The sequence below is a fragment of the Terrapene carolina genome, unplaced genomic scaffold (assembly GCF_002925995.2).
Source record: "Terrapene carolina triunguis isolate 2854851 unplaced genomic scaffold, T_m_triunguis-2.0 Scaffold69, whole genome shotgun sequence".
In the NCBI taxonomy this organism is placed as follows: Eukaryota; Metazoa; Chordata; order Testudines; family Emydidae; genus Terrapene; species Terrapene triunguis.
The window spans coordinates 63,917,248-63,983,224 of NW_020664420.1; the positions used below are offsets into that span (position 1 = coordinate 63,917,248).

The 65,977-nt window shown below is 42.5% G+C and overlaps 1 protein-coding gene across 4 annotated transcripts; it reads right to left on the reverse strand.

Moving 5' to 3' along the window:
- Positions 1-11,172: 11,172 nt before the first annotated feature.
- TRIM36 (tripartite motif containing 36) lies at positions 11,173-56,850 on the reverse strand. 4 transcript variants are annotated; one of them, XM_024205123.3, is made up of 10 exons: positions 56,739-56,850; positions 37,482-37,719; positions 24,240-24,565; positions 21,033-21,179; positions 19,313-19,408; positions 17,781-18,034; positions 16,147-16,271; positions 13,766-14,059; positions 13,133-13,430; positions 11,173-11,688 (listed from the first exon to the last, which is right to left on the reverse strand). In XM_024205123.3, exons 1-10 carry the CDS (start codon positions 56,799-56,801, stop codon positions 11,334-11,336), a joined length of 2,196 nt encoding a protein of 731 aa, XP_024060891.2. In that variant the 5' UTR covers positions 56,802-56,850; the 3' UTR covers positions 11,173-11,333. The 4 variants fall into 4 exon arrangements, with proteins under 4 accessions (XP_024060891.2, XP_024060890.2, XP_024060892.2 ...); XM_024205122.3 differs by having other exon boundaries at positions 24,240-24,583; XM_024205124.3 differs by lacking the exon at positions 56,739-56,850 and adding an exon at positions 39,248-39,318 and having other exon boundaries at positions 24,240-24,583.
- Positions 56,851-65,977: the final 9,127 nt, after the last annotated feature.

Consider the following 65,977-nt stretch of genomic DNA (forward strand, 5'->3'; position numbering starts at 1 on the left):
ATGTAGCATTGTTTTCCCCTGCCCCTTTAGCATTATACTTATTTAATGTCCAATGTTGGTATCTATTGCTTTTACAAATTGTGACTGTTGTTTAGGCTTGTGACTATTGGAACAAACTATGTGTGGTTTGGGAACGTTTACTCTCAGGCTTTTGTCTCACCTGATAGATCTGCTGCCTATAGACCATATGGTTCCACCTAGGGAAGTGCACTGTTGCAGGGACCAAAAGGTGTTATCAGATGTTGCAAGCACTGTTCATCCCCACAACAGTGTGCTATGCTACAAGTGAGCTTTTTGGTACCAGTTCAGCCTTGTCAGCATTAAATGAAAAAGCACTGTAAAACATTGTAAGAACAAGGAGTTCCAAACAACACATGTACAGCATCTTGCATCCATACTCCACAACTGTTGCAGGCACTACACAAGCATTGGTACAGATCCACCAACTGGATCAAGCCATAAGAATTTTTCCAGCATGATGAGGAAAATGCCAAGCGGCCCCACTAACTATCCCACAATGCAGTGTCCCATTTTGGAAGTTACCCCATAGCTCCCGCATAGTGCCAGGCCCTAAAAGGGATACAAGTTTTAGGAATGCGTTGGAACACCACCAACAGTTATATGACATGCTTAGTGTGGATGGAGTGCTATTGAAAGATTTCTTGCCACTGCAGCAAGCAACTTGCACTCATCACTGGCGAGTGGGCAAATTATTTTTCAAGCCCTCTCTCTATTGTATATATGCCACATGTTCTCTTTCTGGGTAATCTGTAAAATGATAGTATTCTAAGGGTTAACTCAACTAGTCACAAGCTTTTACTTCCAAAAACATGGAAGTCCTACAAATCTGACTGTGTGTTCTGTCGTACATTGCAACAGTCCAGTGAATCTGCAGCAAAGACAGGCATAACACGTCGTTTCATGCAGTCAATATCCCTGTAACAATTTTCTCACCAAATGTACACTAGACTGTAGGGAAATCTCCCATTCCACTACTACCAGAGCAGCAATAGCCTAGATAAGATGCTGGGTTTTTTACCGCTGTTGCATATCTAGTCACAAGAAGTTTGGATGACATGCTGGCTGTTTTAAAATAAAAAATTTTTTTAAAAACCACCATGAACAGCAGCCTCTTGAGCCCTGCCTAGTGTATTGCTACCAGCACTGCTGCTGGAGCTGCATTGGTGGTAACATAGCAATGGGAGCTTCCCCTCCAACCCTCCCCCTAAAATAGTAGAAGAGTCCCTAGAGTGCACCACTGGACAAACACTCCATTGGCCAGGTCATTCCACTGGCCACCAGTTGATGACAAGTGACTTTGTCAGACATCTAACCCCACGTACAAGAGGGGTTTCAGACACGGTTACTTGTTTTTTATTTATTCTGATCTCAGGAAATCCCAATTGAAACACTTTCCAAAGCACACTCCAGAATGCTGTGTCCATTGCCCTGCCCCAGCTCTCTTTACATTTGGGCTATTCTTATCTGTGCGAGTACCAAATGTGGCAAACAAAAGGGCTCATTTTCTCTGGTTGGGCTGCCTTACTAAGATGCTTCAGTAACCACTTTAACCATAACAAAACACAGCAGCTGTCAAAACAGCTGTATCACAGAGCCCTGTGCCTTATCTTTTTAAAGAAATAATAGCTCAACACAAAGCCAACATGACATACTTGGAGAGATTCCCCCACTGTGGTGTGAGCTGGGCTTCTTACTGGGTATGGTCACTGGACCCAAGCTGTGGAAGGAGTTTTTTTTATTATTGTTATTTTTTAAAATTAAAACTGTATTGTCTTTAGCAAGTAGGTATCTAATCACTCATTTGCCAGATAGGAAAATGCCAGGATTCTAAGGGTTTCTAAGGGTTAAATCATCACAGAGTACTTATACTTCCCCCCAAAAAATGCACACATCCTATCACTCTGCCCTTGTGTGGTGGTGGTGGTGGTGTGTTCTTTGTGGACAAAGAGCCTTAATAGGGGCTATTTACTAGCAAGGACTAAGTGCCCAGCTACCCTCTGGAGGCTGCTTGTCTGGCTTTTACATTTTATTTGTGAGTTGTCTTGGAGGGTTTAGTCATGTTTCTTTCTCACTCAAGGAAACCTGCACTGCACCACACCACATGCTGAAAGAGAGGTAATGTCATGAATGTGCTCTTCACTGCTTATTCTCCAGTCCATGATTGCCATCTACTGGTAGTATCAAGGAAAAGCGGAAGGGAAAAATTCACAGAAGAATCCTACTGGGTGGGGGCAGGTGCTAGGACAAAGCAAATTGTTTTTGGGGAACTTTTTTTAAACAACACACACACACACACACAATCCGAGACCAAATTCAAAGGAGAAGGAGGGAAATAACTAGCAAGTGGCCTGTAACTTACAATCTCTTTTCCAACAAACTTGAGTCATTTAAAATAAGAGAAAAACTAACATGAATGATGAAAGTATTCTGATACTCAGAGTGGGTCATTAAACCATCAGTGCACAAACATTTGACTGATTTGTGTCCAACAAGCAGCACTGCCCTGGACAGATATGCATAGTTTAGGAAAGCGTCTTTACAACTAGCATAAAAAAAGTGGAAAGTAAGAATGCGTCATTTTGGTCCCCTGCATCTCCCAATCCTTTTGATTGCCACTCTCTACCATTCATCAGCATTGTGAATGCCATGTCAAAGAAACCGGCAGCCACAAGAGCAATGGCAACACTATTCGGTTTGCATTTCAAAGGAGAAGAAACATTTCCCAGCTTTACTTCAAAGCAATCATTCAGTGTATCTTTGCACTCATGTATATCCTATACTAAATAACAATGCTACCAGCATCATTGAAACTAGATTAAAAGAGGGGGTTGGCTCCATGTCAAACAACACTTCGAGCAATCTTAAATCTTGTGCCTCTTCCCTCAGAACTAAATAAGTACTTGTGAAACTGCTGGATTGTATAAAATTAGACACACACACCCTTACTTTACTTGGGCTTCAGAGAGCAGACATATCATGTTTCCCAATACTGGGATGCTGCTACTGGCTGCTCTAACACTACATATTTTGCTCTCTTCTACCCACTTCCATTTTTAATTCTCCCCCTGAGTCAGTACATCCATATGTTTCTCTCTTTTCTATGCACATTCTGAATAGCTTAAAAGTGCTGTTACACAGTTTAAAATTTGTCCATTTGCATGAGGGCAAATCCTGGTCCCCACACATCATGGAGGGAGAAGGACCTGAACCTAGCAGAACAGGTGAAGGAAGATGAGGAAGCCTGCACAGAGAATCCACACACACTGCTGACATAAGTTGGTCTACCCAGGCTGGGAGGTTTGCTCCTAGTTGCAGTGGAGATATCCCCTAAAGGGCCAGCCCACCCTATCTCACCTGTTTACATTCCTGTAGCTATGCTATTCCTGTACAATGCTAGAGAAAGACTCAGCTTTAAAAAAATATTGGCTAGGATAACCTTGTTTTAAAAATATCCTTGCACGTGTTCACACCCAAAGTTTGCATGATTTAGGACATCACATTTTTACTACAGCATTGCCTAATGAAGATTAAGGCCCCACTATGTTAGGTACTGTACTTACATATAATGGACTGAATCCAGCTCCTACTGACTTTAATGAAGTTGGATCAAGCCTAATAAGAGACAGCACCTGCCTGGCAGAGTTTACAGTCTCACAGCTTGATCCTACACTCACTGAGGTCAGTGCCAAAGCACCCATTGACTTTAATGGCACAGGCTCAGGTCTTTAGGCCTTGATCCTGCAAACACTTAGGTTTCAATTATATAAAGTTGTGTAAAAACATAAACAAGTCCCATAGTCTTCAATACTTTTCATACTTACAGTTCTTTGTCAGCCCCAATTTTCAGCTTTCCATTCTCAACTGCACCCAGCTACTTTCTTTAAACTTTTTAATGGTCTCCTGCACTCTGACCTGCTGACTAGAAGGGAATCAAAGACAGCTGAGTCTGTTCTCAGCCAGCCTCCTGCTTAGTCCATGCTCCCAGCACTTTCCCTCACTGCAGAGCAGAGAACAGGTAGGCCTGGCATGGCAAGGAGGGAGCTTTACCTGGGAGACTAGCTTTCCTTCCCCTCAGCCAAGCAGCTCCTAGGAATGTGTCAACTGGGCAAAAGCCTGGGTCCGCACCACATAGTGTGTCCTTTTTAAAAAAGGAAGAGCATGGAAGGGATGAAAGCAGTGAAAAGCATCATGGGAAGAGGGAGACACCTCAGATGAGGAGAGGAGGGAGCAGGACTGGAGAAACTAGCATCCCCTAGGCAAATCTTGCATTTCACGGGCATGTACTGGCCCACTATCAGGCACAGCAAAGCTCAACATGGAGTGTTGCTAGTCCAGCCCCAGCTATGTGCATCTTTCCCACAACATTCAGGGCAACAGAATGGGATATTCTGGGGGAGCTTAACTACTTTAAAAGCTTTCTTTTTCTTCCAGACACTTAATTAGCCCAAGAGACTGAATGTCTAAATAGTTCATTGACACACAGCTTTGCTTTCTGCTGGCTGTACACATGCCAGCAAGCAAATTTCACAAGTGTGTGAAAGAAAAACAGAATCTTGTTAGCTACAAACAGTATGAATGATTATAAAGAATTTTTTAAAATTATTTGTTACTTTTTAGAGAAAATTGTCCTTCTGAGGACTCTTTCCATACTCAGGCAAAAATGCTAAAAAAATAAATCAGTCACCATAGTTGGAGATCAATAGGATTCAAACACATTGTGAACGACTGAAATTAATAAGTTTATTTAGAGAAAGGTAAGGTTTCTGGAAGAGAGAGCAGGCTTCCATGGATATATTTGTTACATGTCTTCAAAATGTCATGACATTAATAATCTAGGCCTGATGTAATAAATTATCATTTTACTCTGAAATGAAACTAAAAGGTCATCCATGGTGGTTTCATGGATTTTCTCTTAATGTTTCTCCCTCACCCCCACCCCTAAGATAGCCAATAGCAGATGTGTGTCTTCTAAACCCCACTCCCTCACAGAGTTTGGCACCTACCTCTAGTGGTGCAAGTAAGCTGGTACGGTCAGGTATGCTGTACCATTAAGACATTTATTGCTGGTACACTGTACTGGAAAGACACATTCAATATACGCTGAATACCACAGGGCTCTCCAGGGAACTGCAGCGGCAAAAGGAGCAGAACGTGAGACCGCCAGCAGCCCCCTGCCAGCAGCGCCCCTGGAGCAGCTGTACCGCCCCAGCCCTGCCCCCAACCCTGCCACAGAGCTGCATCTCCTGTCTGGGGTCTGTACAGCCACACTGGAGGAGAGGGCTGGGAGCAGGGTGGGGAGGAGTCATATGGGGGGGTCATGTGCCCCTTTAGCTGGTGCCCCCCTTTGTGTCCCTCCCATGAGTCACCATACCGGTAGCAGTTAAAATCTACTTGCACCACTGCCTACCTCCAGGCTGCAGTGAAGTGCCTGTCTCTGCTAGCAACAAGTGCAAACCCTCACCTGAACAAGAGACATTTGGCATCCAAGCTGTTTCTTGTGAGAACGGCTTAGTGTTAGTACTTAACTCCACCAAAAAAAAAAAAAAAAAAAAAAGGAGGCCAGAGTGAAGGCCCTATACACTGCTAATGGCGATTCTGGGGTGGGTTGGACTCTCTTGGGTTTTTCAACAGAATTGTTTCATCCTGATATAGAATGGGGAAACTTCTGAAATAAAAAAAAATGTTATGAGATGGAAGACTGTTTCCCACCCCCGTGTGCGTGTTCTGGCTAGAGCGCTGCTGGGCTTTGGTGGTCATTGTGTGTGCGCATGCACACATGTTCTGACTGGAGCACAGGTGAACTATGGGGGAGGGGGGAGTAAAACGGCAGGGGGGACTCACATGGGAGGAGTAGAGAAGGCTTAGGTGGAAGAGAAGGAGCTTTTGCTGGGCAACAGGTAGCTTCAGTTCCACTTTACCCTTGGTCCAAGGTTGCCTGTTCCCTCTGGGCCAGAGAGCCCTGGCCTCTCTGGAATCTTCCCCACAGCATGATGCCTAGACTCACTTCTCTTTCCTCTTGGTTAAAGGATTCCACAGCCTTCCTTCCTGGAGCTGTGCTATGACTCAGACAGGCTTCCCCAGCCCTCCAACCTCTGCTCTGGTTCTAGTTCCCATCCCAGAGAGCCTCTGTCCTGACTCTATGCTCCCCTATAATTCTCCTCTCTGGGCAGTCACCTAACAGCTGAGTTTTATTGTTTAAAGGCAGTACCTACCTGATTAAACAATTCCCCAAGCTAGGCCTCAGCCCTGCTGTCCCTTAAAAGGGGACAAATGACCCTGTTAGGAGTTTACCACCACCACCAAGCTCAGGTACCACAACCTGGTCTGTGTAATTTCTTGGCTTAACCAACAAAGGAAACAGAGGAAAGGTGGAAAGCAAATCCTCAGATAGGGCTTATAATTGAGAAGCTGCAGTGTTGCCTCATTCTAAGTGTAATGTAACACGATGTAATGGTGTTCAATGGAAGATTGAACAAAACCAAATGTGGATTGGCCTTTGTATATGCCTTATGCAGACATCTCCCATTAACACTGAATAGTGTGCATATGAAGAGGGACTATACTATGGAAAAGGATATATTGCAAGTAACTTGATTCATCATGCCACTAAAGAGCATCTACACGTGCATCCGATTCAGTAATATGCAAAGTCCTAAATAAGGACTGGTTGCCACTGGTTTTCAAAGCACATAATGTATTAGTACTAATGGAGGGCTCTTGGAACAAGTGCCAGCATGAATGAACTGACTCAGGCATATGCTCTACTTTATCAGCCCAGCAATTTCATAGTGAGAAAAGGATGGAACAGCGGCACTTCACACTCCATAATTCACTGCTTAGTTTGGTTACTTGGATAAATATATCTAGACACAGTAAGAGCTCATGCTTATTTCTTGAGCTGGTCTTGCACATGTGGTTCTTATCTTCATTTATTGAAAAACTGTATTTCGAAAGCACTTATGACTCCTATTTATTTTTCTAGTAGGAATCTCTTTCACTTCATCACTTTTTTGTAGAGTAAAATGACTAAGATTTAGTTTTGCTCTCTTATAGCCTCTTTAAATGGCCTCATTGCTCACTGGGAGACTGACACCTTCTTAAATCAAGTGATGCAATCAAATAGGGACCACATAGTTTCCTATCTAGTTCAGAGGCAGACACAAAAGCACTGGTTTTAAACTGGAGTAGGAAGAGATATTGCATTAGGGCAGGGGTTCTCAAACTGGGGGGGGAGGCGTCGAGACCACTCCAGGGGTCATGAGGTTATGTGGGGGTTTGCAAGCTCTCAGCTTCCAACCAAAACCCTGCTTTGCTACCAGCATTTATAATAGTGTTAAATATATAAAAAAGTGGTTTTAATTTATAATGGGGGATTAAACTCAGAGGCTTGCTCTGAGAAAGGGGTCACTAGTACAAAAGTTTGAGACTCACTGCATTAGGGCTTGTCTACACTAGCAATGTTAAAGCACTGCCGCGGCAGCGCTTTAATGTGGCTTGTGTAGTAGGGGCACAGCACTGGGAGAGAGCTCTCCCAGCGTTCTAAAAAAACCCACCCCCACGAGGGGCACGGCTCCCAGTGCTGGTACACTGTCCATACGGTCACGTTACAGCCCTGAAACTTGCAGCACTCGGGGGTGTTTTTCCACACCCTTGAGCGAGAAAGTTGCAGTGCTGTAAAGTGCCAGTGTAGACAAACCCTTAGAATTCTTAAGACAGAAGTGTGAGAATCTATCTAGCAGAGTAGAAGAGGGAGGGAGAAAGGGGTTAAGAATTCAATAAAGGACAGTCTGTCAAACTAGACAGGCCAGCGAAAACAAACGAATCCCTTCATCCTCAGTTGGACTTGCCTCGTGAGATGTTTATGGTTGGTAATAAACACAAAAAAAGCCTTATTGCAGTGCCAAGGAGCTAGAAATATTCCTCAGGCCATGCCAAAGCCACTTCTCTCAATTTGTACTGAAGTCTCACATTGAGTTTTCTCATACAGATATACATTTATAGTGGTGTTTTCCTAAATCTTAAAAATCCAGCTCCAGTCAGAGACCATAAAGTCTTTAACTATGCCCCTCAAATTATGTGCTTCCAGGAAGTACCAGCAAACTCTACCTCAACTCAAGTGACACTCAGAGAATGCTTACTTGTAGTCTCACAGTTGCTCTCCCCTCACCCTCAACATTTATTTTAAATATCATTTCTCATGTTAAAGGTACATCACTCAAGGCACTTTACACAAAAAGTTACAATGTATTAGTGCAGTCACTATACAAACAAGAGCAGCATTTTTGCCTTTAACAGAACAACAGTGTTTTGAGCTTGTGTTGGCTAAATTTGGACTGCCCCCTTACCTCTTTGAAAAGGTATATGGGATCATTTACTTGCACAGATGAAAGGCTGGTAAGACAGACTGTTCTTTAGTCTCTGTAGAGAGCAACTCTAATGGCTAAGCAACCCACAAAAGTCAGCACTGCGTATGAACCCAACTCCTTGGGTGAAACATGAACCAAACCCTTCTGCCTCAGAAGTGAGAATCCAGCTGAGCCATATTGACATTTATTTGTTCACAGTTCACTAATTTGTTATATAATAAACTTAACCATAGCTCTCAGTGTAAAAAAAAAGGTGACAGATGCAGAAAACCACTGCCACAAAATAGGAGAAACTTGGGAGTTGTGAAAGCAACAAATTCCATGTTTAAGAAGTCTCATATAACTTCATTTTCATGGTGCAACATAGGTGAGGTCAATAATTATCAGAAACTGTTAAATCACAGCAGTTCCAGATAAACTGGCATTAAGTCTAAAATAGATTAATCCACTCTGAGAACTATGGAGAAGAACGCCATAAGCATTTATCTCACTTTATATGTGTAATGCCAACAGACCCCAGTTGTCAGGATTGAACCAGGGACCTCTGGAGCTTAGTGCATGAGCCTCTACTGCATGAGCTAAAAGCCAATTGCCTGTTAGCTAATGCTGTAGAGCAGATTCAGTGTGTCTCTCTCCCTCTCTAAGTAGTCTCCATGCCTCTAGCTGAGACAGAACACCACACGCAGGAGGTGTGTGGGTTACATATACACAGCTATTTTGAAGCGTGATAACTGAATAGACTTTTCTTACACCAAGAACATGAATTTTTCCCCCATATAAAAACCAACATTCAGTTACTGGGAGAAATTACTACATCTTAACAGCAAAATGCTTAAGAACTAGGATGTAATAATGTGAATGATCGAACTACATTACTTTTCAGTTTTTATTTTAAAAAAGCAAAACCAAAAGTGAAGTTACATTTACAATTAAGAACAAGGTGGTCTTGTTCAAAAATATTCTGGTTAAAATTTTAGATGTTTAAGAAAAGTGTCTTCCATGATTTACCCCATACCGTATAGAGCTTTGCAGATCACAGAAGTCACCAACCGTTTTGTTCATTTAACAGCTATATTGCACAATGATCCACAAATGCCACACAATTCTTAGCTTTGTCTACATTGTAAAGTGCTATTTTGTAGCAAGAAATTAGTTCCAAAAATATTTGGATAGGCAAGTGTCACTGAACTGTGTTTTTAGAAGATGACACTTTTTCAATTATTGTGCAAAAATGGAGAACTGTTTGCCTCTGTACAGTCAAGGTAGTATGTTTTCTGTTTAATACACTGAAGGAGCAAGCACCATATATTACTATATTAATGTGTCCAAAGTATTCAAGTAATTCCCAGTGCAAATCAATTTTTAATTCAAATAATGAGATGTGTATAATAGCAATGTCAGAAGCTTGATCATAGTTCAGTTGACAGGCGTGTTGGTCTTTTAGAGTAGTCTATTTATTAGTCACGGTCTAATAAATAAGTTCTGGCATAGGTGGCAAATCTCAAATAAAACATTAACTTTACCTTACATTCATTTAGGTTTATGATCCAGAATGATTAATACCTCAATCTTGGATAAAAAAAAAAAAAAAAAAATACTGAGAATTTCAGGTTCCGTTTAAGTATTTACTTAAATACTATATACTTAGTAAATGTGTGAAGTACATTTACTACTTACATCCATCAAGACAGACAATCACAACCAAACAAGAACAGTAAGTTATTAAATATCTTATATTTCAGGAATATTTTCAATTTTAGAGATGCATGTTTCTTATAAGCTACGGTAACAGTGCAGATACTTAAACCATTTTTGCACATACTGCTTTCAAACATATATAAACACCACAACATTAGAAAATTTTAATACAACAAGGAAATGTTTGAGCTAAACAGACACATTAAGGCAAAAAAGAATGTCTCAAATGTAATCAGTGCATTTTTCTAACACATTCTTACTAAAAACAATCCTTTATTGAAGACAAAGTTAACTTACAAAACATGTATTAACAGAAAGACCTGAATTTTTTAATTAAAAAGTTGTTTATGTATTTTATCATTTGTGTCAGTTCATTATTTGTTTTTGCCCAGCAAAAGACCAGGAACCATTATTATACATACCGATAACTGAGTTTCATAGACATTGAAGACCAATGTTTCAAGACAAATTGCACTTTTTTAAATATACTTTATACAGTCCATACTAAAAACCTGGGATAGTAAAGATATTTAAGAACTTCATTATTAACCTCTTGTACAGTTATTCACCAGTTTCTGGAAGTCATAATTTTAGTTTATAGTCAATCTAAATGTATATCAGATACAATAATTCCCCCCACACACACACATACCCCCCCCCCCCCCCCCCAAAATATAACCTATTCAGTGCAGTTTTGATTTCCTACTGCTTTGCATTTTCCATTGGTGCAAACATTATTTAGCACAGAAAAATCCATCTCACTGGTGCTCATGAGTCAGTTACAAAAATGCCTGACCACTCAAATGCATTCAGACAAACTTCTTTTAAAATAAAAGGACACAAAAGATAATCACAATAAATGCACTATTATGTGGGCCCTGACTCCATTAAAAAACAAAAACAAAAGTGAAACCAGCAGAGCCAGCTAAGTAAGGATATAAATTATATAACAAACAGGTTTCCAGCTCATGAAAGACAATTAAGTTGCTAATCAAACTCTGAAGAGCAAGTTTCACCACACAATCAAAGAAAGGCAGGAGAGCGACTGGAAGAATGTCCTCATGGGCACTATAAGTTGGTAAAGAGGTTGGACAACAATTTTTGTTTCTATGATTAAAAAATGACCCAAAAGCATGAGTGCAGCAAAAGCACTTAGGAGATATGATGTAATTAATCAAGACTTAATGCTAAGGCAGATCCTTCTGCTCACATTTTTCATCTCAAAAACAGTACCAGTAGATATTTGCACTACATATCATCTTGGTATTCCAAATACTTTGCTGTGATGGCTTCCTCAAGATGAATTCCTGCACTCCCCATTAATGCAAATGCTGGATACATTGTACCAGAGCAGTCTACCTGGCGCTCATAGAGGCATTTCATGTGGTCTGCATCATAGAATCCAACTTTGCCTCTGTCACAGTCAAGGCAGATTCCTATACAAGATGGCATTGGAAGAATTCTATTTGCAGAATCTTTGGGAGCAGTAGGTGCCTTGGGAATAAAGAATTTATTCATGCCTAAAGTAATCAATGTGAAAGGCTGTGATGAGTCAAAGCAGGTATCTTCACTCCCACTGTCATGACCGCTGTCTTGTTCATATCTAGAATCAAAGAGTACAATTTTCTCAACAAACAAATCATAGTCAGAATGCTTTACGTTATTTTAAACTGAAGTATTTTATGAACAGATAACACTATATTTAACTTCTGGCTCTGCAACAGATGCTCAAAATGGATGTTCAATCTCAAACTGTTTTATGAGCATTGGGAGGAAAAACGTTTGAATTTGGACTTCCTCACATGGTGTACACTGCTCAGCATTTAAACCAAACAATTATGCTAATCCTTCACTGACTCAAAGATTGGTTAGGGGTTTTCTGATTTTTGGCTTTTATAAAAGATTGATGCAGCTAGTCCCATCAGGCTGACAGGTTCTTGCCAGAGTTGACAACTCAGAACTGGTGCATCTTATCGACATTAGGAATTCTATTTTAAAGAGTTCTACATAGATCTCATCAGTATAGTATCTGACCTCACCTGAATGTTAGTGAATTTAGTTTCACAAGAACTTTGTGACGTAAAATAGAACTATCCTTATGTCGCAGAGAAAGAAACTGGCACCAGCGTCATGAATTGACCAAGGTTGCACCCAATCTGTTGCAGAGCCGGAAGTTAAATCCAGAGCTCCTGATTCCCAATCCTTTTCTTGTCCACCAGACCATTTGGAAATCTGTCCAAGTGGCAAGGTTCCAAGATTTAGTGCACAAACCTCTTGCAGTGCTCTGGTTCATACAGCATTATCTGTGAAGTTTTGGTCCCTCCAGGAATCAGAATGCCCTGAATGCCCAGAATACCTCTTCAAATGGATTCTCCATCTCACGGTAGATGCATCCATGATTATTACAGTTGTGACTGAATATATTTGGAAGTCCTTCATTTGTACTTTGCCCCTTGACTGCTACCAAGCCAGCAAATCTTACTCCAGTGCAGTGCTATGCCTGCAACCAGTGAGACTCTGAGGTCCACTAAAGTAGACTATTACAGAAACATGTCTCAGGTATTATTACAGTGTCTATTCCAAGACCTAACAGACCCACTGAACTCTGGGAAAGCCTTCTTACCACAGCCTATGATATCCTGGACACTTGCAATGGCTGAAAAGTCATGGAAAGCTATGTAAAGTAAGACACCAATATACTTCAATTGTCTCCAGGGGACAAACTAGGGTTTTGGATAATTTAGACATCAATAGTAATTGCTAGCTTCTCAGGAAGTCAACCAACTGCTGAAAACATACAGTAATTTTTCTTTAGATCAGAGGTTCCCTGGACTGCTTCCCATCTCTTCTTTCACCCCTCCACCTCCCCCCACATGATTGCTGAAGCTAACCAACTGGAACCAATTAGAGCTAATTACGGTCAACTCTTAATTCTACCAAATGGAAAGTTGTCCCTTTAAATTTATTTTAAAAGATTCACTCTTAAAAAAAAAAAAAAAAAAAAAAAAAAAAAAAAAAAAAGTTATACAAAGATCTACCACATTTACCTTGGGCTGGTTACATCACGGGGATTATGGAGCCATTCTTGTAGTTTAGTGTTAGATGCAACTCCCACTTTCACCAAGTATGAATAAGATTCCACATGAAAAGCCCAAAAGTGCTTCCCTTTTGTGATTCCAGTGTCTCCAATGATGTAGTCCAGAGTTGTGTAACACCCCACTTGGATACGTTCAGCCCCTAGCAGCAAAGGAAATCCAGCCCTACTTTCCACAGAGGTTCTCCTTGGATTCAGCATGAGACGTTCACTGTTGTAGCCACATTTATCATCAAAAAGAAAACTAAAGACTAAAAAAAGAAAAACAAAAATTCACACTAGGTCAATATTTTACCATGGAATTTTTTGTACTTATCTTACATTTTTCTAAGATGCGCTAACATAAGAGATAAACTACTGGTAGTGCGATACAAGACAGTGTAAAACTCTTACAGCTGATTGCCAACTAGTCTCAACCTTAATTCATGAATAAATGCAATGCTTATTTATTCATTCACACACACGCGCGCCATAAGGATGACAGCAGGTTGCAAATTTAAAATTTACTTGAAAATGGGCATAGGTTAAAGAGAAACTGTAGGCATTGTATATTATTCCATTATGGAGTAACTTATACTTGGTATACCTGGAGCTGCAGGTGTGTGTAAAATAACTTCCCTGCTCCAGGGGCTACAGATAGATCCTTTATATCCTCGGACTCTAAAGGCATAGCTGCTGTTATTTTCAAGGTCAGAGATTACTTTACTCTTGCTGCAGGCTTCAATCTCTTGCCATGTTGCATTCTCCTCTTCTCTATTAAGTTTACGGTATTCAAGGATATAGGTATCAGCTGAATCTTCCTTCACTAGATGTTCCCAACAGATCAAAGCTTTATTATACATTCTGCTCTTCTCCTCATTGATCTCTGGTACATCTAGACCTGGAATAGCCATAAGATACAAAAATGTTTTTTTTTTTCTTGTATGTAAGCAGCTATTAGTATTAGTTTTAGAACTACATACCATTGGTGTACCAATGGCTTATGAAGTAATGGAAAGTTCTTCCTCCCATGATGAAAGACATAGAATCAGAGATTATTAGGGTTGGAAGGGACCTCAGGAGGTCATCTAGTCCAACCCCCTGCTCAAAGCAGGACCAATCCCCAACTAAACCCCTAAATGGCCCCCTCAAGGATTGAACTCACAACCCTGGGTTTAGCAGGCCAATGCTCATGTTCTCTGTACTCATGTTGAAAGTTTCCAGAATTCCTTATCTATATATTTAAAATGTCAAGAAACTATAGAAAGTTTAAAAAAAAAAATCTATGTATGTTGTGCGAGGCACAAAAACTTCTAGTTAGACCAAGTATTATTGCCAATCTAAAAGATACTTCTAACCATCAAAGAACAATCCTGATATAAAAGAGTATTAGCAAATAGCTACTGAAATAGTTTTTGGTGCCAATACCTCTAAACACAAATGTCAATTATTGTGGTTACTTATAAAGTTGTTCTGTGTTCCAGGTTACATTAGGTTTCTATTGTATCTCATTTTTACCCATGCACACACACTAATAGTATTTTTCCATTTTCGGTGTTATGATGATACTGCATGTTAAGATGGAGAGTTCCACTCATGCTCTCAGGCCTAGTCTATGCTTAAAAATTAGACCCAAGCTACGTCAGTCAAGACTGAAAAATTTTGCACCCAGGGCATCATAGTTAAGGCTAAGATTTTGTCGCGGTTATTTTTAGTAAAAGTCACCAACAGGTCACAGGCAATAAAAAAAAAATTTGTGGAGCCCATGACCCTGTCCCTGACCTTACTAAAAATAACTGGGGTCAGGGCTAAGGGGGGAGGAATGGAATCGGGGTGAGGGGGGAACCAACAGGCGGGCACAGTCCCGGCCCCAGTGGCCACAGCGGGTGATGAACAGCCCCCTGCTCCAAATCTGGCTGCAGCTGTGGGACAGGAGTGCGTGGCCCCAGCTCCAGCCCTCGCCAAGCTCTGGAGGCAGCCCTGGGAAGACATGAGGAGGATACACAGCCCCCATGGCAGCTGCCAGACAGAGACGCGGGGCTGGGACGCAGCATGGAGGGGGCGCATAGTCCCCACTCTGGAGCTGGCCGTAGTTGTGGGGTGCACAGCTGCACCTGCAGCCCCTGCCAAGCCCTGGGCATGATGGGGCACATGGCCCTGGGACACCACAAGAAGGGTGCATGGCCCACAATGAAGTCCCTGCCATGGGGCTGGGTCACATGGCCCTGGCTGCAGCATGCTCCCCACTGCAGCCCCTGGCGGAAGCCACGGGACTGGGATGCAGTGGGGGGGGGGGGGCGGCGCAGCGCAGCCACGGGGACCACACAGCTCCTGCTACGGAGCTGCCTGCAGCCCCTAAACTGGGGCTCACAGCCTGGCTGCAGCTCCCCACTGCCCCCCTAAGCTGCACAGCAGGGGCTGCAGGGTACTGGTTCCAGCCATCCAGCCCCAGTTGCAGGGTTGGGGCGCACAGTCCTGCCTCCAGTTCTGGCTTCAGCTGCTGACAGCTGAAGTGGAAGAAATCACTGAATCCATGACTTCCGTGACTAAATCATAACCTTAATCACAGTAAGGAGGGCCTAAATTCCTGGTGTAGACACAGCTAGGTCAATAGGAGGATTCTTCCGTGACATAGGAACTTCTCAAAGGAATTATATTAACTACATTGATGCAAAAAACCCCTTCCGTTGATCTAGGAAGCATCTACACTATAGCAACACAGGTGTGTGCTACAGCACAGTCATACCCTTAGTAAGCATGGAGCTACGAGACTGAGAAGCTTGAAGTTTCAGAACATATTGTTGGGAGTGTAGAAATCTGTCTCCATAAAAAGCTTTTTCCTGATGGAAAGCAGCTGTTGGGAGGCGCATCAAGGATCTCTGCAGCCATAGTCTGAAGAGCTTGGGAATCCTACCTAAACCTAGCACCACCACCTGGGCCACAACTCAGGAAAGAGGAAATAGAAACAACCCCCTTTATTGAACTTACCACTGGAGTAAAAGGACAAATCTCCAAGAACCTCTTCTTGCTTTGTTATATCAACCACATAATCTTCAAAAGAAGTTTGAGCCGCTGGCCTGAAACTCTTCAGAGATTCAGTAGCTTTTTGAATTCTGAAAGGGAAGGGGAGGGCGGGGAAGAGAGAAGATACATAGACAGAGATATAATTTAGCAAAGTAGGGCTACATTCACAAGGGGAGCGGGATGAGACTTTGGGTATGTCTACACAACCACAAAGGTCCTGTGGCAAGGAGTCTGAGAACTCAGGTCAACGGGTCCATGCTATGGGGCAAAAAAAATAGCAGCGTAGACTTTCCTGCTGAGGCTGGAGTTGGGCTCTGAGACCCTTCCCCCTCACTGGGTTTCAGAGCCTGGATCCCAGACCGAGTAGGAATGCCTACACTGCTATTTTTAGCCCTATGGGCAGGAGTCTGAGTCTGTAGACCCAAGCTCTGGGACTCGCTGCTATGGGTCTCTGGTTTTGCAGTGTAGACGTACCCTTAGGCTCTGAGTACTGCAACACCTAACTTTTAGGCTTCCTAAAAGGCACCTACAGGAATTCACTACCCCAGACACCCTATACAATGCATGGGGACAGTTAGGTGCCTAAGAAGGGATTCAGAGAAGCCAGCATGCTGAGCAGGCAGCCACCTAAGCCAGCTGACAGCAAATGCTAAGGAGAGAGGTCTAAGCCCTGCCCCTCAAAAGGAAGTCAGATGCCTAACTCCAGGCCAGAAGAAGCACGCTTACCAGACGGGGCCTGGCAAGAAGGAATAGGCAGAGGAACACCGGGACTTAGGTGTAAGCTAGGTGCCAAATTTTTCAGTACTGTCAAGACTTAGATGACTTTGCATATACCCACCAGCAGAAACTTAGACATCTAGGGAACTTAGTCACCTACAGAAGAAGGGTTTTGTGAATGCTAGTAGTGCCTAAATGTTGGTCTTAGGCACCTAACTATCCATTAAAGCACCTTTGTCTCCCCTGTGAATCTGACCTGTAGTGTATCGAAAACAGCATTAAAATACAAAGCATGAAGTCCTGCTGTCCTGGGCAAAACTCCCATTGACGTCAGTGGAGCCAGGATTTCACCCAAAAACTTTAAACACTGTACACTGTGACAGAGAAATCCGACAAGGTAACAGATTAAAACTGATATTTCTGTTTACACATTTCAGTTTTGTAAACATGCCTCCACAAAAGCAGCTTAAAGAACAAGATGAATATTCATTACCCCTAATGGAGATCAGCTTTTAGGATCAAAGAGGTTAGAGGCAAAAGATACCTATTAGATCATCAAGTCTATCCCTTTGCAAATTCATATATAGTCTCCCTGCTAACAGTGGGATATGTATTCATCCAAGAGTGTTCCACTTTGTTTGTCACTTTGCAAGGGATGAATTTTTGACTTTTCATCTCCATAAAGTGTTTCCTATATTACGATGCAACTTAAGAATTGCCACCTCAAGAAGATTGAGCTCATTAAATTAACCTCTACACAATGAGCATCAGCTACATCCAAAATTTTATTTAACAAACAGTAATATCTTAATACATGTGAAAAATATGATAGAAATAAGACAAAACTTTAAAAACACTCTTTATAACGTAAGATAAAATACCTAACATGGAGCTGTTTTGCTGTTTGAACAAAGCAAGATTGGTCTGTTTCTTTAAGCACTTCTTGAGCATATCCCACAAGACCATTGTTTTCCAGAAGTCCTTGATATTCCTCTATTTGGGTTTGGAGTTTCTCTAGTCTTAAGTTCTTGGACGCCTCAATTGCCCTCAGAGCAGCTGATCTCCTCTCTTCCAAAACATCAAACAGCTTGTCAAAGTTATTAGATGCTTCTTCTTTAGCCCTCTCACCATTGCACTATTACAAAATACAAAGTACATTTAAAAAACAAAAGAACTCATTCTGTAGTACTTTGAAATCTTATGGGAAGCAATAGGAGGTTTTATGAAAAATTTTCAAAACAGCATTGCAAAGTTCTACTCATTCATGGCAAATAATTTTTGATGGGCAAAACAGACGTCAGTATTTTCATCATCAAAATAAAGAGCAACTGAGTAGTTTTTGTGCCTGAGTTGGGAAACGGTCATGACAATTTCACAACTTTAATGTAGTTAGGTGAGTGGACAGGAAAATGCTTCTCTGCTCATCCAATGCAAACCCTTGAACCATGCAAGGCATTTCTCCACCTACATCATCCCACAAGGATTTAAACTGATTCTTGAACAACTTCTGTGATGGCAGCTCTACAACTTTATGTGAGAGTGGAATAATTTAAGCCCTGGAGAACACTAAGAAGTTTCCTTAGAGCTAATATTCATGTATATTTCCCATGTAAACAGAGAGTTATTTCTATTATATGAGAGTAGAAACATGATTTTTAAAAGAATTTCCTGGTGTCAGCTGCTCTTTAAGCTTATATATTTCTCCAAGACAGACACTAAAGCTGGATTTTCTAAAATATGGTAAGTGAAAACTCCTGGACCTATTATATTTTCCATTCTCTCTGCACACTCTCTCTGCTTATGTAATACCAGCTTCTTCTCAGCCCCTTATGTCTCATACATAAGCTTTTTTCCCAGCCTGAACTTCCTACTTTCTCATTCTGTTATTTCCTTAAATTTGATTTTGACTGTATTATAGTCCAACTACAATTTAAGATGGAAGAGACCTATTAGATCTTCTGCAGGACAGTCATTGAATATTATTTCTATTTAGCTATAGAACGTAGCACCTATACATTTCTAGTTCAATGGGGACCCAATGCAGATTGGAAGACATTCCCTGTCCTAAAAAATATATAGCATAATGGGATGTTATCAGATATTAAATTTAGTATATTAGTCAAAAATGGTTTAACTCCAGACAAGCAACTTTTGATTATTTTGTGCAATGTCACTCACCCTGTAAAGTTCTACTTTGAAGCATCTGTTCATCCCAATTTGCAGAACATATACAATTTTTATTTACAATGTAAAAGATGACATAGACTAGAGAAAATACATAAGAGCGCAACCTTTTCTGAGAGAGAGAGAGAGAGAGAGAGAGAGAGAGAGAGAGAGAGAGAGAGAGAGAGAGAGAGAGAGAGAGCACGAATGTCTAACAAACAAAAAAATCTGACCAATAAGTTATTCCTACCTCTGTTTCTTTCATTAAAAGACCCAGTTCAGAAATTTGACCTTTCACCTGGCTCTCCTTACTAATGAGGTATTCTATGTCCTTTGAAAGTTTTTCCTGTAGAAATAGAATAGTAAGTTAGAAGAAATAGGATAATATACCTACATTGGCAGTTGGTGCACGTAAGTCATCTACAAGACAGACGTCCAATGCTCAATTTGAGTTGTTCAGTTAAATTTACCTATTTACAGAAGACCAACAGCCAGCCATGGATTATATATAAGCAATAGATTACAGGAACGACAGGTCACTGATCAGCTCTACCTGGTGATCTGTAGTCAGTGTCAGATGTTTCCAAGGATGGTGAAAAATCTCTATAATGCACCTAAGTTCATGCTATAGTGTACCATACACCATCGAAGGACATTTCTTCCCAACCTCAGAAACCAATTTTCTCATACCCTGAAGAGTGAGATTTAAGGTCTTTGTGATAATTACTAATATTTATATAAATGAAATATAAATGTAATAACTTAAAAACACTAAGGTAATTAAGATGATTAGGGCTGGCAGAATTTTACTTTATATTATTTTGATAACTACAAATATTTAGTTTTAAGCATTTTTATTTTTATCTATTTAATTTTTCACAGTTGCAGGATATTACTGGGGGGAGGGGGTCATAAAATAATTTAATTTCAGTAGACACTGGGATTCAAAAAGTTAAATTTTTAACTGTAAAAAACACAGTGTCCTTAAATTAAACTCTAGTAAGTTCCCATGGAGCCTTTTTCTTACTTTGCCTACATGTAAATTGTGATTATCCATCAATGGAAGTTTGTGCATTGGTTCGTGTACACAGTGAATTTGACTTTAATCAAAAGTTACCAATAAAAATCTTCCAAGACTAATTAAGATTGAGTTTGGAGTTTCTGAATATTTTGCTTCTGTACCTCATTATTTTTCACCAGAACCAGAAAGTTGGAAATACTGCAAGGATAGCGTAACATAAATAGCCAATGCTGGAAATCGAATGAAAAAGAAACCCTATCCTAGACCAAGTAGCTCAGATAAACAACACTCCCACTTCCCTACCCCACAAAAAAGGAAAAACAAATATTTTAAGTTTGCTCTACAGTTCTTTTATATATTTATATATATATATATTATATATATATATATACACACACACACACACACACACAAGTTCAATTTTGGTTTAACTTAACTTGTGGTTCTTTTAGGCTTCTAGAACCTGCTTCAGCTATCGGACAAATTTGCTTTTCACTATTTAAAAAACAATTTCATCATTTGAAATTCCGTTTGCTCCTTTGTTTTTTAGTCCGTTCCTCCCCAAGTCATAAGACAAGAGTCTGTTTTACCTGAATAGCTAGAACGGGCTGAGCTAAACTGGCCAGTAGTGCCATGTTCTTAACTTTTTTGAAGTCTGTACTTTACAGTGAGCTAAAAGAAACATTAATGGAAACATTTTATAACGATGGGCAGATAAGGTTTATCATTTTAAATGAGCCAGAGTATGTAGTTTAATGTTTTAGATAGAATTAACACCCACTCACATGATTGAAGAAACTAGTTACATCATCATGTTCTATTGTGCAACAGCCACATGGATAAGGCATTAATTACAACATCCTCTAAATGCAAAAGCCTGGGAGTGTTTATAACATGCAATACATAACACAGTTTTCTTAAGACAAACTGAAAAGACATTTAGTCTTACCTTGAGAGTTTTGTAGGCAGTGCTCATGGTTGTTACTCTATGATTTGCATGAGACCCACCCAATTTACAAAGATGACACACAGGCCTTCTGCAAATTTCACAGTACATGTTTACCCTCTCCATTTCATGTTCTGGACACATCAAGATCTGCCAAAAATAATAAGAATGCAACTGTATTCCAGAAAAACATTTAACAGCTCATTAAGGTACAGTATAACAGTAAACCAATCCCATAGTCACTGGACAAACTCAAGTAATTTACATTCATCTTATTTATAATCCATTGCAAGTAATATCAGGAGGGGGGAAAGAAATATTGCCCAGTGGCCTGTGAATAGAAGAACAGAGGTGAAATGAGCAAAGTATGCAGTCCTCAAATGAAGCAAACTTTTCCTTTGAATTCCAAGTATCAACTTCGATCTTCTTTAGGCTTTTCACTGAAGAGGACAACCTGTTTACCAAGGTGCTACTGAGACAATTTCAAGAGTGCATCATTAGGCTAGAAGTATGAATATTCGGGATTCTATGGTTACAGACTATTGGGCTGGCAAAAAGAAGGGAAGCCCCAATAAAACTCCTTTAAACAGACCTCAAAATATGAGGATTGAATTCATAAGGACATTAGCAGCCACTGTTTGGAAGACAAGCCATTTTTCCACAGGAATGTCTGGCCTTCATAACAGACCACATTTCTACTCCTCATCTTGTCTCTTACTACAATCAAATGAAAGTTACAGCCCTCCAACAAGGTGCAGGTGGAAAAAACCAAGAAGATTATCTGTTCCTGAATTGAGAGAAGGACAAATCATAGTATATGCTTCTCTGATCCCCACCACACGCATCACCAAGTGCTATCAAGTCTGGTTTTAAATGAATCAAATAGATTACTGGGAACATTGTTTAGAGGACTAATACTTCACGCATTCAAGTCATGGCCTAACAAAGCATGTGATGCAAGTGCACATTTAATCTTACATAAGAGTGCTGGCATCCCTCAATAAGGCCATCACAAAAGCTTTAATGTAGCTATGTTGGTCTCTTCTCATAGGGAAGCCTGTATAATGATGTGTTTAAGCCATAGTCATTAAACTGTATTAAAAAAAAATTTCAAGAACATGTCTATTTCCATTGTCAAAGCTTCCCCTTATACATCACAACCATATGCACACACAATATATCGAGGTCTAAAGGCCCAAAATCATTCTCTCTTCCCCCTTACTGCCTCTGCCTGCAAGAGAGAGATTTGGTTTAAGCTTTAAATCCTTTAAAAAACAAAACTTAATATTTGTAAATCGTTATACTCATCAGAACTTATGGAAGAATTCAGAAAGACGTCAAAGTCACTAGAAGTCTTTTTTGTTTTTTTTAAATAAATTAAAACATCTATTGAACTTAAATAAATGACAAGGATTTGCTGCAATGATATGCTGTATTAGAGGAGAATTAAGTAACATTTGTTGATTATTGATCAGACTACTGAGTCTAGAAATCCAAAGATCACTTTTTAAAAAACTGACATCACAAGTAAAAATGTTTTGTCAGTAAAATGCCTCTCAAAAAAAAAACAAAAAAACAAAAAAAACAAAAAAAAAACAAAAAAAACCCACCACACTTCGGCTTTAAAGAGAGTGAGAGCTTGGGTCTGTGTTTTTTCTTCCCAACATACACAAAGTCTTTACAAGTAAAAAGAAAAAAGTATAGTAAGAAACATGCAAACAAGGTTTTGTTTCATTCAATTACCTATTTTACAATATTATTTGAATTACATAGTTTTGTATTGTTAGATTTTCTGTCAGATTGCAGGAATACAATTAATTTTTTTCATGTAAATTAATCTTAAATAGAATATTTTGTTTAAAAAAAAATCACATTAAGTTAATTAACCCTACAATACTAAAACAGAATTATTAATAAATTTCAAGATTTCCATCTGCACTAAACTTGGATCAGTCTGCTTCTCTAAAGGAGAAAGATTAAATAAACTATAACAAAATAGAAGCAGCTAGAGTAGTCTGGATAACAAGAGATAATCTGAAAGAACATTAATTGGTTTCAAATTACACAAAACTTCTGCAGAACTATAACTCAGCTTCGCTGCTAAGCCTTGATTTCCTAGAATGTAGACCCATAAATGAATAGCATGACTAGATTTTAACCTTAGAGTCCTGCTTAAATTTAAATATATATTTTAAAAAGAGCGGCTGCTAGAAAATATGTAGCTGTTAGCATAAAGCTTCCAGATGACACAAACCTTTACATAAAAATCAAATCCGCACTTGTAAGTCTATTTGCCACCCTGATTTTATAAGTACTTTACGTTTTCTCTAGGTCAATTACTTGACACATACATATGTGGACCAAATTAGACATGCCTTCCAGCCTATAGTGAACCAAATTAAAGAGTAGAAGCTGGCCCCAGATTAATATCTGAACTAGCAGATTAATATTTTAAGCAACCAGTACTACACTATCTTCGGTACACAGACACAAGAGCTACACAAATTCAGCAATATTTTTGGTGTTTGTAGGGACCTAATAAAATACAAAGATGATTGGGGACATTTATACAGTTTAAGCTACATTTATACAGCTTAGGGACATTTATACAGTTTAGGTTTTAAATTCAACACAAGAACCACACATTCCACCACACACCTACCACATAATTGTACCAGGGACTCAACCTTCTGTTACTGCTAAGAGTGCAGGAAGAAAGCAGCAGAGGAGGAGAGAGAAAGAAAATACACTTTTATATAAATGAAGCCCCATGCAAGTAATGTCCAAAGGGAACGTGAATGGAACTATTGCTACAAACCTCTGATTATTGTGCTACTTCTAGAAAAGACCCACTGCAATGATTTTTTTTTAAAAACACATTATTTAAGGCCACCAACAAACTAAAATTATTAACACCTTGTTCTTAAAAAGCCCCATACCTTCATCTGAAAGAACCACACCCAACACGTTTAATTTGATGAAGTCAAAGTCTATGGTCCACTTCCAATATGTGCCTCGTGCATCTGTCACCACCTACCTCTTTGGCATCAGATGAATAACTTTAATGCAAAATCTTACAACTCATTTAATAGATTATAGTGATGGAAACCAAAATGTAAGATTATGCGATAGATAATTGCTTTTTATGGGTCAGGTCAGATGCAAGAGATGAAAAGATCTGTAAGGTACGCCAGATTAAAAACCACTTACCTTGGGCCTGAAGTTAGTAGTTGGTCCTACATACTCATGCTGGGCTTTTACAGTTCCCCAAGGATGATGTATTTTGAAGCATTCGTTGCAATAGCTTGCACTGCAGTCCATGCAACTCTTTGTAGATTCTTGAGGTGGAGGTTTGCAGGCATCACACATAATAGCAGTGGCTGCCCTGGCTGCCTGCCTGTATCTTTCCACAATAGTTTCCAGGGTGAAATTTCGAAATAAGCCATTGATGCCACGTTCTCCCAGATCCACATCATGCCGGCAGCCAGGACAAGGAAAAATGGTCGTCTTAGGAGTCAGTGAATTGCGTTTCCAGCCTGTATAGATGGCAAGTCCTAGTTTAGTTACAACATAATAGGAAGAATGATTAGGATGGGAAAGGGGGAAAGACAGAACCTAACACAAGAATCCACGAGCCTAAATTCTGAGGAAATCCTGAACTACTTTAGCACATGTCATTCAAAGTGGTATAATACGAATTCAGGTGAATTCTGCCAAGCTAAAGAAGATAACCTTTTTTTTTTTTTTTTTTTTTAAATTAAACAAGGCATGACCCCTTGTTGGATTCAGAAGATATAGTAAGTAAAAAATTAATTCCAAATGAAATTGCAGTAAAACTATAACAATTCTGACTCCAGAATTGCAATGTTGCAATTTTGTTTCTTGCTATAGTAAAATATGCCAATAGTGCTACACTCATGCCTTTATCTTCAGAGTAGGCACTGTATGTTCCAGTCATTCTGAAAGACAATACCAGTTAAATTCAGTGATTAATCTCGGCAGAACTGTGCATGATGCGGAAAATGGCCTAATAGGTCTGTATTCATTCCTGGTGACAAGTCACTTTGGCACAAATGCACTCCATCCAGTTACTTAAACTTGTCTGATTTTACACGGGAAGGGAATATCTACCCTACTAAGCTTGACAAATTTACATGGTAATTACATGAATGTGAAAAGCTGAAACACAAATCACTAACAGACCCAGAGTTACCATAATAAATCTAGTTTTGGATACCACATGGTTAAAGTCTCCGACACTTTCTGGAATTCACATTAGTGTTCGGGGTGACTCTGTCCAAAGTGGAGATTGTTTAATCTCAAAAAGTAAGAATAAATAGCAGATGTATGTAGTTGAATTTGAACTTTTACAAGTTTTATTATGGCTACAACATATCCCAAGTGGAGCCACAACTACAAAACAAGACAGGCTGGACATTTAGAACACTAGAAAATCCCAACCAAATCGCCCAGTCAATCACAACATGCACAGACCGATTTGGCTTTTCCCAGCTGAATTGCTCAGAATATAGCACTTTTAAACAAGGGTATCAGAACCATCTCTGTGAAAGGAAGACTACTTCTAGTAAGGTTAAATGAGACAACAGCTCCAAGTCTGGGGGGGGGGGGGGGGAGGAGGAGCTAAAAGGAGTTCTTACTGGCAAGAAGTAATGTTCTGTCCTACAACAATAGAAGTTTCAACATAGCCAATTGATTGGATATTTTCATGGCTTCAGTTACCAGTCAAGGGGAACCCGAGCACCAAGAAGAGGTATCTAGTTTTTTGAAGGTTTTATAGTTTCACCTAGTCTGTATTAAAGAAAATATCAGCTTACTTAGGCTTAAAGGAATTTTGCTCTACTTTTAGTTGGGGAATATAGTGCATTATGGTGACATCAAATAACTGTGCACAAAACCCAAGAATTCCCCTGCTCCTTCTCTCAATAGCTATTCCATCTTCCCTTGTTCAAAGACTGGGATAAAGTGGCTAACTTCACCACACACACACACACACACACACACACACACACACACACAGAGAGAGAGAGCACCTGTTTCCATTTTGAGTCTGCAAAACCTTGGGATAGCTCAACACTCCTACAAAGCCTCAGACAGGAAGTACTTAATTTATTTCATTCTTGTGCAAAGAAATAGGAGGAGCATCAGCCAAAAGGAGGCAATTTAAATAAATTCAAAATTGACTAAACTGGTATTTAGGCATGGTGCATATCCTCCCCTCCTTCTCCTGCCATTAAGCTTGAAGTGATGCTTCTGTAACTAGAGCATGGCATTACCACCCTTTTCTCAAAAATGTTTTCAAATTCTGAGAATTGTGTTGCTATGACTCATGTAACTGTAAATTAAGGCAATTTCCTCTTTTCTTTTTATGCATAAGTTGGATCCCTTACAACCAAATTCTAAGGGAGAATGTCTCCCACCAACATAGCTTCCACCTCTCGCAGAGGTGGAGTAATTATGCTAACGGGACAGCGCTCTCCTATCGGCACAGCGCTTCTTCACCAGACGTGCAGCTGTGCCAACGTAGCGCAGTAGTGTAGACTTGCTCTAAGTCTTATAATTTATTAAGCTCTTTTAAAGTGTTTAATTCTTTTCAAGAATAATTATTTTCTAAAAGGAAATTAGACAATATCTGTATTTAGTCAGCTGCCTTAATTCAGAAAAAAATTATATAGTTTCCCAGAATTTTGAAAGTTTCCCTGGAGTATTAAGATTCCATTACATGCAAAGCTATCTAGCGGTGCTGATCTCTAGCTGCCCCTAATATATCAACCAATTCAGAATTTTCTTCACAACTTCCAGCATTCTGCAACCTTTCTTTAAAAATATTCACACCAGAACTAACACCCTTTTTATAACCGTTACTTTAGGGTGAAAGAACTGTTTTTCAAAATATGTTCGATATGGCAGGTATGTATATGCTTCTGGAAGTGAAAGGCCCATAGAGTGAGCAAGTGTGCACAAGCAGACAGTGATCTCCAATTCAGTAGGTTCTGTATTTCTGTCTAGAGAGCCTACTGAAAGATGGCCAGCTCAGATTTATGAATAAATACAATTAAACTGATTAGTGTAGTTAAGGCAACGTACAGATTTCTCGCTAAAAAGGAATCCAAAGTGTTTGGGTACTTACTTGCAGTGAATTTAATAACCCAAGCTGGATGCCCTGCAACACCTGTAACTTGGCATAGATGAGCAACACACATGTAATGGATGAAAACAGCACTGATTTAAAAGCCTTATTTAAATGTACGCCCAGACATATGCACTTAAGTTTAAATAATACACCTTCAGACACTTCAAAGAGAGCCTGAAAGGCCTGAGTAGAAGGATTATTTGGCATTCAAACCATGCAGTGAAGAATAGCCACTAAAGGCAAGATAATACTTACGTTCACTAATTAAGCAAATAAATAATGAAAAATAATGGTAGCTTGTAAAAACACAGCACATGAGCAGTTTAACATGCCAGCTAAATGAGCAATGACAAAAAGCAAAACAACAGGTGAAAAAAGTATAGTGCAGTGGTCAAGTTTAAAATCAGAACACTCAAACTCTTATCCAATAGCATGCTTTTGAAGTCTGGACCAAGTGACACACAGAAGTGGGGTTAATATTTATTTAACCCAAAAGTGAGTTAGTTGCCAACCAATTGTGGCCTTTCATTCTGTCACTTAAAACACAAAATCAGACCATGGTAATGACTACATGCTTTACATATATACTGGTGACACCATGCCTAGAACAACACATTCAGTGGCCAGGAAATCCAAAAGATCTTAAAAAGATGCTCCATCCCTTTTTGTTAAATTTACTCCAATAATTTGATTTTTCTTAGACTCGTGCCTACTTCATGGCATTTAAGCCCTCTCAAGAGGTGAAAAGATAATTTTTCTAGTTAAAGTAGCACCATATGCTAAATAGTTTTAGATACATGAAGAATTAGCCTCATCACTACTAATGGCTGCTCTCTCCATTTTTTTTAAGTCAATATAGTTGTTAAAAGATAAGATTTCTGTTCCAAAGATGGAGTAAATTGATCACAATGTGTGATGAATAACCAGGTAGATTAATATATTATAGTTAATGAGATGGGTTCTGTTCCTCTTCCACCCTCATTCACAAAAGCAAAAAGTTAAATTTTGCAGATATACAAAAAGGTAGAATATGCCTAGAATAATTTCATAAAAACACTTCAATTTTTGTGGCTACCGCTTTTAAAGCGAGCCAGAATGCTCCATGCCATCTCTTACATGTTACAAATCCAGCTTCTACCCATCAATTCTACACATACCTCCTACTAATATTCATACACTATCAAGATTATTTTCTACCTCTAAATTTTCAGGATACTCTGCAAACGGAACCCTGCACTACTAATAAAGAGCCTTACTTGTAAGTAGACGATATCCTACCAATTCACAGGTCCCATGGCTAGAGTTTAACTCCATTAAAAAGATAAAAATATGGTTCTCTTGGCAAGCAGTTTAGGCCCCAATCCTGCCAACAATTAATCACGTTTATGTTTACTAACATGAGTAGTAAGTCAAGGCATTAAAATTGCACACATTTTATCTAAATCTTTTTTTTAAATAATGTTTTCCTCTAAGAGTGTGTGCTAGGTCAACATTTACAATGTAGAACAGCATAATATGTGGCAGTTAAACCAGAAAAGGGATAATGCACCTTAAAAATATAAATTGCTTGTTTGTGTTTTTCAGATAAAATATGATATCACCAGTATTCTGTGATTATGGTGGATATGAAGAGTGAATTTGTGGAGGGGTTAAAAAGATTAAAGGATACTTTAAAGGTCAACTGGATTTAGGGTGACCAGATGTCCTGATTTTATAGGGACAGTCCTGATATTTGGGGCTTTTTCTTATATAGGCTCCTATTACCCACCACCCTCTGTCCTGATTTGTCACACTTGCTATCTGGTCACCCTAACTGGATTCAACTACAAACTTCTTAAATGAATTAATATTTCCACCTCCCGCCCACAGTTAGCATTTTTGTAAGATTCTTAGAAAAAAAGTTTTAAGTATTAACTTTCCTTTCTTTTTAGAAAACATAACTTCACTCATACTGCATGAATTTAAAATCTTTCAGTTATAATAATTGTAGGTGTTGCTTATAACTAGAGCAGACATATAGCAGAAGTGATTTTTGACAATGGTTTTTTTTTTTTTAGGCTGCCTGAACTGTCTGCAAACTGATGGAAATCTCTATTTTGATAAATCCTTCATAATTTATTCCATATCATATTTCTAAACATTTGAGTGAAATAAGTTATATTATTTTTTCCTCCAGTTTGATTTTTAGAATTGTGTATTTAATGTGAAGTTTGGATTCAATTAATAATTTTCTGAAAGCCATTCATTTTTTCTCTTTCAACAGTATATACCCAATTTAATCTCTTATAGGTGTACTATAATTTGCAAGACCACATTATTTCTCCATTTTTCTGTTTACTTTGTGCATTTGACAATATTTAAATAAGTGAGTTTCAGTGCTTCCCCTGTTTGTGTGGGTCTGTCACACAGCAACAAAAAGGATTGTTTAGCAAGACAGGAAAGTGCAATCCTAAAACCACAAAAATTGGCAGGGAAACTAGGGAGCAGGTTTAGTAACTGAAACTATATATATTTTTTAAATTGGTATACTTGGGGTTGACTGTGTTCCTTTAAGCACTCTGAACATTTATAAAACAATATGTTGTTTGGGTTTTTTTGGTATATACAGAAACTAAAGCAGAGCTTGATAAGGAAACGCTATCTAAAAACTTGAATTCCTAAATAACAATGTACTGTTACAAACAGCAATTTACAATTATCACTTACATGTAGTAATCTTTAAGAAAGCTACAAGTGAATTTGCATAATTATAATAAGAACTTGTCAATGTTTCAGTGTCCCTGTGATGAGTGTTGGTATATCACAAGAAAAGCTACTATTACACTACTACTTCCCAGCACTAATTCCACTCAACATTTTGGAACAGACAGGAATAGTCATCTCAGTATTTGAATGTCTGAAGAAGTTGTATAACCAAAGCCCTTCTAAAACAAAAATCACACCGAAACAAAAAACAAAAAAGGACACACACACACACCAGATATTGGTATATCATTTTGAAGTCTCCTATTTTTCTCACGCCGAGATTCATTTCCTGGGTCCCAAAACTACCTTATCAGACTGGCAAGATGGCAGCTTCCTCTTTAGTAGTTATGTATTACATTTAAGTAGGGCTGCCACCCATGACAGTCCGGTTTTTGGCTTCTGTATCCCGGTGCCATTGAGGGTTGCCAGGTGCCCGGTTCTTTTCCGGAAAGTCTGGTCAAAAAGGAGACCTGGCAGTGTCTGGTCAGATGTGCTGACCGGACACCAAAAGTCCAGTTACCACAGGGCAGGGGGAGGCGTGGGGTCATTAACCCATGCCAGCCCCTGCTCAGCTGGGGCTACTTTCTACCTGCAGGCAGGCTCCTTGTCAGGCTACAGCAGCTCTCATCCCAGCCCAGTAGCAGAGGGACCCCCGCTGGAAGGGAAAGTAGCGGAGCATGGGGCGGGATCTTGGGAGTCCGGTTACCAGCCATTAGAAAGGTAGCAACCCTATATTTAAGAAACCTTTAAAAAACTGTTTAGTTATTCACTCTTCTTTGTGATGGATTACAAATTTATATTGCCATTATTTTCCCTTTAAAGAAAGGATTATAACTGACCATAATTAACAGTATCTAGAAGATCAATACTTTAAATTAGGTATTACTGGAAGTAAAACTACAATCAGTTTTACTGGAACCTGGTTTCATAGCCTCTGGGGAAATGATTCCTTAGGAAAACAATAGACAGAAATTTTTGGATGGTATTCTACAGAAATTAAGAGTAACACCGACAAAAAAATATTCTACAGGTTTTAGTCCAGTTGACCTTTAGATCAATTGCAAAACAGAATGAAAAGTTTTTCAGATAATCTTCCATAACTTTGGTCAAGTCCACAAAAGTGTAGCCAATGGACACTGATATTTAAAAACTATATGCTAACCAATTATATTTAAATTAAGATCTAAATACTACACTATCTACAGCCAGACAAGAAGTGAAGCATTTCTACCTCTCCACCCAAAAGACCTCCGCTGCGTGGCTGTGAACAATGAACAGAAAGCTGTTTTTAGAAACAGAGAATAAATTCACCATTGGTTTACAAAAGATAAAGCAGCAACTCTTTTCTTCTCCACTGCAGTTGCCAGGTGCCCAGGTTGCCAGGTGAAATTAAAAAATATTTAGTTTCCTAATATGCTATATAGTTATAATGCATAAATGGGGGAGAAAAAAAAAAATTAAGCTCTCTTTTACTATATTTCAGAATCGTTCATCATTTACACAGCATTGGAGACCTAAACACTTTATATGATTTTTGTAGTATAATGGCATTATACTTAAATATTTGCTTTCAAAATTATAAACCACCCCATATTAATTAAATTATCATAAATTATCCAATCCATAAAATCAAGGCCAGGATTTTTTAAAGTAAGGATTTGTGTACAGTTTAAGTTAGAGGATAAACCATTTACCAATTTCAGACCTTTTTGGCATTATTATAGCAAACAGCATTCGTAAAAAGCAAGTTATGCAGATAATAGCTCCATAATAGAAACCAATTTGCTTTTGGCACTTAAAGAGTTAAAAGGTCAAGACAGCAATTAGTTTTTACTACTTCACATTAAATTAATTAATTCTTTATTAATCATGACTATGCCATATATATAGGCTTGGCAGAATTTTTATATATAATTTCAACAGATACCAATGTTTATTTTTGAGCATTTTTTAATTGGATTTAAATTTTCACAGTTGCAGGAAATTATGGGGGAGGGTCAGACAATTATTTAATGACAGTAGATGCTGAGATTTAAAAAAGTTAAAATGTAAAGCTTTAACTCACATTATCAACATCATATGTCAAAATATATAAATAGCCTTATGTCAAACTCTAGTAAGTTCTCAGGCAGTATTTTTCTTACTTTGCTTATCTTTCCATTTCTATTATTGCCAATGAAAATGTTTTTTTGTTGTTTTGTGTATGCATGGTGAAATTTATTGGTAAGTTAATAAATCTTAATATAGTTATTATAGGACTGGCTACAAGCGTTGTCCTTGGCGTGAGATCTAAGGCACAACTGACCTGGGTAAGTGACTGGTCCTTCGGGACTAGGAGTAACATGAATATTGCTGTGATTCTTGGTCTTAAGGACCATCTATCGTGGAAATACACTCACTAGCCAGGGTGACAAAACAGACCGGGGTATCCTGGGGACCGTCAGTGAATCTGTTTAAGGCTGTTAATGTGCCTGAAGAGTTTGCACATGGTACAGTTGGTTGGGGAAATCTACATTTAGAACTCGCAACCAATTTAGGGTTTGTGTCCTGTTTTTTCAAGTCTGCCCTGAGCTTGGTACTCATGCTCTTTGGCCACCGTTGGGAGCATTACAAAGTCAATGGGAGCTTTACACATAAATTAGCATTTTGTACCAAGTACTCTGAAAAATCAGTCCCTAGGCATCTCAGATTGGGAACCCTAAATTGTCACTTTTTTTTACAATATTTACAAAAATATAATCTCTGTATTTCCAGTCTTTCATATGTAAAATGGGGATGAAAATACCACCTCACCTCAGAAGTGTTGTCAAGATTAATTAATTAATATTTGTAAATAACTAAGATGTTTGTGAAGAATTAAGATACTATGATGAGAGTACCACAGAAAAGTTCCAGAGGAAATTAATAATTCTGTGTTCAGGGCAGAGTTTGGATGGCATGTGGCAAATAGTGCATGGGGTTATATACTAAATAAGCTACCCATTCAATGAGCACTGTTCATCCTACACACTGAATGAGGCAGGCATCTTATGGATAAAATAATATGTGGTCATGTAATTACAGACAGTTTCATAGTGCATATACACAAAGGGGCCCAATTAAGGTTGTATGGTCAACACTTAGTTCTGCCATTTCTTAGCTTCCACACGCTTGATTTTGCAACCCAAGTGTTCTTTTAACAAGTTTGTTTTTGTTTGTGTTTGGTCTGGATGTAATAGTACACAAAATGTGAAGATGGTAAATTACTGTATTAACATCACAAACAGGATTGCTAGCCTCAGAAGTGCAGGATAATGTCTCACAGAAGGCAATTTTCAACAAATCTACAGTGAACATGATGTGCCAGTAAAGAGGTACTATAATTCACGTGTCCCTGCAGAACAAGCACCAAAGAACCTCTCTGAGACTAAATATCTTGGACACTTCCTGGGCGACAGCAAGCCAAAATACAAAATATTAGAGGGTAACTAATTTCAGACTAGGATATATATTTTTTTTAAATTAGCAAATCCAGGTGTGCAACATATTGGTCAAACTCCATCCTTTTGGAGGGTGGGGCAGGAAAGAGGACACAAAAAGAGGTATAACTAGCCACAGCCCTAATTTAAGTGTTCTTTAAAAGATGATAGTGATCTAAGTTTCTGCTCTTGAGAAATGAAAGACAAGAAATTAACATTGCTAAAACCTGAGATGCAAGTTTTAGGATTTGTCTACACATGAAAAAGTTATTCCATAATAAAGGTAGGGCTTGAATTTAAAGGGAATCCACTTTGGAATTCTGCAGACAACTTTTTATTTCAGAACATTGAAAAGGCTACTGGGGGGAAGCTGTTCTAGACTTGATTTTAACAAATAGGGAGGAACTCGTTGAGAATTTGAAAGTAGAAGGCAGGTTGGGTGAAAGTGATCATGAAATCATAGAGTTCACAATTCTAAGGAAGGGGAGAAGGGAGTACAGCAAAATAGAGACAATGGATTTCAGGAAGGCAGATTTTGGTAAGCTCAGAGAGCTGATAGGTAAGGTCCCATGGGAATCAAGACTGAGGGGAAAAACAACTGAGGAGAGTTGGCAGTTTTTCAAAGGGACACTATTAAGGGCCCAAAAGTAAGCTATTCCGCTGGGTAGGATAGATAGAAAATGTGGCAAAAGACCACCTTGGCTTAACCACGAGATCTTGCATGATCTAAAAAATAAAAAGGAGTCATATAAAAAATGGAAACCAGGACAGATTACAAAGGATGAATATAGGCAAACAACACGGAATGCAGGGGCAAGATTAGAAAGGCAAAGGCACAAAATGAGCTCAAACTAGCTACAGGAATAAAGGGAAACAAGAAGACTTTTTATCAATACATTAGAAGCAAGAGGAAGACCAAGGACAGGGTAGGCCCACTGCTCAGCGAGGAGGGAGAAACAGTAACAGGAAACTGGGAAATGGCAGTGATGCTTAATGACTTCTTTGTTTCGGTCTTCACCGAGAAGTCTGAAGGAATGCCTAACACAGTGAATGCTAATGGGAAGGGGGTAGGTTTAGAAGATAAAATAAAAAAAGAACAAGTTAAAAATCACTTAGAAAAGTTAGATGCCTGCAAGTCACCAGGGCTTGATGAAATGCATCCTAGAATACTCAAGGAGCTAATAGAGGAGGTATCTGAGCCTCTAGCTATTATCTTTGGAAAATCATGGGAGACAGGAGAGATTCCAGAAGACTGGAAAAGGGCAAATATAGTGCCCATCTATAAAAAGGGAAATAAAAACAACCCAGGAAACTACAGACCAGTATTGGAGCAAGTAATTAAGGAAGTCATCGGCAAACACTTGGAAGGTGGTAAGGTGATAGGGAATAGCCAGCATGGATTTGTAAAGAACAAATCATGTCAAACCAATCTGATAGCTTTCTTTGATAGGATAACGGAGAAGCGGTGGATGTGGTATACCTAGACTTTATTAAGGCATTTGATACAGTCTCGCATGATATATTTTTATCAATAAACTAGGCAAATACAACTTAGATGGGGCTACTATAAGGTGGGTGCATAACTGGCTGGATAACCGTACTCAGAGAGTAGTTATTAATGGTTCCCAATCCTGCTGGAAAGGTATAACAAGTGGGGTTCCGCAGCGGTCTGTTTTGGGACCGGCTCTGTTCAATATCTTCATCAACGACTTAGATATTGGCATAGAAAGTACGCTTAAGTTTGCAGATGATACCAAACTGGGAGGGATTGCAACTGCTTTGGAGGATAGGGTCATAATTCAAAATGATCTGGACAAATTGGAGAAATGGTCTGAGGTAAACAGTTTAACAAAGACAAATGCAAAGTGCTCCACTTAGGAAGGAACAATCAGTTTCACACATACAGAATGGGAAGAGACTGTCTAGGAAGGAGTAAGGCAGAAAGGGATCTAGGGGCTCTAGTGGACCACAAGCTAAATATGAGTCAACAGTGTGATGCTGTTGCAAAAAAAGCAAACATGATTCTGGGATGCATTAACAGGTGTGTTGTGAGCAAGACACGAGAAGTCATTCTTCCGCTCTACTCTGCACTGGTTAGGTCTCAACTGGAGTATTGTGTCCAGTTCTGGGCACCGCATATCAAGAAAGATGTGGAGAAATTGGAGAAGGACCAGAGAAGAGCAGCAAGAATGATTAAAGGTCTTGAGAACATGACCTATGAAGGAAGGCTGAAAGAATTGGATTTGTTTAGTTTGGAAAAGAGAAGACTGAGGGGGGACATGATGGCAGTTTTCAGGTATCTAAAAAGGTGTCATAAGGAGGAGGGAGAAAACTTGTTCACCTTAGCCTCTAAAGGATAGAACAAGAAGCAATGGGCTTAAACTGCAGCAAGGGAGGTTTAGGTTGGACATTAGGAAAAAGTTCCTAACTGTCAGGGTGGTTAAACACTGGAATAAATTGCCTAGGGAGGTTGTGGAATCTCCATCTCTGGAGATATTTAAGAGTAGGTTAGATAAATGTCTATCAGGGATGGTCTAGACAGTATTTGGTCCTGCCATGAAGGCAGGGGACTGGACTCGATGACCTCTCGAGGTCCCTTCCAGTCCTAGAATCTATGGATGTGGATTAAGCTAACTCAGGAAAACACACTCTGATTCCAAGATAAGAGTGTCCACACTCAGGCCTGGTCTACACTAGGTGGGGGGGGCACGAGAAATTGATCTAAGATACGCAACTTCAGCTACAAGAATAGCATAGCTGAAGTCCATGTATGTTAGATTGACTTACTTCGCGTCCTCGCGGCGCGGGATCGATGGCCGCCGCTCCCACATCGACTCCGCTTCCGCCTCTCGCCCTGCTGGAGTTCTGGAGTCAACAGGGAGCGCGTTCGGGGATCGATGCATCGCATCTAGACGAGACGCGATACATCGATCCCCGATAGATGGATCACTACCGGCCGATCCGGCGGGTAGTGTAGCCATACCCTCAGAGTTATTCCAAAGCGATAGCTATTCCAGAATACCTGCAAGTGCAGTCATCCCTTGTGATTTTTTTTGAAGTGTTACAGAGTACTTTTACACTTATTTAAATTTACATTTAATAAGGTGTATTTACTTTACTTAACATCTATGAATATTTAATTAATTGAATAATAAGGTTAAGCTAAGTATGTTCAAGATAAAGTCAGACATGAAATAACAGTTAAAGAAACCAGTAATTAAGTATTCCTTGATACTTTACACAGAGAACTCTGGTTCAATCTTCTTGCAAAGTTTTCTGCTTGAAGAGTTCTGATATCACATATGGAAAGTAATCTACTAATATACCTTAGTGAAATGCATGAAGCAAAGGAGATATATAGTTGGTGCAGCTTTTCTAAAAAGACTCCAAAGGAAACCAAAGCCACCAGACTGTGAGCAGCATAAAGCCTGGAGACCAACCCAAACAAAAAACATGGCATTTTCTAAAGATATCTAAGATTATGTCACATTAAACAGCCATAGTGACTAGGATAATTTAGCAACAGAAAAATAATAGCTATGAACCAATTTACAGGATACTATATTTAAAAACTATTTTATATATGTCCACTAGAGTAACTCAACTTTACAACAGGACATTCCCACGTCCAATATTTGTTTGTGCATGCTATAAACAAAGACCGAAAACTAAACCATTCTGAAGTTATTCATGTGACAACATTCAACATTAAAAGTATCGAGATGACACCTTTACTAAGGCTAGGTCTACACTACCCGCCTGAATCGGCGGGTAGAAATCGACTTCTCGGGGATCGATTTATCGTGTCCCGTTGGGACGCGACAATCAATCCCCGAATCGACACTCTTACTCCACCAGCGAAGGTGGGAGTAAGCGCTGTCGACGGGAAGCCGCAGAGGTCGATTTTGCCGCCGTCCCTACAGCGGGGTAAGTCGGCTGCGATACGTCGAATTCAGCTACGCTATTCGCGTAGCTGAATTTGCGTATCTTAAATCGACCCCCCCTGTAGTGAAGACGTAGCCTAAGGCAAAGACCATTCATATTAAATCAGTCTTCTACATGAAATTCCCAGAGCACAAACAATATTCTGGTACATACCTGATCTATTAACCCTGTCAATTCTATCCAAACTAGGAGAATGGATTCGAATACGAGGGCTACTTTGACTGGAGGATTCAGAGCCTAGATCAGTGAAAGAGTCTTCAAGTGTGAAGAAGAGAATTTCTTTTACACATTTGTGACAGATACTGTGCTGACAAGGGAGGATCAGTGGATGGGTAAATAACTCCTTGCATGCTGGGCAGATGAGCTCTCGTTCAATATTCTTAATGGTAACCTTGAAGAGAGAGAGGTGAGGAGGAAAGCAAAATTAAGAAAAGATCAGAATCTGAGCCAGTAAGACTCACATTACATACAAACATTCAAAACTACATTTACATCTTACATCAGAAAAAGAAAGTGGCTCCAAAAATATAAGCACAACAAAGCTAAGGCTTGCATCTCAGGTCTTCCAGCAAAAATGAGAAGTCTACTGTAAAAACAAAGCAGGTTTTTTTTTTTTTTTAATTAATCATAAAGTTCCTGTCTTTTGGCTTTGCAGTTCATCTTCTAAAAGGGCCAAAAATTCTGTAATACCAGATTCACTATCTACATTACTAACACCACAGATTAAAATGTAAAGGCTTGAAACTAATTTATTTCATCTCCTATACTGTGATTATTATCCAAAGGGAGTGCAAATAGTAAATATAGTAAGCAAAAGTGAAACTATCTAGAGTCAATATCAACTCCTTTTAGTTCTACTTCTCCTGCTTTGCACAATAATCTGCATAAGAGCTGTAAATGACATTTAAAAAAAATAAATGAAAAATGTAACAATCCTGAAAACATATGAGGTTTTGCATGGGGCTTTTTTTTTTTTTTATATAAAGTAAAAGCCATGTGTTCATGCTTTAACTACCTGAAAGTATCACTTTACTATAAATAACTGTTAATCAATTGCATTATTCAATTTATTTCAGTATATTTGGTTACAAAAATTTCTTCCACAATAAAGATCCAAGTTCTCAATAAGTAGCTCTGGATAAACTATTCCTCACATATCTACTTAAGCTTGCTTTTCTCTAGCATGCATTCAATAGTTGGGTTTACCCTTCTTCCAAGTTCCTAACAATCACGAAGAATACAAAAAAGCACATTGTTTCTAAGGAGGCGGGGAACGGGGGGGGGAAAGGTTCCTGTCCCAATTACAGTCCAGTCAAAGTAAATTATAGCCTGGTTGAATGAATTAGGAGAAACGCTCTGCAACGCCCTAGGAATGGTGCTTTGTGAACTGGGTTTGGTGGGGTGGAGGAAAGGAGGGAGCTTGGCTGCTAAAGAATCTGTGAGTAATGGGCAACCTTGCTTCGGTCCCCCAAAACAAAGGCTTCTCCAGCCACACCCCCACGAGGGATTTCTGGAGGGCGCTCTCCAGGCAGGGCTGTCAGACGGGAGCAAGGAAGGGCGGAGAACTGCAGCAGGATGAGTCTGCAGAAAGCCTGCAATCCACGCGCCCAGGTTTCCAGCGCCCGAGAGGGACGCAACCGGGAGCAGCGCCGCCGCCTGCAGCTCTCGGGCTGGGTGCGGCGGGGCAGCCGCTGCAGTTACAGGAGCACGGGGGCAGTGCCACACGCCGGGGGCCGGCAGCGGGGCTGAGCGGTGCTAAAGGCAGAAAGTTTGGGGCGTCCACGAGCCCCGCCGGCTGGGGGGAATCTCCCGCCTTCTGAGCGCCCCGGGACCCTCCGGGGCCAGGCACCCACCGTCCGCCCGACCCCCACCCCGAGCCGGCAGCCACGGCCGCAAGAACCCCCGCGCCCCGCACTCACGGCGGGCTCCAGCCGATCGCCCTCCATCCTGGAACCGCCTGGGCTCGGGCTCTCCTGCGGGCGGAGAGCGGGGCCGGAGGAGGCTGCGGCTGCAGGCTCCCAGACAGTGCAGCAGCTGCCCGCTGGCCGGGGCGGGGCGGCCTGGCAACCGCGCCCACCGCACAATGAGGGGCGGGGCGACACCTGGCACCTTTGTCCGGGAGGAGGGAGCGAACCGCCCCCAGCCGGCCCGGCTCCCGCCCGCCGAGAGGAGGGCAAGGGCAGCGCCACGGGCTGGCCGGGGAGCCTGGGCTAGGGGGGCGGGGCGCGGCAGGGACCGGCGCTGTCCAGCAGGGACCGGCCCCAGTGCCACCGCCCAGCACCCAGGGCCACGCCCCGCGAGGCAGGCGGAGGGCAGGAGAATCGCTGCTTCACCCCGCCTCAGAGAGGGGACACAGGTCAACACACACTCACACGCTCTCCCACCCCCACCCCCCCTCAGCCTGCAGGAGACTAAGCCCAGACTGGCTTCCCTTAAAAATCTATCCTGGGTGAAGGATTTTCCCCCTCCTCCCCCTGTAAATGAGAGACTTGGCCATGCACTTAAACTCTAGCAACAAGGGAAGAAGTTAGAAGTGATCAACAGGTTTTTTTTTTTTTAAATGAAAAAAGTCACACTGGAAGAGGTGGTACAGAACGGGACAGTCACACCTGAATATCCCAACCTCTCCGTTTACTCTTGACTATTTGTTTTCAGTGGAGGTGGGGGAAGAGTTAAGTATTTTTCAAATATAACAATACGAACTTGAAATGTTAATTAATCACAGTATCGACTATTTACATATGAACATACTCCATGTGTACACTACAATAAAGTACCTAAATCTGTGACTGCACACATTCAGAAAACCCTTAATACTACCTTACGCCACAAGGAAAAGTAAACAACATCTCCCATCTACATTTTAAAACACTTTGTGTTTTCAGTGCCAAATTATCCAGGTGGTGGTAGCAGGCTTGCAGATTTGCCAAGGCTGCAAAAGCTCCAGCTGGTGCAAAATGCAGCTGCCCACTACTTGTATGGTTTATGCTGCCAGGAGCACATCCAGCCTGCACTCCAGTACCTCCCGCCCAATGCACCACCCTTGCCAGTTCAAGGCTTTGGTCATAATCTTTAGAGCCAGGAATGAACCAAATTCCAGATGCATTACAGTACACAAAAGGTAACACTTTCAAAGGTGCCTAAATCCCTTTTGAAATCTAGATTTAGGAACCTAAATCTCAATCTCACTCTTGAAAATGGGATTTATGCACTTCCAAAAGTTTTACTCAATATCTCTATTTATGAACCATCAAGACAAAAGCACTACTCTGGGACAATGCAGATCATAAAACTGAGGAAAAAAGCATGCGAGAGTTGGAGACAAGGTAAATAGAACTTGTCTAATGGGAAATTGACTGGATAAGCGCCCCATGTGGACACACTTATTCCAGTGTAAGAGTTTCCACACACAGAGCTATTCTGGAATAGATAGTGCTTTATGCTTTATAGTCACACTCTACCCTTATACAGTAATAACTTCCCTGTGTAAACTAGCCCATAAGCCCTGTCTTTATTAAATAAATTTGCACCAGTGTAATGATATTGATGCAGTTATACCATTAAGGGTTTGCTCCATAAACATGCTGCATTGGTGTAAAGCAGTGCTTACACAAGTGTAGCTTGATCCTTTAACATACCAAACCAAACTCACGTAAGTAAAATTCCTTAATGTAAACAGGGCCTTTGTCAAAGGTATCCAGCTGTGAAGTAAAATCAAGAGACTAGGTGAGTCTAGAATCTGACCATCTTTAAGAAACTGCAGTTACCTCTCTCTTTGATCACATTTTCCCATGACCAAAACGACATTCTCATCTATTTTTTCTCTCCCTCCCCATTCTTCCTCCCCCCCTAGAACCCCACTCCAAGCACAGACTTCAAGGACACCAAAAGGGAGAGTAGCCACTCTATGAAGTTCAGAGACTTTGCTATTGTCAGTCTAATTAACACGAAGTGCTCAGGTTCTGAGGGAATGGGGTGCAGTAAAACAAGTTTTTTTTGTTTGGTTTGGTTTTTGTTTATGTTAATAGAACCTCAATTCTATCAGCAATGGAGACAAAGGATTTTCTCTACAAGAAAATGGTATACTATATTATGGGGGAAGAGAGAGACAGGTACACTTTCTAGTAGCCATCATACATCTCAAAAGCATTTAAATAAGACTGCCTAGAATGAAATGGAAAATTCTACCAGCATAGGCATCACTGTTCTATGATCCATGTATGTCCTTGTTGTGAACTAATCACAGAACAGTGGTGCTTATAGTGATAGAATTCTCAGTTTCATCCTACTAACATTGATACAGAAGCACCATCTTGCACCTATCATTGTAGCCAAGGAACAACTAGCAATAAAGGAATGATTCTTCTTTGCAGCAGGATGGGCCTTCTGCAGTCTAGTGGAAGTACATCATAGTTCAAGACTGGGTCTTAGGGCATGCCTACACTTACCTCCAAAGTGATCGATCCAGCAGGGGTCAATTTATCGTGTCTAGTGAAGATGCGATAAATTGACCGCCGAGCACTCTCCCATCGACTCAGGTACTCCACCGGAGAGCGAAAGGCGCAGGCGGAGTCGACAGGGAAGCGTCAGCAATCGACTTACCACAGTGAAGAGACCGTGGTAAGTAGATCTAAGTACGCCAACTTCAGCTACGTTATTCAGATAGCGGAAGTTGCGTAACTTAGATCGATTCCCCGCCCCCTCCCATGTCAACCAGTATTGTGCTGAGAAAATAGCTCGGCAAGAACTCAGAAGTTTGTGGGGAGAAAAGCACCAGATGTCATTTTATAGTCATCTGAAAGAGCACTGCAAGGTACCTCTTCTCAACTGGTATCCTGGGAGCGAGAGACTGGAATTCAAGATTTTCCCCAAAAGGGAAGAGGGGCAAACAAAAAGGGAGCGGAATGAAGGGGGCGGGGAGAAGGAACAAATACAATGAACTGATTGTGTCCAAAACTAGAAGAAGTCAGGAATTCCCACCTAATCCCACCTCTGCTATTAACTCCCTCTGTGGCAATGGGAAAAAGCACTTAACTGCTGTGATTTATGCCTTCTATACTAGAAAAGTGCATCAGTTTAAACTAAATTAATTTTTACACTGAGCTACTTAAACAAGTGCTAAACTCTAAAGTAGAGACACGTAATCCAATTTGACCCTTGTTTGTATCAATTTACCTTAAATAAGTAGTTTGACATAAGGTAGAATTGAACCTGGTTTATGTGCATCGTCTTTATGAATTTGCACTGGTTTAACTAGACTGATTTTAAAAAAAAATAAACTAGGTCACTTTTCTGGTATAGGCAAGGTCCTAATTCTTATCTAGATAAGGGGATAAGATTATCTGCCTCCTAGGCTGTGCCCATGCTAGACTATTTTGGGAGGTTTCCCACCATTGCTGCATTAGGTTAGATTAGGAAAAACAGAGGCTGCACTCTGTGCCAGGCCAGCTCATCTTGCTTAGAACAGGTCTGGACACAGGCGTGCGCATGGGGTGTGCCGGGTGTGCCCGGGCACACCCTAATGCCCATGGGCCAGATCCAGATCTGGCCCCTCAGGGCTTTAGATCCGGCCCGCGGGATTTGCCCCCCGTGGTGCCGCAGGTCCCGCGCTGTTTTCAGAAGCAGCCATCAGGGCACCATGTCTCTGGGGCCGGGGAGTTACTCCAGGCACCGCCTCCCGAAGCTCCCTTTGGCCGGGAACGGGGAACCGCGGCCCATGGGAGCTTCAGGGGAGGTACCTGGAGGCATAGCAAGGGCAGCGTGCAGAGCCCTGTGCCGCCCCTCCCCTCCCTCGGGGCTGCGCAGGGACGTGGTGAGCAGCGCGGCGTGGGGCCCTGGCAGGCAGGGAGCGTGCTGCTGCGGGTAAGCGGCGCCGGGCCGGGCCCCGAACCCCTCCTGCACCCCCCCCTCCCTGCCCTGAGCCCCCTGCCTGCACCCTGTTGAGCCGGGCTCCCCTTCCCCAGGGCCAGGCTGGCTGCTTTAACAGCCCCATGTGCTCCCTGGCAGCCTCCCACCCAGCAGCACCAACACAGCCGCTTAAGGTGGCCTGCAGGGGTACTGCCACAGCCCCCCCCCCCCGGCAAGGCAGCTGCCCCCCTCCAGCGCCCAGGGCCTCAAACCCGCCTGCGGCTCCCCACGCTGGCCGGGGGCCCGGGCACCACCCAGGGGGGTCAGGCCGCCCCTGAACCCAGCCCACCTTAAGTGGGGCCCGGGAGCCAGCAGGCCTGGGGCAGGGGGCGAGCCCGGCCCACAGGCCCTCCCGCAGCCCGGCTGCGAGCTCAGCTCCCCGGCACTGTTCGGGGGCTCTGGCCCGGCACCCTCAGCCTTGAGTCCAGCCCTGGGAGCAGCCCAGCCCCTCTACGATCCTCCCCGGCCCCGCTGCGATCCGCCCCGGCCCCCTCTGCCCGGCCTGGCCCCAAGCGTCCAGCCCCCGAGCCTGCCTGCCGGGTCAGGGGAGCCCAGATACCCAGCCCTGGGCCTGCCTGCAAACAGCCTACCCTCCTTCCCCCCAACTCCCTGCCCTGAGCCCCGCAACCCCCTGCCCTGAGCCCCCTCCTGCCCCCCAACCCCCTGCCTGCACCCTGTACCCATCCTGCACCCCAACTCCCTGTCCTGAACCCCCTGCCACACCCTGCACCCCAATCCCCTGCCCTGAGCCCCCTCCTGCACTCCGCACCCCTCCTGCACCCCAACCCCCTTCCCTGAGCCCCCTCATACACCCCACACACACCCCTCTGTCCCAATCCCTTGCACTGAGCCCCTTCCTGCACACTGCACCCCTCCTGAACCCCAGCCCCCTGCCCTGAGCCCCCGCCACACCCCACACCCCTCCTGCACCCCAACCCCCTTCCCTGAGCCCCCTCATACACCCCACACCCCTCCTCTGCCCTAATCCCTTGCCCTGAGCCCCTTCCTGCACACAGCACCCCCTCCCACACCCCGCCCTTTATGATGTTCGCCTTTAAAAAAAAAAATTCCCTGGGTGCACACCCTAATGAAATGTGCTGCGCATGCCTATGTCTGGACAACGGTGGTAAAGAAACCTGTGTCCTGTTTTCACCTATGCTTGCTGTTGCTACCACTGGTGGGAAATTTCCCAAAAAAAGTTTAGTGCAGGTAACACCTCAGGGTGTTTAAAACATAAATCTTCAAAGTGCTGTACAAATATTAAGGTGCACTCTGTGTTAAAAATGTACTGGGTGTTTTCCAGTCATCAAAAACAAAAACAAAACAAAACCAAAAAGGACATGGTCCTTGCCCCAAAGAGCATCAAATGCATGTCATCCAAGGCATCGGAAAGAAATGTGGAGTGTAATTTAAGAAAAGCGGGGAGGAACAGGCTAGGAGCTCTCTCTTCTTTAATGGCAGTTGAATGGATAAAAACATAAGAATGGCCACACTGGGTCAGACCAAAGGTTCATCTAGCCCAGTATCTTGTCTTCCAACAGTGGCCAATGCCAGGTGCCCCAGAGGAAATGAACAGGTAATCATCAAATAATCCAACCACTGTCACGCATTCCCAGCTTCTGGCAGACAGAGGCTAGGGACACCATCCCTGTCCATCCTGGCTAAGAGCTATTGATGGACCTATCCTCCAGGAATTTATCTAGTTCTTTTTTAACCTATTACAGTCTTGGCCTTCACAACATCCTCTGACAGAGTTCCACATGTTGACTGTGTGTTGTGTGAAAAGATACTTCCTTTTGTTTGTTTTAAGCCTGACGCCTATTAATTTCATTTGGTGACCCCTAGTTCTTGTGTTATGAGAAGGAGTAAATAACACTTCCTTATTTACTTTCTCCACCCCAGTCATGATTTTATAGACCTCTATCATATCCCCCCTTAGTCATCTCTTTTCCAAGCTGAAAAGTCCTAGTCTTATTAATCTCGCCTCATATGGCAGCTGTTCCATACTGCTAATCATTTTTGTTGCCCTTTTCTGAACTTTTCCAATTCAAATTTTTGAGATCGGTCGACCACATCTGCACACAGTATCCAAGATGTGAGCATACCAGGAATTTATACAGAGGCAATATATTTTCTGGCTTAATATCCTATCCCTTTCTTAATGATTCCCAACATCCTGTTCGCTTTTTTGACTGTCACTGCACATTGAGTGGATGTTTTCAGAGAACTATCCACAGTGACTCCAAGATCTCTTTCTTGAGTGGTAGCAGCTAATTTAGACCCCACCATTTTATATATATAGTTGGGATTATGTTTTCCAATGTGCATTACTTTGCATTTATCAACATTGAATTTCATCTGCCATATTGTTGCCCAGTCACCCAGTTTTGTGAGATCCTTTTGTAGCCCTTCGCAGTCTGCTTTGGACTCAACTATCTTGTGTAGTTTTGGATCATCTGCAAATTTTACCACCTCACTGTTTACCCCTTTTTCCAGATCATTTATGAATATGTTGAATAGGACTGGTCTCATTTCAGACCCCTGAGGGACACCCTATTTACCTCTCTCCGTTCTGAAAACGGACCATTTATTCCTACCCTTTGTTTCCTATCTTTTAACCAGTTTTACCACTCCATGAGAGGACCTGTTATCCCATGACAGCTTACTTTGCTTAAGAGCCTTTCAGATAAACAGCTGAAAAACCCAGAGGTTTGTGTGTCTCACCTTCCCCTTTTCCAACATGCTTCCATTTGAAAATATACAGAATACATCCTCTCCACTCACATCCAGGACAAAAAAATAAACTAAACCCCTACATAATATGGATTAGCGTCTTTAGATATTGGGGGAGGGGCAGAAACAATACCATCTGTGGTCATGTATAGTTAAGCTTGTGAAAAAAAACACATTAGCTAGGAAATTCAAAGTTAAGACATACAATGTCCTTAATTCACACAATGGAAAGAGGTTTAGTTAATTAAACAGATTGAGTTATGGCCTGAGTTTCAATGTTAAAAGGCTGTCAAGTTTGATAAGCCCTACATTTGACCTACATGTTACACACACACACACACACACACACACACACACACACACACAAAGTAAAGTCAGTTTAAAAGAATGTAATCAAGATAGTCAGGTATGTTTTTCCCCGAAATTCTTTAATGATGTTACTAATGCCACTTCAGATGATTCATTAATACCAAAAAATTTTAAATAGTAATTTGCTTTTCATCATTATTTACTTTACTGGGCTTGAGCAGTGAAATTTGACTGGTAAATTGCATTTGCTGGAAATGGTGAACACAGTGGTGATCTTTTTGCATTTTCAGCATTGCAAAGGAATATTTATATTCAAAACAGAGGAAAATGGTTTATTTATTTATTTTTTAAAAGACAGATGCAGCCATTTTATTTCAAGTTCGCTTTGTAAACCACCCTCCTAACAAAATCCAGAATGTTGTACTTAAAGTTATGGCATTAACAGTGTCACTAATTTTTATATGCTTTTTTAACTGGAAAAAGTCAGTTGGCCAAATCTCATGTAGCCCTGTAGCACAGACAAGGGAGGAAAAACAGGTTAGTGAGGAAATGTTTTATTGTCAAGCTTCCAAGAGGCTAATAAACCATGAATTAAGACTTAATCTGGAAATTTATGAGTAACTGCATTATCCTTTAAATTTAAGAATTCCTTGACTCTATAGGCATGTTCCATCAGAGCTTTGAAAGAATTAGTCTTTGAAAGCATCACCCAGTTTTGTCTACACTAGCAAGAGTACCCATTGCTAACAACAGACATGACTGAATTGGTGCTGAATACGGTTCAACTATCAACTGCAGACAAGAACAAACCCTGTTCGGCACTGCCACCATCTCTGAAATACTACTGAGCAGGGTTTGGCCTTGGCAACGCTTGCACTTACAACAGTCCACACTAGTTCAGAGGTACCCTTGCCAACACCTGTTACCAACAACGGTTAATTTTGTTAGCATAGATAAGGCTATACCCCCTACCTCCCAATTGCATTGTAGTGCCAACAATTGTTATTGTCAGGATTTTGTGAGTGGCTATTTGTTCAATCCTATAATCGATCATTAAGGTATTAACTTGTTTGTGTGCCTGTTTACTTTGACTTCAAAGTACTTTGAGAGCAGGATTTTAATTAGCTGGGGTCTCCCCAGCCTATTAAGACACTGCATGGATGAAAGATCTGAGAGGCCTGGGCTCCAACTAGTAGGTCTGGAAAGGAGAAGCACATGTTCTCCCTTTAACCCCTCCCCTTTAATCCCCCTGGACACCTAATTTACTATCTTTTTGACATCCCCTGACTCCAGAACTACTGCATTCTCAGGGCAGTTTCCCCTGCATCATTTTTGTTCATATTGCTGCATCACTGAGAAGGAAAAGGAAGGGGCAGGGGAAGTGAAGCACCATTAAATAAATTAGTCAGAAAACCACCACCAGAGTAGGTGGCTTTGTTAGTTGTCTCTGCAGAAAGGTCAACCAAAAACTGGAAAGCTGTCCTAATGGGAGTCCCTGGAGCTTGGGAGTCCCTATGCAGCATAGAGTTAGCTACACTATGTTTTCCTGGCCCCCTCAGCATAGGAGGTATAGCCAGAGTGCCTTGCATTCCCATGATGCATGACTGGCAGAACCATTAAACTGAAATACATTATATGATCCATTATCCTTGCTTTTCCCTCCCATGTCCTTAAACTGTATTTGTTAACTTGTTCACTAATTCACAATAGGTCTCCCAGGCATTGGTCTGCACTGGCTTTCAGGTAATTTCCAGGTAGGATATGAGGTACTAGTTTTAAGTAAACTAAATTATTTAGCTAAATTGTTTTTCATTTGTATTGTGATAGTGCCTAAAGACCCCAGTCCAGGACTAGGCACTTTACACGCAACACAAAGATGGTCCCTGCCCCAGAGAGCTTAGAATAGTTTGTGACCTGGCTACTAGAGACACAGCTCTCCCTCTGTACAACACTGTGGCATTTGCAATCAGAATGGATGTGATAGAGTTTGAGCTCAGAGTTTGTTGGTTAAAAACAAGGAGGCAAGTGGCAAAGTGTTCTCTGTGAATTGTCATTTCTGCTGTTTACATCCCTCCTAGGTCCAAAAAAGTTGAGCTTCAGAACATATGGCAAAGCTCATTTGTTTTCCTGGGCTTTTCCTAAATGTAGGGGTTTCAGGATGCAGGTTAACCTAGCAAGGAAGGTTATTTAGAGTGGCTTCACTAAAGGTGCTATTTTTAGTTTGGGAGATATAACTGGTTTGGGGAGTATGAGCTAGTCTTTGTAGTCTAGATATTTATCCTTCAGTTGTGTTACTCTGAAGAGTGGACGAGTGCTTTGTAAAATAAGGAGAGAAGAAAGAATAAGGTTTTGCTATAACATATACACACAAATATATTTAGATAATACCATTATTTGGTTGCTAAAAGGAAAAGGGATCACTGGTCTAGAGAATGTTTGCTTAGTCTATTATTATACATACATAGCCATTGTCACATGAAGGCTGTAACTAGCTTCCCATAATAACTCAAAGTTTAACCATTCAATTTCTTTCATCTTCTCTAATTTTTCTCTTCAGAATAAAGCCATTGTGCTTGGAAATTGCTATGGATGGCATTCTTAATTTTGAAGTGATTAATATATCTGTATATTTTATTTTCCAAGGTCTTTCCAGGTGACTTTATGAACTCCACAAGGAATAGTGGCACCCACACAGGAGAGGTGCAGTGCTTAGATCTTTATTTAGAGTTTATCAGAGTCTAAAACACCCGTCCAAAGTTCAGAGGGCTTCCACAATAGCTATGTTTTGTAGTTTGGTTTGGTTGTTTCTAAACATAATCCTAGATTGTTTTTTATATTAACATCTCCCCACTCCATTCCATCCAAAATGTGGCTACCAAAGTAATTTCTTTTGCTCCTTACTTAGACCTTCTCATCCACCTACCTTTGAGTTACTTCATTGCCTCCCACGGCACTGCACAGGAGATTCAAATACTTTGTCCTTGCTGCCAAGCCCCTACATTGGGCAGTTTCTCCCTTCAAAGTTGTTTCCATGCTGTTCCTAACACTTAGAACACGCCCAGAGTCCATTTGCTAAGCCACCTCACCGACTACATTCAATGCGATGGAGACTATGGCTAGTGAGATGGAGGATAGGCAATCTTAAAAAATTAACCATCAAAACAGCTCAAGTGCTATGGAGTCATCCTCCTCTTCCTCTCCGTTCCCCCACTTTACCTGTTTACGCCCCTCACTAATTGTATCATGCTGAATTCAGTTTGCATGCTCTTCAGGGCAGGGATGCAAAATTAAAATAAATTTAAAGGAAACAATGGATTTCTGATTAATACATGCAGCCAACCACCATCAGCTTCATCCTTTACCCTTCTGAAATACAAGGTGGAAAAATGTGAGATCGACAGAATCAGAAGTCTGGGCTGCACTTAAAACTTAGATAAACATAGCTACACTTCTCAGGGGTGTGAAAAATCCACATGCCCGAGTGGTGTAGCTAGGCCAACTTAAGCCCTGGTGTAGATGAAGGTAAGCCGATGGAAAAATGCTTCCATTGCTTGGGGAGGTGGTGTTCCTATAGCAATGGAAAACCCCTTTCATTACTGTAGGTTGAATCTACTCTAGGAGGTTATGCTGGGAGTTATGCTGACATAGTTATAGCACCATATTGTAGACATGGCCAGAGAAGGTTTTAATTTCTATGGCTCTCTCAGTGTACTAAGCCATTTATAGGCTCTAAACAGTCCTTGGGTCTAGCAACTCAATCTCCAGGAGCAGAGATGTGCTACAGGACCTGAACCCTAGTTAGTCTTACAAACTCTGCTAGGCTAGTTTATAAACTTTCTCAGCTGAACTGCACAGGTTCAAGGTTACATTCTTAACTGGTGCAAATACAGCACCATGGAAACTGCTCAGTTGCTAAGGCCTCTGCTTCCCAAAGTCCCAGGATGTTATGATCCTCCTCAACTATGGCGAAACGAATGCAGCTCGTACCAGTGCTTAATTTGTACCAGGGCTGAGCCCCAGCATCTTTAGGCTTGGCAGTTCATGGCCCCAGCACCTTGGGCTTGCTGCATCAGTTATGAATGTAAAAAAAGTGCTTGAACCCCGGCACTTAATTGTTTGAGCCCAGGCATCTCTTTCATTACAAATTAATCACTGGCTAGTATGCTTCTACTACTCTGAAGAGTAAAGGGAAGTTCAGCACATCTTTTCTGCTCCAAACCTGTAGCATCCTGCTTCACATCAGGGGCAACCCAGGGAGCAGCAGCAGCTGCCCCGCTTTGCTGTGCCGAGTGATCCAGGAAGCAGTAGCATACAACAGGTCCAATGGACGAGAGCTTCAGATCTGCTGGTGCTGCTGCTTCTCTACACATCACCTGGAGCTTGAAGAGTACTCACTTGCCATACAAATGTAAGCTACATTGTGAAAATGCAGCCACTTTTAATATATATATATATATATATATATATACACACACACACACATATATTTTAGAAAACATCCAAACCAAAATACACTTCATTAAGGCAGAATTCAATCTGCAAAGAAGTAATGGCACTTAGATCATTGTAGTTATTTTTAAAGCATTTTGAAGTCTGGGAAATTCATAACTAAGGTTTAACAAGCAACTTTAATCCTGACCTCATAAAACCAGACATAAAATGTGCATAAATTACCAAACAACAGATACCCAATGATGAAATTATCAATGCTTTTCTATTCCCACTGTCTTCCCATGTCACATCATGTCCTTAGCTCCTGTAAGCTCTTCAGAACAGGACAAAATCCATCTGGGAAATGACTAATGCACCTTCAGGTGCTGTTTAAAAATAATATAACTTCTTCTAAAACAAAGCACTGACCCTCATCACATATGGGCCACCAACTCAAACACTCACCCACTGATAGCAAGAAACATCTGAAGTCTGGTGTACATACATACATACATACACACACACACACACCACTAACTCCTGTTCAATTCAAGTGAGTCAATATGTCTACACAGAATTTTGGAGCAAGCCTCCCAGACTGAGTCAACAAACTTAGGCTAGCAGGGCTGGCAAGACTCTCTAAAAATAGCTGTATAAGAGCACTTTGAAGTTGTGACTCTGCCTGAAGCTTGGGCTATATGGCTGCTAATAAACCCTATTATACTTCCTCTTTTCAATTCCTCACACAGCTCAGTTTTTGTACCACTGTACAAAGCCATAACTATATCCTCTCCTAAAATTAAGCAGGAACTGCACCGTAAGACAGTTATCAATGTACATACAGACACTATTCAGGAATGGATCAGAGACAGGAATACAGAGGCAGAGTTTAGGTTATTTGAAGAGCCTGAATTATGAGTTTCTGAACTTCCAAGTGCCTTTTAAAACACTGTTTAAAAGCGATCATGTTCTAATAAGGGTTTTGGTTTGTTTTTTAAAGTATTCTTTATTGTACAGTGTTTTGTCTAGAACCAATATTTTTAAAGCTGCTCATTATGAATCACAGGCTCTCTGGAGAGCCAGATAAAAGAAAGAAAAAAACTCCAGTAAAAGGAGTGAAGAAAAGAGCCTGGGGAATTGACCAAGATGTTATATATGTTGTGCCCCTTATATTAGCAACAAAAAGCTACAGTTAAAAATAGTCATGGATAAACTAAAATATCACTTACATTTCTCATTGATTTATAGTCTCCTCTTATAGAGCCAGGCAAGAAAAAATTAACTGGAGCAGGGTCAGCACTAAACACTATTTCCAGAGCTGCACTGACATCAGTTATGCCATTACACTAATATATTTTTTACATTACTAGGCGTTAAACATTTATGTCACTGCCATTAGAGAACCCACCATGTGAATTCCAAGATCCATTCCAAATGGAAACAAAAAAACTGATCTATAAATGGGAGACAATTTTGTGAATGGACAGGGGAGGAGATCGGTTTTTATTAAATATTTTCACATGCCGCTGTTGCTAAGTGGTATTTCATATAATGGAGAGTAACAAAAAGGAGATTTGATATACAGTATCATTAGCACATTACGTTTACTGAAGACGAGACAGGTGACAGCAAGGAAGGATGGTCTTGTGGTTAAGACATTGAGCCGGGACTCAAGAGATCTGGAGGAAGATCAACCATTTCCCCTATGCCACAGTTTTGCTGTAAAACGAGGAGAATGCTTAGCCTCCCGACCTTACAGACATATATTGAGATACTCAGAGATTGTGATGATTACCATAGAAAAGCCTGTAAATCAAGAGGTCAGAGAATGCAGAAAAAGGTACCAATCTTACATTCTTCACAAATCCCAACTCTCCATGTAAGTCAAGTGGGAGTTGGGGTGTATAAGGAATGCAGAATGGCTTTTTGTGAAATTAGCCATCAAGTTCTACACTGACACTCAACCCTGTGCTACCCACTGAAGTACATGTTGTTGCATAGATGTAATGGAACAATTTGGCACCAGTTACCAGCACAGAACAATCATTTGTGGAGGTGGGGATGGAAATAAAACCCTTACAGGACAGTTCAAGGGTAGGAGGTGATTCCTTCCCTTGGAAACAATTTTTATTATGCACATCATTTAGAACAGGGGTCGGCAACCTTTCAGAAGTGGTGTGCCGAGTCTTCATTTATTCACTCTAATTTAAGGTTGCACGTGCCAGTAATACATTTTAACGTTTTTAGAAGGTCTCTTTCTATAAGTCTATAATATATAACTAAACTATTGTTGTATGTAAAGTAAATAAGGTTTTTAAAATGTTCAAGAAGCTTCATTTAAAATTAAATTAAAATGCAGAGTCCCTGGACCGGTGGCCAGGACCTGGGCAGTGTGAGTGCCACTGAAAATCAGCTCGCGTGCCGCCTTTGGCACACGTGTCATAGGTTGCCTACCCCTGATTTAGAGCAATCTGATCCGTGACAGGCAAACAGAATTATCTTTTTGAGCCATAGGGCACCATGCACAAATCCCCCTTAGCAGGGCTTATAGTACTGGCCAGAGAAACAGAAAACTGCACCAGAGGCAGGGAAATTTTCCTCACCCCTAGGGTGACCAGACAGCAAGTGTGAAAAATTGGGACAGGGGTGGGAGGTAATAGGCGCCTATATAAGACAAACCCCCAAATAGCGGGACTGTCTCTATAAAATCGGGATATCTGGTCACCCTACTCACCCCAAACATTTATAATTCCAGCTATCATTTTCAAATTACAGTTGCTTATAAAGAGAAGTGGAGAAAAAAAAAAAACAATGCCATGAAGATGACTGAAACAAAACCACTTTTGAGTATGTACAAAGAGTTGATCACTCCTTAAAAATAGAAAGAGGCAGAGTGCCCAAAATCATCCCCTCCGCAGATTAAAGTACTGGGCATGTTCAGATTGTTAAACTATCACAAACTATGGCATAGGCTTTTGGGGAAAGCAAGTCTGACTGAGATATCCTTGCATTATCATTACATCTATCACATATAAGGAGGGGTTTGTTTTTTGTTTTGTAAAATTTTAGAAGATGCAGACACTGCCATTTCCCCCAAGCCATATCTGCAAGTTCTGAATCATTTCCTGATGCATGGCTATCTTTCCACTACAGCATTACCACACCAATTGTGGCCTTAAAAAAAAATAAAAATCCTCATTTAAAAAACATTGCCACTGTTTGTATCTACATTAGCGCACACAGCGCCACAATTTGGCACAGGCAGATAGAATTCAAGAGGTCCAACTCCCAGCTCCCTTCTCCCCTCCCCATTACTATGGCACAGAGTTTTCTTCCAGAGATCTTTAACAGAATTCACCAATGTGCCCCTCCCCCCCAAAGCGTTGAAATGAGAACATCCCTGACAATTCCACATTCATTTTTAATTCTATCTAGGATTCTACACTGCACACACTACAGTAAAGGGAATGATGCAGCAGCAAGCCAATGTCAGAATTTTGACTAGCCCAGATTTAAGTGTAGCCTTGGGTTTTAATACTGTAGCTGTGCCACTCTAGCGCTTCAGCACAGACACTTCCTATGCCAAAGGGAGGGGCTGTCCCATTGGCACAGGTAATCCACTTCCCTGATTGGCAGAAGATAGGTTAAACAGAAGAATTCAACCTGTTGCTGTCTATGTGGGGATTTAGGTTGGTTTAACAATCCACCCAGGGGTGTGGATTTTTCACATCCCTGAGCATGTAGCTGGGTCAATCAGCCCTCAGAGACCAAATAACTTAGTGTGTTACTAATGACGTAGGCTCCAATCTTGCAAAGGCTTATCCATATGTTTAACTCTAAGCATGTGAGTGCCCTCACAGGTCATGTCTACATGAGGAAAAAAGTGTGTTTTTAAAATGTATGCTAAACTCTTAGCATAGACAAGGCAAGTTGCAGTTTTCACGCATTAGCTAGACGAGGTGCACACTAATGCAGAGCCTAGGGTTTACCCTCATCCAGCCAACCTATTAAAAGGACAGCTTGCTTTGTCCACACTAGAATTATAACATACATTAAAAACAGACCTTTCCCCCCTAGTGTATGCCATTGAGTTCAATGGGACTAGTCACATGTTTAAAAAGTTAAGCATGTGTGTACATCTTTGCAGTCCTACTGCATCGTCAGTAGAATACATCAATAATGAGAATGCACCATAGATCAGCCTTTTGAGCTTGCTGGGGTTTGAAAGATCCAGAATGTATTACACCGATATCCTGTGAAATCAAGTGTCTAGCTCAGGGGTGGCCAACCTGAGCCTGAGAAGGAGCCAGAATTTACCAATGTACATTGCCAAAGAGCCACAGTAATACAACAGCAGCCTCCCTCTTCCCCTCCCCCCCCCGGCTCCCAGCACCTCCTGCCCACCAGCAGCCCTGCTGATCAGCACCTACCACCCCCTCCCCACACCTCCTGATTAGCTGTTTCATGGGGGTGCAGGAGGTTTGGGGGGGGGAGGAATGAGGGCATAGCAGGCTCAGGGGAAGGCCTGGGAAGGGGTGGAGTGGGGACATGGCCTATGGCAAAGCCAGGGTTCAGCAGTGAGCACCCCCAGCACATTGGAAAGTTGGCACCTATAGCTCCAGCTAGGGTGACCAGATGTCCCGATTTTATAGGGACAGTCCTGATTTTGGGGTATTTTTCTTATATAGGCTCCTATTACCCCCTACCCCGTTCTGATTTTTCACATTTGCTGTCTGGTCACCCTAGCTCCAGCCCTGGAGTCGGTGCCTGTACAAGGAGCTGCATATTAACTTCTGAAGAGCCACCGGTTGGCTACCCCAGTCTAGCTGACTCCTGCGCCATCAAGGGGGGCTGGATGGCCTGACAGGCCTCGTCCATCTCTGTGCCATTGTGTCAGTTACTGTAATTCCCCTTTAGCTCTTGGGGACTAGCTCCGCTCCTCCCTCTGCTCCCGACGCTTGGCTCGCAGACCTCTCCGTTCTTGGGGGGTCGGGGCGGATCAACGGCAGTTTCAACACCACGGTCTCGGTTTGGAAAAGAAAGTCAGCCCCGGGAATCCCGCTTCTCCTGCCTCAGCCAGTGAGCGCTGCGGAGCGGGCAGGGAAGCCCTAGTTCGCGGAGTCACCTCGCAGTGGCCGAAGCCCTGTTCACACGCCGGCGTTCTGGGCGGGGCTGAAGCCTGGGTCTGGATTCCAAGGGCGAGCAGCCGAGCTCGGAGCAGGAGCAGGAGCAGGAGTGGAAAGCGCTGCTGGAGCAGACACTGCCCCAGACAGCAGCTGGCCGGGCGGCGCTAGGCGCTCTCACACACAAAGCAATGGCACGGCTGCATTTAACTGTCCGCAGCAACCGACTGGCTCACGCCACTACTCAATAGGTGTAAACAATTACGGAGTCAAGTTTAGACGACAGCCCTGGAGGGTCTTTTCTCCTCCCCTGGGCCCCAGTAAGGCGCCACCATGCAGCGCCCACAGAAAGCTTGGGGAAGAAGAAAGGCATCCCGATCGCGTGAATTCTTACTTAGTGCAAGCCTTGTTGCCTATTGTGACTACCCATTAAGAGGGTTTCCCATTGTCCACGGCCTAACGGGCTGGGAGGAGAACTCGGACCTATTGCCCGAGGGACTGAGTTTCAGCCCATCAGTTTCACGCTTGAGTCGCGATCTGGTTTTGCTCTGACAGATCGTTCCACTCAAGCCCCCCCCCCACGTAAATCAGTCGCTCGAGTTTGAGCTAATCCAGGCTTTAGCAACAATTCACCAGGTGAAGCGTTTTGAATGCAAATAATCCTACCCCACACCTTGTGCTTTGCATGCTGCAGCGAGCGAAGGAAAACCTACGGCTGATGAGTCTAAACCCAGCCCTGCCTATATGTCCTGACTTTGCACAGTGAAATCTATTTGCCAGCCACAGTAGAGCTCTAATCTGGAAATACCCGCATCACCCACAGGCTGTGCCTTCCCGGGGTCTAACAGGAGGAGAATTAACCAAGACAGTCTTCCGAGGAGTCGTTTCTGGGTCCCATTTTCCTTACCTTGCCTTTTTCTATCAACTTCATTATGTAGGCAAACTCACTCCCTTCCTCTGACTCACACATGATTAGTAATGCATGCAAACAAATAAAAACGAGGAAACAAAACTCCTAAAGGCAAACGAATTTCGAGAGCATTGACTTTCGCCGCTGGTCTTGGCCGGAGTTTTGCCAAAGAGAGGCACAAGACCCCGCTCCGCGCGCTATCAAGGAATAAAGAAAGGAGCTGCGCCGTCTTCATTGATTCTATTTGTGATGCGGTCAAGGAGAAGATGAGCTAACGGAAAAAACGTGAGAGGCTGTCTGATGTGAAAATGTCATTAGATGAACTCCAGCTCGGGACATTCAAGCTCCGCCTACAGAGACTGACTATTTTCTCCTCCCCCTCCCCACGGGGTATATCTCATCAGCTGGGAACAACACAACTCCAAGCCAGTCAATTTCCAGAGGGTAACATGAATAAATGTGTCTAATCGAGTCTTCAGATCTGGTTTATTCATGCAGCCTTTTGATTCGTTTGGGACTTTCAGAATGTCTTCCAAGCCTTTTCCTCGAGAACAATCAGCCTATTTTTAGGTTAACAAACAAAAGAAAGGAACTATACACAGCAAAGAAAATGAAACAGGCCAGGGCATCCGGAAATTAGGTCCAGCAAATACTAGGGCATCGCTGGAAATCAGCCTATTAGGCCTGTATAATGAATGAAGCTAGGTTTATATTGATCGTTTAGATCAAGTGCTATATTGCTTGGAAAACTAGGAGTGGTTAATTTTTTTAAAACGTAATAGACTATGGGATTTGATGAGCTCAAGTGAAGAGTTACATGCAACAGCGGACTGGAGATTTAAAAGATATTCCTGAACTGTTTATTTTAAAATGACAATCAGGTTAAAAATCAATTCATTACCGGTATTACATTAGGTAATTAGAACTGAGGGTTTTTAAATGGGATTTATTTTTTACATTAATGCTGTTTCTCTACTTTTAGCATTTAATTCACCTTGAACAAGGAAAATAAACTAACACCTTCATCTTTCAAAGACATGCGCCGGTTTAACTTTACACACTCTAAAAGCAGTCTCACCGAAGTCACAGGAATTGTCAGAGTGCATAAATTTAAGTATGTGATTAAGTTCTTTCAGGATCAGGGCCGAAAGCATACCTTCACCCCTGATTAGATATTAAGGGGAGAGGTGGCTTTGAAAACCCTTTGGTCTCAGTGCAGCAATTGGATCTACCAGAATGAACCTTGCTCCCTGGCAAACTACACAACACACTAACACGGCTACCACTCTGAAACAAGCACAGGGGATTACCCACATCAATCTGATTACAGAATCAAGGCCTAATAGGTTATTTACACAGAGAAATTGACAAATAATGATTACTGTGGAATAAACTATTCTGTAATAGCTATTCCACAATAACTCCTTGTGTGTTTCCATGTGGACACACATTCCATAATAAAAGTAATTTTATTCCAGATTAGTTAGTGCACTCATAAAGCCCACTAATTCTTTGGGAGTAAAATGATTTTTAGTCTGGAATAGAATATGCACATGGGGAACTATTCTGGGAGGATCAGTTTCCCCATGTAGACAACTCCTGAAGGACAATCAGCTTTTCTTTCTGGTTCTTTTGCACTATAGAACCCTGTTGCAATGTGGAAGCTGCAAACACTGTAGTAGAATGTTTAAATCTAAATAAAAATATTTAAATTAATTTAAAAAGCAGTTAACATTTTTTCTATTGATAATATGTTTTGCAAAACATTTTTGCCTCCAAGAACAAATATTTGTGACCTTTTAAAAATATCTGATAGTGACATTTCAATTTATAATCTCACCTGTCTTTCTTCGCCTGAGAAATTACTGATGTCCTTTCCTAGTTTGTAAGATGGATCACAGGTGTGACTTACAAAGTATATATATTGAATATATAAATATATATATAAGAATATATAAATAGTATATATTCCTGATGTTTATATGCCTCTTTTCAAAGGGAGTAACTTGACACTGGGGTTTAAAGTGGGTTATGTGGGGGTATAAAATAACAGCAGCTCTTCCATGATTCCACCTTGTTTTCCAAAATCTATGAATTTGGGAGGGGGGAACGAGGCAGGGGAGGACTTGATTATACCCAAAACTGAATTGGTATAGCATATATGGATGTAATTTATACTAATTGTGTGCATGATCACACTTGTACTGGTGTAAACTATTGTATTTGAACCACAGGCCCACACAGGGCTCTGCTGCACTAATTGCAGCATACTACAATTTGGGCAAGAATCCCAGACTTGTGTCATTTTAGGCAATTTTCATGCTAGTTTATGGGATAGGTCCAGGAGGCTGGAGGAACTGTGGGTGGAGGAGTAAGACTCCCATGATCCCCCCTGCTGTGTTCCAGAATTCAGGTGATTGCTGCACAATTTTCATATTTCTGTCACTGTGGAGGAAGCCCAGAGGGATGCTACACTCCTGTCCATTACTGAGATGGAAAATCAGCTTCTGTTGTAACTGAGATCCCACCATGTTGTATTTGTGGCAGCACCCGGGGAGCAGGGGGTGTTTTGAAATTGCCTGAGACGGACTCTGCAAGGTCCGCTGAAATGTTCACATATGGTAATAAGGCTCATTAGAATGGCATTGGGTGTCTCACTGAGAATATCAGAACATAGGGGATTTCTTCCCTGGCTGACTGAATGTCAGTACATTAGCGAAGAAATAAATGGAAAGGAGATACATGGTTTGAAACAGCCATAAAGATCTCCTCCACCTCATAAAACTCATGATCCAGGGAGCAGGAAGGGTGACCTTCCATAACTCAAACTGAGGAGCCTGTCACTGGAGTTGCAGTACCTCTGGGTATGTCTACACTACGAGGGTAATTCGATTTTACTTAAATCGAATATGTGGAATCGATATTGCAAAGTCGAACGTGTGTGTCCACACTAAGGACACACTAAGGACAGTAATTCGACTTTGTGAGTCCACACTAACGGGGCGAGCGTCGATATTGGAAGCAGTGCACTGTGGGCAGCTATCCCACAGTTCCCGCAGTCCCCGCTGCCCATCGGAATTCTGGGTCGAGCCGCCAATGCCTTCTGGGTAAAAAAAATTTGTCGTCATCCGTCCGTCACTAACGCCCTCCCTCCCTCCATGAAAGCGCCGGCGGGAAATCAGTTCGCGCACTTTTCTGGTCAGTGACAGCGCGGACGCCACAGCACTGCGATCATGGATCACGCTGCGACCATCGCTGCACTTGTGGCCGTTCTCAACACCTCGCAGCTTATCATACACCTTTCCCTGAGGCAGATGCAGAGAAATCGGGCGAGGAGGCTACGGCACCGCCGTGAGAGCCTGAAGTCGGAGAGTGGCACAGAGCTGTCAGAAACCACGAGCCCCAGCGCCCAGGACATCACGTTGGCAATGGGGCATGTGGATTTTGTTGAACGGCGATTCTGGGCCCGGGAAACAAGCACGGACTGGTGGGACCGTATAGTGCTTCAGGTCTGGGATGAATCCCAGTGGCTGCGAAACTTTCGCATGCGGAAGGGGACTTTCCTCGAACTTTGTGAGTTGCTGTCCCCTGCCCTGAAGCGCAAGGACACCCGCATGCGAGCAGCCCTCACTGTCCAGAAGCGAGTGGCCATAGCCCTCTGGAAGCTTGCAACGCCGGACAGCTACCGGTCAGTCGCGAACCACTTTGGTGTGGGCAAATCTACCGTGGGGGTTGTTGTCATGCAAGTAGCCAAGGCAATCGTGAAGGTACTGCTCCCAAAGGTAGTGACCCTGGGAAACGCGCAGGTCATCATAGATGGCTTTGCCGCGATGGGATTCCCAAACTGCGGTGGGGCTATCGATGGGACTCACATCCCTATCCTGGGACCGGACCACCAGGCCAGCCAGTACATCAATAGAAAGGGCTACTTTTCAATGGTGCTGCAAGCACTGGTGGACCATCGGGGACGGTTTACAAACATCTACGTCGGATGGCCGGGCAAGGTTCATGACGCTCGCGTGTTCAGGAACTCTGGTCTGTTTAGACGGCTGCAGGAAGGTATTTACTTCCCAGACCACAAAATAACTCTTGGGGATGTGGAGATGCCTACAGTCATCCTCGGGGACCCAGCCTACCCGCTAATGCCCTGGCTCATGAAGCCCTATACTGGCGCCCTGGACACAGAAAAAGAACTGTTCAACTACCGGCTGAGCAAGTGCAGAATGGTGGTGGAGTGTGCTTTTGGCCGTCTCAAAGGGAGATGGAGAAGCTTACTCACTCGCTGTGATCTCAGTGAAACCAATATCCCCATCGTTATTGCAGCTTGCTGTGTGCTCCACAATCTGTGTGAGAGCAAGGGGGAGACCTTTATGGCGGGGTGGGAGCTAGAGGCAAATAGCCTGGCTGCTGATTACGTCCAGCCAGACAGCCGGGCCATTAGAAGATCCCAGCGGGACGCCCTGTGCATCCGGGAGGCTTTGAAAGCTAGGTTCCTGAGTGAGCAGGGCAACCAGTGACTTTTCAGTTTGTGGACAGAAAAGCTGAACCTGCCCCCGTTTCTTTACCCAGTTCATTTTGACTATCCTCTCCAGTTACATACCCCCTTCACCCCCTTCCCCTTCCCAAAAAATAAAATCATTTCGATTTTGTTAATGAACACCGTTGTCTGTATTGCTGTTTTCGCGGGAATATTTTAAACCGGGGACGCAGACTGTGGCGGGGGGGCGGGTTCAGTGTTCTGATGCAAATGATGCTTCTAAACTCCCGGAATGACAGGCTCCGCACTGGTGGACTGGTTATTTCAATGGAGAACATGAAAAACACCTCCCAGACTGACCAGGGTAACCAGTGACTGCACTGTGTATGTGTCCTGATGCTGGACCTGACACCGCCTCTGTACCCTGCTAAAGGTCACTGTCCTGTCCAATTACCAAGCCCCTTCCCCCCCTCCAGACAGACTCTCCCTCAAAAGAACCTGACTGAAACAGTAATGAACAGAAACAAACATTTTATTGCGAACCAGACATGAAACGTGGGGGGTGAAACTTGGACGGGGGCTTGTGTGAGGTGGGTAGGAAAGAACTTATGAAATTTTGGGGAATGTCAGCCTTCTAGTGCTAGAGCAGTCTGCAGGGGTTGACTGAAAGTTTTAACGGCCCTTGCCGCCCCTCCTTCTTTGGAGTTTGGGTGAGGGTGGTGTGGGACTTGGTGGCGGGTGAGGGCGGTTACAGATAGACTGCAGCGGGGCTCTGTCCTCCTGCCTCCGGTCTTGCAGAACATCCACAAGGCGCCGGAGCGTGTCCGTTTGCTCCCTCATTAGTCCAAGCAGCTTTTCAGTAGCCTGTTGGTCCTCCTGACGCCACCTCTCCTCCCGTTCCATGACTGCTCGGTGCATTTGTGACAAGTTCTCCCTCCACTGTGTCTGCTGGGCTGCCTGGGCTCGGGAGCATCCCATTAGTTCTGAGAACATGTCTTCACGCGTCTTCTTCTTCCTCCGCCTAATCTGCGCTAGCCTCTGGGAGTGTGCTGACAGGCTGGGTTGGGAGACAGTCGCAGATGTGTCTGTGTGAATTTTAAAAAGGGAGTGAATTCCTGAGACAGATAAATGAAATTGTATACAAAGAACCTAGTCTTTCTCTGTGAACAAGACCATGCACTGAACCTCTCACATGCGCACTCAGGACAAGGTCGAATTTTCGGCCGTCGCCTTCAGTGCCTGTGGACTTGCGGAGGTCTTGGAGTGTTCAGAGAACTGTGGCTGGAGACCTGAACTTCTGGAGCGGGCAATAATGGTAAGCCGCAGACTTGTGGCTGCTTAAAACTCCAGCAGTAGCACTGGCCTCCTTTCACATTGAAAGCAATGCCAGTCTCTGCTGCCAGCAATCAGGACAGCATCAACTCTGCCCCTGTCCCACCCCCTCGCGGCTGTCCCAGGGAAAGATCCCTGAATGCTGCCCCTCTCCCTCCACCGCGTGGCTGTAAAGCAGTCCCAATACTAACATTCCCCTCCCTAATTCAAAGCAGGGCGTCATGAGCGACATCACCCTCCTGAGGATCCCGGACACCCAGAGAGAACGCATGCTGCGGGAAAGCATGCAGAAACCGGGGCCGTATGCCGCCATGCTATGTCGTGCGATGATCCCGGAGTACTTGATTGTGGCGTGGAGGGGACATGTCTGCTACCACGGAGGGCCCACTAAGATCGCCCTACCCCGGAACCTGATCAACAGGCTTGAGCTCTACCTCCACGAGACCTACGAGGAGTTCTCCTACGAGGATTTCTCGTCGATCCCCGGCCACATTGACCGGATTTTCGCGTAGGTGCACTGGGACTTTGGAGTGGAGCGTCTTGGGCCTGGGAATCATGTAGTAACGGACATTGTGAAATTTTTTTAAAATACTTGGGACTAAATTGAGAAGAGCCTAAGACAGAGAAATCATGAAAACCCATTTGTTACCTTTGTAAATATTCCTGTTTTGTACCTGATTATTTTTTTACTAGTTTACAGCACTTTTATAAATATACCTTGTTAATAGTATAAATATTACCGTTCTGTTTTAAATAAATGTTTACATGTTTACAGCACTTACTGCTTGATCCTTCCCCTGATTCTGTGTCCGGGGTAAGGGATGGGGACGGTTGGTACGGGATCTCGGTAAGGGTGATGAAGAGCTCCTGGCTGTCGGGGAAATCAGCGGTGCCAGCGCTGTCGACTGCCTCGTCCTCCTCATCTCCTTCTTCATCTTCCCCGTCCGCTGCCATGTCCGACGAGGAACCGGCCGCGGACATGATCCCATCCTCGGAGTCCACGGTCAGGGGTGGGGTAGTGGTGGCGGCCGCTCCCAGGATGGAATGCAGTGCCTCGTAGAAACGGGATGTGTGGGGCTGGGATCCGGAGCGTCCGTTAGCCTCTTTGGTTTTTTGGTAGCCTTGTCTCAGCTCCTTGATTTTCACGCGGCACTGCGTTGCATCCCGGCTGTAGCCTCTCTCTGCCATGGCTTTGGAGATCTTCTCGTAGATCTTAGCATTCCTTCTTTTGGAGCGCAGCTCTGAAAGCACGGACTCATCGCCCCACACTGCGATGAGATCCAAGACTTCCCGATCAGTCCATGCTGGGGCCCTCTTTCTATTAGATTGCACGGCCATCTCTGCTGGAGAGCTCTGCATAGTTGCCACTGCTGCTGAGCTCCCCTCGATGTCCAAAGAGGAACTGAGATTCAAACTGCCCAGACAGGAAAATGAAAATGAATTCAAATTTTCCCGGGGGTGTGGCTGGTCAGAGCATCCGAGCTCGGACTGCTGTCCAGAGCGTCAACAGAGTGGTGCACTGTGGGATAGCTCCCGGAGCTATTACCGTCGATTTCCATCCACACCTAGCCTAATTCGATATGGCCATGTCGAATTTAGCGCTAATCCTCTCGTTGGGGAGGATTACAGAAATCGATTTAAAGAGAGCTTTATGTCGAACTAAATGGCTTCCTGGTGTGGACGGGTGCAGGGTTAATTCGATATAACGGCGCTAAAGTCGACATAAAAGCCTAGTGTAGACCAGGCCTCTGATGGGGGAAGCCCCAATTCACCCTCCCACTGCCATCAGCAGAACTCTAACCAGCAGCCAAACTGCGATGAGGCAGAAAGATCTCCCCATATTCTCCTCACATGAAAGCTCAGAGCACTAGTCCCCTCCAAGTATAGGTAGTCACAGAGCTTGGAAAATGGAGATTTATGAGCTGTTCTCCTCCAAGCAACTCTAGAACGCTTGCAAGAGTTAGGGGGGTTAATTCTTCATCCCAAGGCTGATTTTTCTCCTGGGTCATTTAGCTTTGTGGGAAGCCAGCAGCTGTTGTGTTCTGAGGTCTGCAAAAGTCAGAAGGCCTTGGATATTTTCTGCTGAATCAGAGCCAGAGGTAATTGCAATGTTCTGGAAAGACAGTATTCCTGTCTAAAACAGGTTAAGGTGCATGTGTGCCATGTTTTCAGAAGTATCTTCTGTGGCTATATGGGCTATTTCCCAGTAACCTAGTGTTGTCTTGGCCGCTAATGTGTTCAGATTGCAGAACGTCCTCAGTAATTGTAACCAAGTGTACATTTAACTGATTAATATCTGTGCATACATCAACTTGGTCTCTCTGCACTTCAAGATGATTTTTGAGTTAGATTAGGAAAGGTTCCTTTCTCTCTTCCTCTCATTTGGAGGGGAATGGGAAATGAGCTGGATTGGTCACTCCTTTCTTCTTGTGCAGCAGCTGGGTAGGCTGCCTGGAAGGCCTGGAAATGTGGCTTCTTTTTTCTCTTTACCCACAGACCCACACAGGGCCCAGGACACACCAAAAAGAGATGTGGGAGAGCTCTCCATAAAACTTTGTGTCACTCAGTTTATTTTGTTATGATAAATGGTGGAGCAGTCTCGTATGTGATTAAACATGGGGGCCAGATCCTCAGCTAATGTAAATTGCTGTAGCTCCAATTTGATTTCAATGGTGCTATGTTGATTTACACCAGCTGAGGATTTGGTCCAAGATAAATAATTTGGTGTCCAAATGTTCATTTTCTCAATAATATAATGTGCACAAACCCACCAAGTTGTAATTATAGTTGGGCCAATAGAGCCAGGAATTTCAGCAACAACCCAGTTGTCAGTTATTTAGAACCTGGCTACAAATATTTTCTGTTTGTTGAAATGTGATAGTCAAGATCCAAGATCAGAAAAGAGTCTGTAGCATTTTCACCCACTGCTCCAATCTAATTCTCTGCATAACTCCTCCCACATGGAGGAAATGAACAACCCCTGCACCCATTCCATAGTTAGAGTGAGCAATCAGTTGCTAGCAGGGCCGGTGCAACCCATTAGGCGACCTAGGCAGTTGTCTAGGGCGCTAGCATTTGGGGGGCAGCATTTCGGGTCCTTCGGCGGCGGCGACGACCGCGGTGGCCGGATCTTCGGCTGCCCCAGTCGTCGTCGGCATTTAGGCGGAGGGAGCTGGGGCAGGGGGGCGCGGGGAGGGCCGCCTGCAGCAAGTAAGGGGGGTTGGCACGCAGGGGAACTCCCTGTCCCAGCTCACCTCTGCTCCCCCTCCTCCCCTGAGCACGCCGCCCCGCTCCGCTTCTCTCCCTCCCAGGCTTGCGGCGCCAAACAGCTGATTGGCGCTGCAAGCCTGGGAGGTGGGAGAAGTGGAGCGGCGACAGCATGCTCAGGGAGGAGGCGGAGCAGAGGTGAGCTGGGGCAGGGAGCTGC

What these genes read in the sequence shown, in the direction of transcription:
- TRIM36 (XM_024205122.3), bottom strand. Translation starts at nt 56,801, where the DNA reads ATGTGTGAGTCAGAGGAAGGGAGTGAGTTTGCCTACATAATGAAGTTG. An exon ending in ACACACACCTGCAGCTCCAG is followed by an intron (nt 13,431 to 13,765) that starts GTATACCAAGTA and finishes TTCTTTTTTTAG; the next exon opens with TCTTTAGTTTTCTTTTTGAT. An exon ending in CGTGATGTAACCAGCCCAAG is followed by an intron (nt 11,689 to 13,132) that starts GTAAATGTGGTA and finishes CTTTGATTCTAG; the next exon opens with ATATGAACAAGACAGCGGTC.